We start from the raw sequence: 61,507 nt of genomic DNA on the forward strand, positions 1-61,507 counted from the left end.
TGATAAGGAATTTACTAGCAATTTTTTTAAAAAATAAGACATTTTTGACTGAATATCACTCTAATAAATTTATTAACTACCTTCAAATTAACATTATATTTCTATATTTATCTTTATTTAATAAGGTGCTTCACTTAAAAATAAATGCAGACTAATTTATTTATTAGGAACATTTAAAAAACATATTTATTATATATTAAAATATTAAAAATATTTTACATTTATTAATATTTAATTTTTTTAAAAAATATATTATATTTTCAAATGAAGGGGGTAATAATTGCAAGGATCTGGGTATTTTCCTCCTTTAGAGAATGTAGATATGAGCCTGTTTATTTGGCTTTCAAAAGAAGATTTCTCTCCGTCCAAGCAACACAATTACTCATTCCACAGACGCATGTCTTTATCCTTCCATTTTTTAGATTAAAGTATATACTCTTTTAGTTTAAAAATGTAAAATATTTTTAATTAAAATTTATTTATTAATAAAATAATTATTTATTTTTAAATTAAATTTATATTTTTATATTTATCTTTATTAAATACCTTATAATAAATATAAAGTCATTATTAATAAAGATACTTAAAAAAAGGTAATGATTACATCTCAAAAAAGTAAAAATATCTTATATTTTTGAATATATAACTCAAAAAATACTTTACATTTTTTAATGAAGGAAGCAAGGTTTTTCTTTAGTTTTTTTCAATTTTATAAAAAATATTTTTAGCTCTTTAATTCTACTATTGTTAGTTTTAGTAACGATAATTTCTTGCATCAAACTTTTAAATCTTTACAACATATTTTTTTAATGGTGGCATGCTAAGTTTAATTTTTTAAAATAATAATGATTACTATAAAATTAATTAATTAAAATCAAAGTTAGTAGAGTTATGGAACTAAAAAGTAGTTCTCTTAATTAAAATGCACGATGAATAATTACGTGTAAGTTTTTTTTTTTGGCCGAGTAAGGTTCACTTTGTTATAGTTACGCTTACCTATTTCTGTTTACTGTTTTTTAATCTCTCTTTCAAAGTGTCCAATATATTCATTGTCGTAAATATAAAGGATCCAAACGCGAGATTATAGAAGCATGCAGAAAACAAAAGAAAACATTTTGAATGCTTAGGTTGTAAATTGGGGAGTTTCCCCACACTGCAACGATAACACTCTTTAATTATTTCAATAATTTTGCATGAAATAACTAACAATTTTTTTTTGGCCTTTCGCTTTTTTGTGAAATCACTGATTTGGTGTTGTTTTTTTTTTCTCGTTTTGTTTTTTGGCATTGTAATTTTTTTTGTTTCTTTTTTTGATAACATATTTTTTTTTTGGTTTCTGTTAATATATAGTTCCAGTTTTCATTAAAAAAAAGTAGAAGAAGAAGAGATCACTGATTTCGATGGTCGAGGGGAATCAATGGCGGCGTCTAATTTGGGGTGAGGGGAAGGAATAACATATACGCTCAAAACTACTCGTACTTGTTTCCTTTTTCCTTCAGTCATGCATTCAATTCTGCAGCGAGGCAAGGGTAGCATAATCAATCACAGATATCCATTAATTATGATTCCCTTTCGACGTTTCTCAAGGCTTTCACGCCATCACTTATCACTTCACAATATAAATTTACCAAAATGATATACAAATTAATTTAAATCTAAGTCATCAACCCAGCAAAATTTTGCCGCGATTTTTGATTTACAACGCTCCAGTGAAATGGTATTGGATTTATCACTGCAATTTTCTGTCTGTAGTATTTGGATTAAAATATAAAACATCTCTTAGATAGATTACAAAATTAGTTGAGTTGAGTAATTGAAAAGCCAGACCCAATAAAATAAAATGGCCGACCCTGAAATTCAATAATAGATCATGATGAAATAAATATATCAAAATCTTGTTAGTTGCAAATATTGGATCGTGGCACGAAAAAATACAATCTTAAGTAATGCCGAAATCTAAAGACTTTATGTCCAAATATTTCAATAAAACAGACTAATTATCAAAATAAAGAATACAAAGACCGTGTCATAAGTTTTGTGAGATTCTTAATTTTTCAGCAAAACGTATTAGGTCTTAAAGGAGAAGCTACCACCACTTTAATCCTATAAATAGAAGACGAAAATACAGAAAAATATAATAAACACTCAATCAAAAACTCACACTTTTACATCTTGTAGCCTTAATTTTATAAATTAATTTTACTTTCAATTTAAACCTGTAATTTTTCATATCTTAATAAAATTAAATATTTATTTTATTAAAATTTTATATTTTTTTATATTTGAGTGAATTATTTTTTTATTATTAATTAAGACTTAACGTTTAATGTTTATTATTTACCACGACCTCGTAGTTTTGGTGCTTTTCCCTTCCCCCTTTTTTACCCCCTCCCGCCTGCCGGCCTCACGTGGTAATAGTATTAGTATTAAGCTATTCTAACAGATAAGCGGTGGGACCCATAAATTATATAGGCGTGACTTGGATGCGGGGCCACGTGCCTGCAGGATGTAATGGAGGAAAATTGAGAAGGAACGAATCAAAAAATACGTGACATCGGAGACGTTGCTAGTGCTGAAGAAATGGTATGTTTGGAAATTATTGCCCAAGAAAACTTAGGCCCTTGTATTCCGTCGTCCACGTTTTTTCCCTCCAACACGGTGCTCCATTTTGATGGGTTGACGTGTACAGTTCCAATTGTCGCAGATGAGGAGGACCCGCTCTTTTGTCTTCATCACCATCGTTTCCGCTGCCTTGCATTTCTGACTCACCAATTCACCATTTGGAAGACGCAGGGAGGGAGGGAGGGAGAGAGAGAGAGAGAGGCCATCCCCAACATCGGGCACACAGACAGAACCTCTGTTTTCACTTCCTCGCTTCCCCTATTTCTTCTTTTCTCATTTCATCCTCTCTTTTCTTTTCGATTTCTGGCAAGGTATGCTACAATGCAGATTGATGGGATTTTTCTTCCTCAATCTCTATGAATGGTCCCTGAGCGGCATTGCCATTTTAATGAGTGTGAGTGTTGATTACATGCGGTGACCTCTGCCGTCTTGTAGCCTTGGATATGAATCTGTGATTTTGGGATCACAGATATGACTAACAAAATTCTGGAAGTGTCTCAGGTTAGGAAAAAAAAATGAAAATGAAAATTTTCTTCCACAGGAATAAAGGGATCGTTTCCATTCATTAGCCTTTTTTTGCCAATGCATTCGTGAATGTACATTTCATCCCTGATTAATTAAGAACGAGGAAGTATAATGCCATGGGATATGGAAATCTCATAATAGGTGTTGAGTATATCTGGTTTTCTGTGCATTGTAGGGAGATGGCGGTACTTCTCTACCCTCTTCTCAGCATGGGCCACCAGAGCATCAGTGCTCACGCGGCAGCAATGGCAATGCGGTAATTCTTCTTGTTTGCAATTATGTAATTATTGAATGAATATGGATCCAGTGGACTTTTTCCAGTTTATGTGAGCATGAATTTGGTGTCAAGTTTCGTGTCTCGTCAGGCTGGCCACATGGCTATGGAATGACGCTGGCGCATGATGACTTGGAAATTTTATATAGTGATTCGCAACAAAATCTTCGTAAGCATACCCTAACAGGGCCAATTTGGATAACGAAAAAACAAGCAAATTGGAAAGTATTCTGATCATTCTTGCATGCGGCTGGTTTAAGTCAAATGCATTCCCCCCGTATTCACGTTATTTCACCTTTTTCTTCCTTTCCTGGAGTTAATTGCATTTCTCAATCACCTCGGTTTAAATACCTGTCATCTCTTGCAGATTTTCAAGACTGGGCCACTTTACATATCTTCTAAAGGTGGGTTTTAATCCACTTGTTTACGTACATGCTTATAGGGGACTGATCTATTTATGAATTATTTACTTATATAACACAATAATGATAGATTCTTAAGAGCCCAGAGAAAATGGGTGTGGTAATGTTTATTTCCCTTGGCTTGTTCATTAATACATCACATACCTGCTGCTGCACTCTTTTACACTTTAGAATAAATAACTCTTGATGTTTTATATACCTAGCTAGGGAGAAATAACCTCAATTGAATATCAAAAGGATAGGAAAGCTAAAAAAAAAAGAAAAATTCGAGCAGCCATTAGTTGCTAATTGCAAAGGACAAGTCTAAGAAAACTCAGTAGATATTTGAACTATAGCAAGGGAAGGGAACTCTGATCTGAAGATAGTGGCAGTACTATTCGTTGCAAACAAACGACCTGGGGTTAACTTGTAAGGATGGGATAAGCGTGGGTAGTTACTAGGGTTCAAAACCTGCTGACGCGGTCATGTGAAGTTATTTAAGATATCCATATTTTATAAATTCTCGATGTGTAGGAATTGGATGGACATCCTGGAAGAAAAGGTGGTTTGTTTTAACACGCACTTCACTGGTTTTCTTCAGAAGTGATCCAGTAAGTATTTTTGTTTTGGCATCTACTTTGTTTATTCATGCGTCTGTGGATCCAATGATAGTTTTTCTGGAGTAGAAATATATAATGCTTGTAGATTTTGAAGTTTTGAGCACTTTAGGTGACAGAAGGCTAACAGCTTAATTGGGAATGGAAATAAATTCATTTCCCCCCTTTAAGAAATGGTAATATATCTGTGGAAGATGCAATACATTTGTAGTTTTATTCTATAAAGTGTTGAACCCTTTGAAGGCTAATATCCTAATGGAGATTGGAAGTGAATTTGTGTTTGTCTTTAGAGTATTTTCTCCTGTCCCTACCTTTTTTTTTCAAGCTGCTGTAGTAAATATTTCCAATAGCTTTCTTGTATAAGAGTCCTTTGTGGATGCTTTTCTTCTAGTGCTACCATGCCTCTTTCTTTTTAAGAGAAGACTCAGATACTTAACCTTATATGCTTAATATGCCTTTATCCAATCAAATTACAACAAATGAATTTCATGTATTATTAAAATTATAATAAGTTTATTATGTAATAAATAATGTATACAAAATTTACATGTCTTGATTGGATTGAAAACAAGTATCTTAAGTATATAAAATTAAGTAAGATTTGTCCTTCTTTTTATTGCTTTATCATTTTATTTTCTGATTTTCAGAGTGCTGTTCCTCAGAAGGGGGGTGAAGTGAATTTAACGCTTGGTGGCATTGACCTCAACAATTCAGGCAGGTTAGCTGTTGTTTAAACACAAAAATCATTACATTCTTGTCCTCTTCATTATTGAATGTAGTGGAACTTGTGAAGTGTACTGATCACTAGAAAATTACTTTGTCAATTTTGCAGTGTTGTTGTCAAAGCAGATAAGAAACTTTTAACCGTGCTGTTTCCTGATGGACGAGCTTTCACACTTAAGGTGCATCACTTCTCTCTCTCAATATCTTTCCTCTTGGAAATTTCCTCTTTGCTTAATGAGTTATTGATTTATTGTGTTGCATTATATTTATGTAACACCCTCAAAAATTCTTCCAATTTATTTGCTTAACCATGGAATCATTCCATTAAGTTCAATCAATGCTAACAAATATTTATTACCTTTAAATTTTCTTTCAAATTTCTATTAACTCATTGAATGTTAAATTTTAAATTGGGATATTACAATTTACATGACATTCTATACACAGGATGCCTTGAAAGTGATTGCCTCACTTTTTTTCATGATTTATCTATATTTGTACGGTATATTCAATTTCATTGTTAATGCATTGAGGTAAAGATAAAATAGGAAATGACAATATGCATATTATTCATTTCTGCTGCCCTATGATTTTTATTATTGCTACTGCAGGCTGACACTGCAGAGGATTTACATGAATGGAAGACTGCACTTGAGAATGCTTTGGCACAAGCCCCGGGTGCTTCTGATGTAACAGGGGAAAATGGTATCTTTAGGAACGATCAGACTGATTCAATTGATATTTCTTTGGACCAGTGTATGCTCTTGTTATAGTTGTGCTTTCTATATGTTGACTTCACAGTTCATGTCCTGTGCAAACACTTTGTATGTTGCACATGATCTGTGTACTTATCTCACGAAATTCAGTTGTCATCATGCTAATATTTGTTGAAGCAGAAAATGCTAAGTTCTATTTGTTTTCTGGTATGATCATGGTAATCATGTTTAAATTTTAAAACATATCCATGTAATGGCACTTGAATATTGATTTTTATGTATTCCAGGTTGCATAAAAATAGATGTACATTTGACTATCCCTTTTTGTATATTTGTGTTGCTTCTGCTGCATTAACTTTATGTCCTTAGTCCATTAAAATTTATCAATTTTCATTTTGGTCTGATTTACCTTCAAAATGTCTACCTAGTACCTCCAGTGTGAATTTTTCCATGAAGTTATTTCTGCTTAATGCTGTAAAATATATGTTATTTGCTTTCTTTCCTTACGCATTTTCTGAATTCCTATAGCAAAGGATGTAGAACCAGCAAAATCTACAGTTGTTGGCCGGCCAATTTTACTTGCTCTTGAGGATGATGATGGAGCTCCATCTTTTTTGGAGAAAGCCCTTAGGTTCATAGAAGAGCATGGTGAGTTTTATGTTCTCATTTCCTTGAAGAATTCCTTTTGTTATTGCTTATGATGATGCATCGTAAATGCCATTTTCTGGATCATGTTGAGTGCACAGCTGTTTCTCATCTAACAGATGTAATTTTTGTCGGTGAATGTTAGCATTGAGGATTGAATCTTGGAATTTTCTTTTTGCAAAATACCTCCACTAGATAAAACAAGAGTGGCCTGTTGATGGATCATGTCATGGATGTGTTCATGCTTACTTTGGTAATTTGTTGCAAGGAATAGCTCAACCTATTTGGCATATTTAATTGGAAAAATCTCATCTAAGGACCTTTGAAGAAAGTTATTCACAGATAAGGACCAACAACAAGTCACCATTAGAGAAAAATAAGTTAATGTTCCTATTTTAATAACAATACATTTCATATTGGTTTTTGTTTGCTAGTAACTTTCTTCACAGGTCTTTTGATGCGATTTCCCTATTTAATTCCTAATATTACTTGTCGACCAAGAAAAAAGTGCAAAGTTAGATTCATCTTGTCAGTAAAAAGTAGTAAAAGAATATAATAGCCAATACGGTGCTTTGAATAAGTCATAAACATTACATGTCAGCTATGTCTGTTAGCTTCTCTTTTTATGCTTTTGAGCCTTGAGTGGGTTAGCAACACTTCATGCTTGTGACTTTTATCAGTAGATTTGTGATAGGAAAACTTAAGCTTTGCAACTGAATACCATTATGTTCTTGCAATGAAATTTTAATATCAAGGTTGTTTTATTATTGGGAGTTGAGGTGAGGGTAGGGGATTTTGCAATAGATTTATATCAATTATTTATTCTGAGTCTTACTATCAATATTATTAGCGCTTATGCACCTCAAGTTTGAGCAGAAGATAGTCTCAAGGAATTGTTTTGGGTAGACTTGGAGGGGCTGATTCAATGCATATCACAAAGTGAAAAAATCTTTGTTGGAGGAGACTTAATAGTCATGTCGGGTGGAAGGTAGGTAATTATGTGAGGGGACAAGGTAGTTTTGGTTTCGGGGAGCTAAATAATGATAGAAAATCTATTTTTAATTTTCTCTTTAGTGTATGATTTCAAGATTGTTAATACTTGTTTCAAGAAGAGGGATGAACATCTCATTACCTACAAGAGTAGAGCCTCAAGGTCACATATTGATTTCTTTTTGGCAAGGAACTTGGATAGAAGACTTTGTAAAAATTGTAAGGTGATTATTGGGGGTGGCATAACAACATAATATAGGGTCCTTGTCCTTGATATGCATATTATGATGAAAATAAAAAGTGCCAACAACTGGCAAATCTGAGGATTAGGTGATGGCAGTTAAAAGGTGAGAAGTGAGAAATTTTCAAGTGAAATCTTTTGACCAAAGGAATTTGAGAGTCTTAAGGAAGTGCTGTATCTTATGAGAGGATATGGCTAAGAAGGAAAGGAAGGCTGCTAAAGAAGTTTTAAAAGAGTTAAAAGGTTTTGGTTTAAGAAATAAGGAGTCCTGGTGGTGGAATGATATTGTACAAGAAAAAGTCAAACATAAGAATGAGTGTTTTAAAGCCATTCATTTATGCATTAATGATAAAAGTTAGGAAAGGCATCGTATGACTAAGAAGGAAACTAAGAAAGTTGTTAGTGAAGCTTGTTCTAAGCATTTGGAGAGTTTTACAAGTGTCTTGAGACAAAGAATGGAAAACGAAAAATTTATAAGATTGCTAAGAGTAGGGAAAAAATATCAAGAGATTTGGAATAAGTAAGGCACATAAAGGATAAAGAAGGAAGATTTTTGATTATAGATGATGATATTAAAAATGAATAGGATACCTACTTTTACAAACTCTTTAATGATAAAGAAGGCTCAACTAGTAATTTGGAGGATTTAGTAATTCGTGAAAAAGAACAGAATTTGTTATTCTATTAAAGGATATGCGGTAGTGACATAAAAGAAGCTCTTAAGAAAATGGTAAATGGTAAAGCCAATGGACTTAATTTTATTCCCATTAAAGTGTGAAAATGTTTTGGTGAAGAGGGGGTGCGGTGACTAACTAAGTTATTTGATGAGATTTTATAATCTAAGAAAATGCATGACGAATGTAGAAAAAGCGTCTTAGTTCTTATTTACAAAAATAAATGAGATATTTAGAATTATACAAATTACAAAGAGATTAAACTTATGAGTCTTACAATGAAATTGTGGGGAAGAGTGACTGAACAAAGGTTGAAATTGGATACTATTATTTTTGATAATCAATTTGGCTTCATGACAGGTAGGACGACTACAAAAGCAATTTATCTATTTAGGAAATTAATGAAAAAGTATTAATATAAAGATAAAGATTTACATATGGTTTTTATTGATTTGTAAAAAGTTTTTGATTGTGTACTAAAAGAAGTACTTTGAAAAGCCTTGGAAAAAAGAGAGTCTAGGTTGCCTATATTAGAGCTACACAAAATATGTATGAGGGGACAACAATTAGTATAAGAACATCTAGCGGTGAAACAAATGACTTTTCTGTAAGGATTGGACCATATCAGGATCTTCTTTGAGTTCTTATTTATTTGACTTGGTCCTAGATGTTTTAACTAAGCGTATTCAAGAGAAAATCCTTAAACGCATGCTTTTTGCGGATGATATAGTTCTTATTATGGAGACAAGAGAAGATATTAACTACAAACTTAAGTTATGGAGAAGGATATGGGAGTCAAAAGGTTTTCACTTAAGTAGGAATAAGACGAAATATTTGCATTGTAATTTGATAAGAGGTTAGTTAATAGTAATTTAAAAGTAAAATTGGGATATCAGATTATATATCAAGTAGAAAAGTTTAGATATTTGGAAACTATTATTGAACATGGTGGGGATGTTGCAAATAGAAAACAAGTAAGGTGGTTTAATTGGAGAAAGGATAAAAGATTTATTTATAATCGAAAGGTACCTTCTAAACTCAAAAGGAAAGTTTTATAAAATTACTATAAGACCAGTTATATTATATAGTAGTGAATGTTGGGCTTTAAAGGAATAAGAGAAATATAAAGTTAGAGTAGCAAAGATGAGAATGTTAAGATGAATGTGCCTGCATATACATAAAGATAAAATCCGAAATGAGCATATATGAGAAAAAGTGGATGTAGCATCTATTGAGGAGAAAATGGTAGAGAATCATTTGAAATGATTTAGACATGTATAGAGAAAACTGTGAGCGGCACCGATGGGGCGAGTGGCATGGATAATTTTGAGCTCTATAAAAAGGGGCAGATGAAGGGCCAAAGAAAATGCTTATAGTTAACAACATTCATAAAAGTTTGATAAACGATAGAGCACAATAGCGTAGTGTAATCCATAAAGTCGACCCCATCTAGTAGGATAAGATTTGTTGTTGTTATTGTTGTTGTTGTTGTTGTAGTATTTGTTCTGAGTCTTGAGGACCCTTTTAGCATTGTTTACACGTGACATAAGTTATTTTTCATATGTGTCTTATGAATATTATAAAACAGGAGTCAAAGTTGAAGGGATCTTGCGACAGGCAGCTGCTGTTGATGATGTTGAATATCGAGTTCAGGAATATGAACAGGGTCAGGAATTTTCCTTTGAGCAGCCTTTGTTTTAATGTTTTTCTCTAGTTACGCCTGATGTAGCTTTCTTGTGTTTTCTTTACGTTGTGTTCTGAACTTCTTTCATAAATGGCAAACAGCAAACTGTATTGAGGCCTTACTTTATTTCAGGCTTTGCCATGCAAATGTTTTGAGAGATTTGAGGGTTGTTATATCCTGAACGTAATTCCTTCTAAAATATGTAAGTTAATGGGTTGTCATATTGGATGCCCTGGAATTTCCCCAAATCTCCACGAGTCTTGAGCTGCAAGGCCCTCTCTTTCTACATATATTAATATCCATCGATAATATTAAGTTTTCCATTGTTCCTGTCAGATACTTTCCTGATCACTGATCAAGTCTAACGTTACTGGATATGGCATATGGATGCAGGAAAAACTGAATTCTCTGCTGATGAGGATCCACATGTTGTTGCCGATTGTTTGAAGGTATCTTCTTATAGACTGAGCATCTGGTTCTTTTATGGAGCGGTCATATATAATTTATTCTATACTTTTTCAGTTTGTACTCAGGGAATTACTTTCATCTCCAGTCCCTGCATCTTGCTGCAAGGCTCTGTTAGAAGCATGCCGTAAGTGTCTGGTTTTTTTTCATCCTTCTCTATCTATAATATAAGTAGCAAGCAACTTGCTAAAGACTTATTTTATGTTTGGAATAAATCTTAAACTTTCTAGAATTTAATTGATTTCCATTGTTCGGATTGCATTTTAAGGTTATCAAGTTCAATTAGACTGTTATTTTGCAATGATACCCTTTTCTAATCTTGCATATAGGATAAAGAAGTCCTTTGTCACCAAATGAATTCTTGACCGTGAAATCCACATATTTTATTTTTAATTTCATTTTAGGCAAGATAATTTGAAAATCGGGTATTCAATGCAATTGAATTGTCATTTTCTACAACAACAACAACAACAACAACAAGCCTTTATCCCACTAGGTGGGGTCGGCTACATGGATTGCAAGACGCCATTGTACTCTATCATTTATTAAGCTTTTAGAAATATTATTAATTAAGAGATCACGTTCAACAACTTCCAAGAGTGTTCTCTTAGGCCTTCCTCTACCTCTCTTAATCGGACTCAAAGTTATATGTTCCACTCTTCTCACTGGTGCCTCCCTTGGTCTTCTTTGTACATGCCCAAACCATCTCAACCGATTTTCTACCATTTTTTCCTCAATAGGTGCCACCCTCACTTTTTCACGTATGTGCTCATTTCGAATTTTATCTTTACGTGTATATCCGCACATCCATCGTAACATTCTCATCTCTGCTACTCCAACTTTATGCTCTTGCTGTCCCGTTAGAGCCCAGCATTCACTACTATATAACATTGCCGGTCTGATAGCAGTACGATAAAACTTTCCTTTAAGTTTATTAGGCACCTTACGGTCACAAATAACTCCTTTAGCTTTTCTCCAATTAAACCATCCAGCTTGAATTCTATGTGAAATATCTCCACTGATTTCGCCATCATTTTGAATAATGGCTCCCAAATATCTAAACTTTTCCACTTGAGGTATAATTTGATCTCCCAATTTCACTTCCAAATTATTTTCGAATAATCCTTTCCCAAATTTACAATATAAATATTCCGTCTTACTTCTACTCAGACGAAAACCTTTCGACTCCAATGTCCTCCTCCATAACTCAAGTTTGCAATTAACCTCTTCTCTTGTCTCTGCTATAAGAACTATATCATCCGCGAAGAGCATACATTTCGGGATTTCCTCTTGAATATGTTCCGTCAAAACATTTAAAATCAAGTTGAACAAATAAGGACTCAGAGATGATCCCTGATGTAGTCCAATCTTTATAGGAAAATCCTTTGTTTGACCACTAGGCGTTCTTATACTAGTTTTTACCCCCTCATACATATCTTGTATGGCTTTAATATAAGCAATCCGTACTTCCTTTTTTTCCAACGCTTTCCAAAGCACTTCTCTTGGTATACGGTCATAAGCTTTTTCCAAATCAATAAAAACCATGTGTAGATCTTTATCTTTACAACGATACTTTTCCATTAATCCCCTTAGTAGATAAATTGCCTCTGTAGTTGATCTACCTGGCATAAAACCAAATTGATTCTCAGAAATACTTGTCTCCAGTCTCAACCTGTGCTCAATTACTTTCTCCCACAATTTCATTGTGTGGCTCATGAGTTTAATCCCTCTATAGTTAGTACAATTCTGAATATCTCCTTTATTTTTATAAATAGGAATTAATGTACTTCTCCTCCACTCATCAGGCATTTTCTTGGACCGTAAAATCACATTAAATAACTTAGTTAACCATCTCACCCCTTCTTCACCTAAACATTTCCACGCTTCGATAGATATACAATCAGGTCCGTTAGCTCTACCATTTGCCATTTTCTTAAGAGCTTCCTTTACCTCCTTATCACGTATTTTTCGATAGAATGACAAATTTTGTTCTCCTTCACCAGTTACTAAATCCTCCAAGTTACTAGATGAATCCTCTCCATCATTGAAAAGTTTAGAAAAATAAGTCTCCCATCTATTTTTAATTTCATCATCTGTAACTAAAATTCTTCCCTCTTCATCCTTAATACACCTTACCTGTTCTAGATCTCTTGATTTTCTTTCCCTACTCTTGGCAATCTTATAAATATTTTGCTCTCCTTCCTTCGTCTCAAGGTTCTTATAAAATTCTTCAAAAGCTTTGGAACGAGCTTCACCCACAGCTCTCTTAGTTTCCTTCTTAGCCATACGGTACCTCTTCCAATTTTCTTCATTGTTACACAAATGTATGGCTTTAAAACAGTTCTTCTTATACTTGATTTTGTCCTGTACACTATTATTCCACCACCAAGACTCCTTATCTCTCGGACCAGAACCTTTCGATTCTCCCAAAACTACTTTTGCAACCTCCCGTATCTTTTTAGCCATATCCTCCCATATGATGTTAGCACTTCCCTGAGAATCCCAAATTCCTTTATCCAAAAGATTTCGCTTGAAAATATCTTGCTTCTCACTTTTAATTGCCACCACCTAATCTTTGGTGTTACTACTTGTCGACGTTTTTGGATTTTACTCATAATACACACATCAAGGACTAGGACCCTATGTTGTGTCGTTACAGCATCTCCAGGGATCACCTTACAATTTTTACAAAGTTTTCTATCTGTGTTCCTAACCAAAAGAAAATTAATCTGCGACCTTGAGGCTCCACTTTTGTAAGTGATGAGATGCTCATCTCTCTTCTTGAAACAAGTGTTGGCAATCTTAAAATCATACGCCAATGAGAAATCAAGAAGAGTTTGCCCTTCATTGTTTTGCTCTCCAAAACCAAAACCACCATGCACCCTCGCATACTGACCAGCTTCCCTCCCGACATGCCCATTAAAGTCTCCTCCAATAAAAATCTTTTCACTCTGTGGTATGTGTCGAATCAACCCCTCCAGATCCTCCCAAAATAATTCCTTAAGACTGGCTTCTGTCCCGACTTGCAGCGCATAAGCGCTAACAATATTAACAGTCTCACGTCCAATTATCATTTTTAAAGAAATAATTCTGTCTCCAATTCTGCTAACTTCTACAACGTTCTTCTTCCACTCATTATCTATAATGATGCTTACTCCATTGCGTGCACTTACTTTTCCTGTATACCAAAGTTTGAAACCTTGAATATCCTTAGCTCCTTCTCCACGCCATTTTGTTTCTTGCAAGCAAAGGATATTGATTTTCCTTTGAATCATAACCCCTACAACCTCTACAGATTTACAATTTAATGTCCCAACATTCCAAGTACCAAATCTAATTTTGCTCTTATGGACTAACTTCTTTAGCCGCGTGCGTCCAGAATGACGCGGTAGCCCTTGCTCATTTAACACTACATCCGGGCGCCGATGCAGCGGCTCTAACTCACTTATCACTGTACTCGAGCCATGCAGCGCGTTACTTACGGGCAACGACCTAGCATTAACATTATAACGTCTATTGTCCATGTTCATGATAGATTCAACAAATTTTTACATTGGCTGTTGATGGCCTAACACAACCCTCCTCCTTTACCCGGGCTTGGGACCGGCTATAAACATAGGCGGAGTTTGAATTGTCATTTTCTGATTGTTCCAAATTTGGGCTGGCAACAGGGAGGAACAGGGAGGATTTTTCAATACCTATCCCTGAACGCACTTGTGTTTTGTCGACTTCCAAACCCCCTCTGCTGGGTTTGAGTACTGAGAATTTGAGCAATTAAAGAAATTTCTTATTAAATCATTTATGGCATTCTAGTGAGTTGATTGAAATAAGTTATGACATTATAGCAACGTCTTAAAAATTGAGTTAGCACAAAAAATGGTTTATGATTCAACGGAATGACCAAAGTTGATTTTCTTACATCTTTGGAAATTGGCATATGTACCAGGAACTGAACGTGCTGGTAGGATTTCTGCTATCTGTGCTGCAATATGTGAGACTTTCCCTGAACCAAATCGCCGTTTATTGCAAAGGTAATGGGTTATTAATTCATTGTCCCCCGTTTCTTTCCTTTCAGGCAAACACGTGAATCACTCCAGTTGTGATCCCCCCCCCTTTTTTTCCTGCTGGATGAACATATTTAAAAGAGGATTAACAAGACTTGAACAAGTAAACTTGAGCATCAATATTTATGTCGGATTGAAATCTCAATTATCATGAAAGTTCAAGCTACTAGTGAATGGGATGCTAGACAAATTAGCGGCTGGAATGTGGATTTATATTTCACAATGAAAGATGTCGTCGTGGCATTATATCTATGTATTGTTTGGTGACGATCATTCCATATGGAGCAGAATTTTCAGCCTAATTGGTTTATCTTTGTGATTAACCTTGTGAAATGTGAATAATGGAAGCTAGTGAGTATATTCTATGAATTATGATTAAATTTCAGTTGTTGCACTGTTAAGAATTACACTATATGTTTCCATGATTTAATCCACTTTTTTTACATGCAAAAATTGATTCTTTTTCAGAATACTCCAAATGATGCAAACCGTGGCTTCCCACAAAGCTGTGAATAGAATGAGCTCCTCCGCTGTGGCAGCTTGCATGGCACCCTTACTTCTTCGCCCCCTTCTCGCTGGGGAATGTGACATTGAAAATGATTTTGATGTGGGTGGTGATGGTTCTGTTCAACTTCTACAAGCAGCTGCCGCAGCTAACCATGCTCAAACGATTGTTATAACGTTATTGGAAGAATATGACAGCATATTTGGGGTAAGTTTATTTATTTTATATAAATATATTGCATGGCTTTTGTTTATAATATATGCTTCCATCTCCATGACAGCATATGCACAAACATACATCTCTTGTATCAGTCTTCAGCTACAAGATTGTGTCTACTTTCTTTTATGTTTGTCCATGTCATGCTTTCTTCCTCATCTACATAAGAACCAGGGATATATATATATATATATATATTTTAAATTATTGGATTATCAAGTTTGTCCTCATTAGAGGACATAATCAGATGCTGATGAAGTACAGCTTGGTTTTTTCGGATAGGCTATTCTTATGGTGAAACTCCCAAGGTGGGTCTTTTGATGAATATGCTATTTCTTATATCAGCTTTTATATGAAATATGGTATTATGATTTCTCTTTCCCCAGGGGCCTTTTCAACCTAGAAGTTTCCTATCAAATTAGAAATTAACTACAGAAGGGTCAACATTTGTGTAAATCTTTTATTACGTTGGGCTTTATGAAGAAGATTTGCTCTGTGCCTCTGAATACATCCTTCTTTCACTATTTTATTTATGACTAATCTTCCCTACTATCTTTTTGTTGCTGTTATTATGGTTCTAGGAGGAGGGAACTGGGTCCCCGGGCATATACTCTGATTCAGAAGAGAGTGGATCTGGGAGCGAGGAGGGTACTGAAGATGAGGAATCATATGATGATGAAGATTATGATGATGACTGTGATGATGAGTGTGATGAAGAATCGATACAAGAGTCCGATGCAGATGCAGAGGGAAGTGAGACTGAAGACTCAGGGTGCAAGGATGATAAGGTTTTTGTCCCTTTGATTTTTTTCATGATAATTGGAAGAAAAAGTAGTAAACTTTTGTAGCTCTGGAAATTATATAACCCATTTACGAGGACTCAGTCAATTGGCTTTCTGCTGGAAAGAATTTTCCAAGAACATGTTTTATAGGACCAAAAGGAGAAATGTTATGCATTAAGTTTTCACATACGGTGCAGATGTAGCCAAGGATATAAAACCGAAGTGCTAACAAAATTCTGGAATAATTTTGATGTCCCCCTAAAATAACCTTTTCCTCTAACAGGTGTTCTTTTACCACTTCAAGAGATCTTAGCCTACGTATTGTTGTCTAACAAGCTGTTCCCTAGCCATGTCCCAATTGACTTGGTGCCTCTTTGGATTAGTTTTCCTTGCTTTTTTCCTTTTCTTTTAAATTCCAAACATGTTTCTTATTATAAAGATTTCTTTATTAGGAACATAAAGCATTTCATTATTAAAAAAAAAAACAATCTTAAATAGCTTTTCCTTGCTTTTTTCTTCAGCTGAAACTCTAAAAGGTGCTTTTTGAATTCGATCGTTTACCAAACACTTCAACTTTATTTTTCATATATAAGATTTTGATCTTACTAAACGGTATTCTCATTTTGTGAATCTTTATGTACATATCTTGCATTTCCCCCTGAGACTGTCCTTTTTTTTTTTGTTTGCTTTTTTTAAGAAATCCCCTCTGAGACTGTCAGTGACGCTGCAACCTGCATCTTTATACCTTTTTACTTGATGTTATACAAAATAACCATTTTGTTCCTGGTGGTTGGTAATAATTCACTGTCTATGTGATTTTTCTGTCTGGTTTTGGGGAAGGGCACATGGGAGGAGAGCGGAAGTGTGAAACTACCCTTCTTATCCTGATTTCTTGAAACATGCAGAAACGTGATCATTCAAGGTCAGATGTAAAATCCTCTGGTGACAAGGAAGATCCTAAAGTCAACCAGATATCATCACAGCCAAGTGAAGTCTCACTATCTCCGGATGTTGCTGTCAAGAGCCGTGAAAACCTGACGAGTTCAACCAAGACTGCTCGTGCTGAAAAGTCCAGCACACCTGCTAACTTAGTTGAAGTTGTTTCCACTGACCAGAGTACAGCACATAATTCGACTTGTCCTGGTGACAACAAATCAATGGACATATATGATGATCCAGCGCATGCTCCGAGCCACACAATATTGGGGCGTACTTCCGTAAGTAAATTTGTAATGTCTCTCCCTGATCTTGGCGTTTATTCATTCCTCACATGCCGAAAACTGGCCAAAACTCACAGCTGACACTGAATTTTTATGTCCATTTACTTTATTCCTTTTTGGAGCCTAGTTATGTTGATTTTATGTTACTATGCCCCAGTTAATTTTTTATTCTTTTGTACTATGTCTAGGCAATGAAGAATCTTACCATGGAAACTGTTGATTCTTCTAAAGAGGCGTGAGTAATTGGCATCCGTTAACTTCTACTTTATCTTCTTCTGGTTGCTTTGTAGCTCCAATTTTATCTATCCGTTGCTGTTTAGAAAAGCAGGGGAGCAAAAAAGTTTGAGAAAAGTGATAGAGAACACGAATATTATAAACCGTAACATTTTATAGGACAGTCTGAGATCCTCCTTATTCGTAAACTTTCTTTGGGTAGTCCACACCGTAATTTTGTTGATGCCGGACCATGCTGTGTTACTTATGCCGAGCATCAACCCAGAGTAAACACATCTGACTAGTTTCTTCATCTTTACTGATATATGTTTTTGACCATTCATAGAGCTGAAATCGAGAATCTTGAAGCTATCAAGATAGAATTGCAAAACCAAATCACGGAGGAGGTAGGCACTTGATTTTCTTACTTGATAGTTATGTTGATATGGACGTAAGTATTCTTTGTTGGCAATTTTCCGTTGTTCATTTCTACTTTCTTTTGTAGTCTAACGCAAACCTGCAATCTTATCTGGAAAAACAAAAGAAATCCATGCATGAGCGTCGCCTGGCTCTTGAGCAAGATGTAAGTTCATCTCGCAAGTATATAATTCCCCCTTCCTCCGATAAATCATTATATGTATATATATTTAGATTCTGTTCTCTAACTTTTCTTTCTACAGGTGGCTAGGCTACGGGAACAGCTGCAAAAGGAGAAGAATTATTGGGCAACTCGAGAAGCAGGAAACAAGTATTCTCCTAGATCCTCATCCGATTCAACCAGTGATGAAAAGGTTAGTCTATCTCACTTTCAAGTGGTTTTTGAGCACGCATCAAAATACTAATAAAAAAGCTGCAATAGACCAAGGCAGACCTTGAGGAAATAGCTCTCATAGAAGCAGATCTCACCAAGTTACGGCAGCGGATTGATGATTTTGGCAGGCGGTTTAATTTACAGCATGAGCACACCTCAAATCATGAAACAAAATTGTATGTTAATCACTTGTGAGCTTATTTATGCACATCCGTTTGCTCTTACTTTTACAATATCATATTCCTAATTGGTTTAGTTTTCTTGAAAAAATTGTTAGCTATGTTACTTTTCCAAATAAAAAGTAATTCGTTTGGGGATTTGTTTGTTTGCACTTGATTGTCTCTTTCTCTGTATCAATTGCTGGGAAACTTTGACAGGAAGAATAAGCTGGATACTGAAGATGCGGTTAATTGTCAGTCTCAGATTGAAAGGTCAAAAAACAAGGTAAATCTGGAATGTCATTGAGAATAGCATCATTATAGTGATGAAATACGATTGATAACTTCACATAATTCGATGACATTGTTCCGCTCCCAGGCAATAGAATTTTGAAATATATACATTTAAATTTTGGAAGTGATGCCCATTCACTACTACTCTCCGATGTTTATAACTGTATATGATTTGGGATAACTATTTTATGTGTGTGAGCAGAGAGATGAAAGATTTTGAGATAACTTCTGGAACAAAATAATTAAATAAAAATGCTCTAGCATGCAGATTCTAGTATCAAAGACACGTATTATAAAGCCTTAGCTGGCAGAAAATTAAATAGGATAATTGCTCAAGCTACTACTATTTTCTAATTAAACCATGTATGTTAAGCTCTATTAGAAACCAAAAGGTTATTTGAGTGATTTTCATTTATTTATTTGTGATCATATGATGCTTAGTAGGATATCGAATTTACATATTATTTTTTAACCTTTGGGTGTTTGGTAAAAAAGGAAATTCGGTATGGTGGAACTGAAAGTGAGAATGAGAAAAAGTCGGAACCAACATCTTTATTGAACAAATATACTCCTCAAGCGACTTCCAAAAAAGTTGGGGCAAAGGTTGAGGTATGTTTCATGAATTTGGTTATGAACCAGCCTTTTCTGTTTATCCTGTACTCAGTATAATATGGCAAAATGAGGGCGAGGCGAGCTAACCACTTCTTTTCATTTAATAACAGCATCAGGCATCCAACTTCACTACTTCTAGACTGACGAAACTGTCTACCAGACTTAACTTTCTGAAGGAGCGTCGAAATCAAATTCAGCAACCACAGCCATCTCTCAGTAATAAGTCTCGAGTATCTGAAACTCATTCTGTATCAAACCCAGAAAAGGGCAGAGCTACGGACAGCACCCAGCCATCCCCGATTCCAGATAAAGGTTCAGGCAAAGAAACTTATTCGCTCCAAAATTCGGATAAAATGAGAAAATCAGATGGTCAGTCAACCCATCACCAAGATAAATGGAATCAAAATCAATCCTCGGAAAGAGGAAGGTCCGAAGGCTATCAGTCTTATAATGTGGATAAAGGTCGATGATTAGAACGCCAATTTTATGTTACGAAGAACAAATTCCAGATTATACAAGGCCATTGCAATCATCCAGCTTTCACGTGGCATTGCTTATGTCTTCCACAATGTTTTGAGCGGGTTTATAAAGCAGAGTCACAAGAGAAACTTCGTTTGATAAGGTTGACGCACGGGCCGATGTTTAAATCGAATGCCAAAAAAAAAAGTCCATTTTCCTTTAATTTAGGATGCTCAAGGCACAGTTCAACCTTCCCCCGTTAGATTAAGTGGAACTATCTATGATCTGAGCTGCTTATTTTTGCAGTCATAGTGACAGCACTGTGGTTTTGTAATCACATTACCGCATTGATAAATGCAGTATTGTTAGTTTCTCGGTACATAAATGCAGATTAACCTTTGACCCTAGCTTCCTCCGTGTGAGATCATCGAAGGCAAAATTCGGGGCTTGACTTCATGCTGCCTTGATTTGTGCTGTGGGGATGGTAACCATGACGCCATAATATTAAAAAAAATGATAAATTGCTCGAAGACATAAATTCAATTTAAGGCCCATTTAATTAAAAAATAAGTAATCATTAAATAATTTAAATATTTTATATAAAAATATTTATTTTGTATAAGTTATAATAATAAACAAGTTATTATTAGCTAGTTATTTTTAAATTTTATGATATATTTATTAATTTTTATTTTATAAAAAATATTTATTATTAAATTATTTTAAAATCGTATGGTATTTCTGTTTATCTCATATTTTTATAACATTCTCTCTCATTTACTGTATCAAATTATTTTTATAAACTATTCAAAGTAACTTTTTAAAATAATTAAAAATATATATTTTTAGATTTTGGTTAATTTTAAAAGTTTAAACAAACAATATACAAATCCACAAAATATTTTTTTCCAAAAAATAAGTAATTTTTTATAAAGTAATCTGAAACTAACAAGAGTTATACTCCTTCCAACTCTATAAAATAAAAAAAAATGATTATTTTTTGTTATGGTTATAAATTATATCATTAAATTTTTATTATAAGTTTTTTAATCTCTATTAAATATTGATGAGAAGTACATTATAAATATATATATATATATATATAATTGAATAGAAAAAAAGTTAGAAACGCATTAAACTTCTGAACATATTTAATATATTTAAAAATATATTAAGTGGGGAGTGACTTGTAGATAAGAGAGAAAGGGTATCAATTTTGTTGGAAAAAAGAAAAGAAATTATATCAATTACAACTTGAACATTCTTAAAAGAATTCCAAGTTCGCCATCATCCAGTCAGTAATCCTTTTTAATCCTAATCAAAATTCCTTGAATAACTTCCTCACTCGTTCGAGGGTCACGTATAGACCACAGTAAATGGTCCCTCCCTTGAAATTGTAGGAACCAATCCCTATATAGAGGATTTTTTTACCAATACATTATAAACAGTAAAAAAAATTGCCTAGAATTTATTCAAATATTATGTCAAAAATCATTCAAATCGGAAACGTAAAGGACTCGTTCAAATCAACAATAATTTTATAATTAGAGATTATTTTTTTTTTGTAGAAATTGAAATCATTCATTCAACTTTTTTTTTTAATTGAAAAGACTTAATATTCCTTGCAATATCCTGCGAGAATCTCCTGCTTTCCCTTTCGTGTTCTACTTGTAATGTTCCAATGTAATTCATTTGTCAAATCCCTACCCATGTGCCTTTCTCAATCATGTCATCACGTGAAGCTTGTAGAGAATTGGCTATAGAATTGTTTCAAAGCATGATAACACATGTGGCAAGGCAGCAATAGATTCTTAACTCCATTGACAAGTGTAGATTTGCATATAAATACTTGTGAGATAAAAATTGATGGTTAATGTTGAATTACAATCAATGAATAATTGAGTTAAAATCTAATATTTTATTATTTATTTTAGGTTAATATAATGGAGAAATTATATATGCTAATGATTAATCCTCGTGTACTCATAGCATTAGTTATTGAGATAAGGTTGCTCAAAATTAATACAACATCTTACTTGTAATAAAAGAACGATGATTTAACAAGAGCTCTTAATTTACTTTATCAAGAATTAAGTTACCTCATTCATAAATTTCTTGGGATAGATTGAGCAAGTGTTGTGGTCACTAGTTTACCCAACTACCAATTGAAAATAAAAATATAAGGAAACAAGAGCCTTAAAATTTTAACAAACCTCATTACATGCCAATCTCATTATTACCATGACCCTCTTTCACTTCTCTCAATTTTATTCAATTCGAATCTCGTTACATGTCATTCTCATTATCATCCCTTTTCAACTTATCCATTCCTTCTCAATTTAGATCATTCATGTGTTTGTTTGATAATCTCGCACTATTTTCGATTGAATACAATACTTTTATTTTTGAATATAGTCAACCATCAAATGAAGCATACGCCACCTCTCGATAGTCAATTTTTTTAATTGAATTACCTTGATTTGATTTAAATCTACTGACTATATATATATATATATATAGATAAATGAAACACTTAAATCTCAACAAGAGAGAAACATACAACAACGACAATGACCACAACATATAAGAAGAACAAAATGTGATATTGAAAGTCACTACTCGTGAGGTAAATTAATTTTCATTTTTTATTCATATAACTTAATCATTCATTATTAATTTTCATAAACCTAAAAATTATTTATTTATTATTAATAATTTTTAATTTAAGAAATTTTACATATTAGTAATATTATGTAATTATTAATACTTTCCTTTTCAATTATTTACTTATCATTTTTTATTCAAATGATTACTAAATCATTAGACAAACCATTCATTTTATTTGTAAGAGTAAAGAATGCATTGGAGATGAAGTTTAGAAATCATCCATGCCAAGAATAATTGTAAGTCTTTGGAGTATATATTGAAGAAATTATTTATAGTGTCATTAAATTTGTAAATTGTTCAATGCAAAAACTATTTTGGGTGTAGCATTTTAAAAAATAATTCGTAAAGTATAGTATTTTGGTTCCTTTTTTTCCTACAGTATCTTTATTAAAAAAAAAAACCCTAGATAAAGCCATAGGCACTTTAGCATTCAACGTCTTGAATGCACAATCCAAGGCTTCATTATACGGCGGGATTGCCTCCACAATCATGTTCAACACCCTCGTCCTTATCACATCCACCGGATTGGATGCCACCGCCACCACAAAATCCTGCTGCAAAACTTGCGTGACGTTGGTCCCGAGGCCGTCCTTCATCAACTCCTTTCCAGAATCATCTCCTTCAATTCATCATAAGAAGCCAATTAAGAGGCTGTCATGGTCATTGCACGGCTCACTGTAAGAGCCGAATACCGCCACAAGCTAGTAATCCCTTCCTAACTCGCTATGCGCGCAATTGCTTCGAACATGCATTTTTAGCCGCGCTGCTGAGTCGTCGGAAGCCGACCATTGGCTTGCATCCGGACCATAGCCACATCAACAGGATTTCTAATGGCTGCACCAATCCCAACCGGCGATTAGCCCCGTCGCTAACTTTCAGGTCAGGAGATCTTACCCATATCTGGATCGGCCCACTTATGCTTGAGCACATTGTATGGATCCATACGGATAGTGGAATAGAGTGTTTGGCGGAGCACTGTGGCGGATACACCAGAAAACAGGGCAGTCATGCCTTCGAGTTGTTCAATCCATACACCAACCTATATGAGTCCAGCACGAGGTTGAAGACAGAGCGTGGCCGGAGAATGTGAGTGAAACGCAAGAGTTGGCCGCAGATTCTGTATTAGCTGAGGTTTCACAAAAACAGATTGTTTCTCGCCCTGAAGCTTCATGCGAACTTTGATCAGATCGAGTGGATGAGTTGCACAGCCGACAACAGTGGAAGCAAGCTGCCTTCAACAAATCCTTTGAGACCCATGGCAAGGGATATAAATGTGTTGACGCTCTAACGGGAAAGACTTGAAATTTGATAGAATTCTGTTCAAAATCAGATCCTGCTTCGTGAGATCTGATTCGCGAACAGAGAATGACAAAACGTGTCATGTTTTGGGATTCATAAGGAAAGGAACGGGCATTGGGTTTAAGATGCGGGGTGGAGAAAGAGCTTTGGAGTGTGTAAGGTGAACTGTTAAAGTTTCCTGCTTTTTAAAGACGAATAGGCAGTGCCAAGCCAATATAGTACATGTTATAAAATTAGGGCAACGCCAATTTTTTTTTTTTTTGAAAAAAACAATTAAATAATCAATACACGTAATTGTAAAGTAATGGTTTAATAGGGCATCGACATCGAGTGGTATGGTCAGTAATTTGGGCAAGCCGAATTCATTCAAACCCAACTCAATTTAAGTTGAACTTATTCAAGTAGGTTTAAAATATGTGAATTCATGAAAAAAACTTATATAGTCAATTTAAGCCATCACACTTTCAGGCTTCAAATTTGTCCAGACCAACTCAAATACCTGAAACCTTTTTTCATTCATTTTTAAATTTTTTGAGCTGATTTTAATTTTTAAATGAAAAGTTAAGATTTCAAAAAAAAAAAAGTAACACAACAGCATGCTACAAAATAAACAAGATAAATAATATAAATTAAACAATGTTGACAGCAAAGTGATTATGGGCACGTTTAAGATTAAAAAAAATAAGCGATCTTTAGATATTTTGAGATTTTATAAAAAGATATTTATTTTAGAGAGATTTTATAAAAAGCATACATTTATTTTATATTTGATTACAATAATTAAAAAGTGATTATTAATTAGTTATTTTTAAATTTTATGATATCTTCCTTCATTTTTGTTTTTTAAAAATAATTTATTATTATATTATTTTAAAATTTTATTAAATTTTCGCGTGTCCCGCCTTTTTAAAGTAATCTCTTTAATCTATCACATTAAATTATTTTTAAAAACTACTCAAAATAGCATCTTAAAATAATCAAAAATTTATTTTTTAGTTCTAATTATTTTCATAATTTTAAACAAATATCAGAAAAACTTACAAAATACTTTTTTGAAAAAATAAATATTTTTTTATCAAATAAGCTAGAACAAACGGCCGTATATTAATATGTTGTTACAGGATGAAAAGCAAGTTTGAACCTTAGCACAGTCCGGTCTTTTCTTTAGTTCTTTTCTTGTCTATAGCTACCACCTACAAGCAAGTCCTTTGTATTAAAAAAACATGATTTTGGATCCTTATATTTTGCTCAAATTTTGCTATAAATTCTGTACTTTTTTTCAATGCTCTAGTTCTATACATTTGTTTTTTGATATTCTAAGTCCTTCCATGAACGATGTTTTTATGACCTAGAATATAAAAAAATTAAAGTGTAAAGACTTATAATATTAAAAAAAGTACAAAAACTTATAACAAAACTCAAGCAAAGTACAGGGATTTAAAATTATATTTTCTCTAAAAAATGAATGCAACAACAAATGCATACATATAGTGATGCACAAAAAAAATCATAAAAAAATTGAAAGTGTCTCCCCAGATTCGCAATAATGGAGATGAAGAAGAATGAAGGTTGAGGAAATGGAGATGGATTTGAAAATTTGGATGACGCATAGGCATTGTCAAGCGAACTAGAGTAGGTTTGGCTGGGAGAGGTCGAGGCTAATGAGCGAAGAAGAAAGAAGAAGAAGAAGAAGAAGAATGATTGAGCCTAGATCTGAAGGAAAGTCACGTCATTGAGCAAGAAGAAGAAGAATGAAGGTAGAGGCAAAAAGTGGCTATGAATATGTGATGTGAGCGAAGAAGCGAAGAGCAACATTGAAGTAGTGATGCGGGTGTTGGAATGAGTTTAAATATGAAGAAAGGTTCTTAGGCCCTTGCCTTTTCATTAACCTTTTTTAATAAAAAAGTAAATAGGCATTCAACCTTATTCAATCAGCCTAAATATCCAAAGTATAAGAAATTTTTTCAACCTTTAAGCTTAGTTTTAAAATTTTTCAAACTTATTCGAACTAACATGTCGAGTTTGGCTCAAATAATTGACTCTTGTTCAAGATTACAAGTAGTATTGGTCCCATTATGCTTGGCTTGGGTTTGCCTCCTAATAGATTTTTTATTTTTTTTTACAGAGAGGATAAAAAACAAATCTTTTTTGGTAGAAGATAAAAAAACAAATTTAATTCATAAAAATAATGTTTTAAAAATTGGATTGGATTAACCGATTAAACTGGTCACCATTCACTAGTCTAGTTCACTTGGTGCATGTGAAATAGGGGAGAATTGAACCAGTCTACAACCAGTAAATCGGTTAAAGAATCAAGAAAATAAAAAAAAGTGATGGTTTGGCCAGTTCACAATTTATTATTTTTTCCTTCTCTAGACATCAAAATGAGATCTCTTTGAATTTCTTTTTTAAATTTTATAATTTTATTACTAAAATGTTATCCTAGCTCTTATTCTCTTCAGTCAGTCGAATGAAAATCTAAGCTCACCCCCTCTTTAAACGAACAATGAACACACCTTTGAGCTTGCCACGCCTATCAATTGCATTTTTCATTTCATCTCTAAGTCCTTCATCTCCAGCTTGAACATGTCTCATCTCTAAAGTTTGAACACCTCTTTCAGTCTATGTTCTCTATTGTCATCTTCCCCAAGGTAGAGTACTCAAGTTTAATGTACGCATCTCTAATTCTCTTCATTTCTTTCTTAAGGCTTCCCTTTTCGATCATTATATGGAAGATTACATTTGAATCATTAAACTTTCAAATTGCCTTAGCTTACCCTAAATTTTTTTTGAAAGTGTTACTTAAGTCTTGAATTGCATGTTTATTCTTTCATTTAAGCATAAAATCAATCATCCTTATCTTGTCTTTACACATACATAAATGTTTGCTTGTAGCCTTGTACAGAGTCCATGCTTTCATTTTTATGGTTGATTATTTATATTTTTGTGAATTTAACTATTGTTTGTTTAAATTTAAATTTTCAATTTAAGATGATAGATATTGGTGGCCTTGAGAAGGATGACACTCCTACAACTATACTCAATCCCACACCTATTTCAAATACCCCTACTACTCATAATTCTAATGCTATAGGAGGAATTGATATTGGTAGTTTAACAGAGAAACAATTAACAACTAGCTCTACCTATAGGAAGATAGATCTTGCTTGAGAACATGTAGCCTTGAAAAAAGAGGAGGATACTATTGTTTATACATGTTTGTATTGTTTAAGTGAATATAGAGGAAGTGGCATAAATAGATTGAAGTAGCATCTAGCCGATGTAAGTGGTCAAGTTGTCTCCTATAAAAACATTCCTCATGATGTACGCCATCGAATGATAAAACCTTTAAAGGAGAGGTTTCAAGAAACAAGGAAGTTAAAAGATATTGAGGAAAAGTATGGTCATATTGATGACTTACAAGAAGTAATGGATGCAAATTCAAATCCTTTACATACCGCTCTTTCAACTCCAACTAAAAAGAAGGTTTATACAAGTGGTGCAAAGAGATAAGTTTTTAGTGTAGCTGACAATTATTTTTCCTTTATAACAACTCATGGTGCATAACTAAGTATTAAAAGTGTTTTGTCAACTAAACAAGCACAACACAAAGCAAAAATAGCTATTTTTGAGCAGTTTGTTATCAATTTTATTCCTTGCAATACATTAAATTGATCATTCTTTCAAAAAGCTATAAATGTAATTGCTATTATTAGACATAGATTCAAAGGCCCTACTGCTTATGTTACAAGAGTAAATTTATTGAGGGATTCGAAAAGGGAATGTTAATTAATTGTTGATAGTTATCGAAGTAGATGGGATAGTAATGGTTGCACATTAATGGATGATGGTTGGATTGATGTTAGATAGCATACACTGATAAACTTTTTAGTTCATTCTATTAAAGGTATGTGTTTATGAAGTTTATTAATACTTCAGATCTAGTCAAAGATGCAAGATATTGTTTCAATTGTCCAATGAAGTGATAAAGTGGATTAGCCCTAAAAATATTATTCATGCAGTGATTGATAATGCAACTAACTATGTAGCATGTGGTTGGCTAATTCATGATAAAAACAATCATAATTATTGGTCACTCCGTGCTACACATTGCTTGAATCTCATCTTAAAGGACATTATAAGTTTGTCTAATGTGTTAAACCTTGCATGTAAGGCATCAAAGGTTACCATTTTTTTGTGTATGATCATACTGTCTTCTTGTCATGGCTTAGAAAAAGACACGGTTGAAGGAAGATTGTGCTTTTAGGAGCAACTAGATTTGCTACCACATTCATTACTTTATGAAGTACACATAAGCACAAGAACGACTTGCAAGCTTTGGTGGTTGATAGGCATTTTGTTGATCACAAGTTATCGAAGATTGTAGCAATACAAGATTTTGCTAGCATTGTCTTGGATAATGGATTTTGGAATAAGTGTTACAACATTATGGCACTTGTTTATTCCCTCATTAGGTTGCTAAAAATTGTTGATGGATATGAAAAATCTTCTTTTGGTTATGTCTATAAAGGCATGATGAGGGTGAAATATGGAATCAAAAGTATTTGTAATAACAATCATCATAAGTATAAGCCTTCCATAAACATCTTTAAAGCTCGATGGGATAAGAACTTGAAGACTAGTCTTCATACAGTAGCATATTTTTTGAATCTTGCAGCATTCATGTATGACCCGTCTTTTCATCTCAAAATAAAAATCATAAATGGTATAGTTGATTTGCTTGGGGTGTATGGCTCTAATGATTATGTTCAATTGTGGGAGCAATTGAGTTCGTACAAAAATTGTGATGAATCTTCTACTCATAATCACTTAGGTTAAGCAACAAAAAAATTAACACCTTGTAAGTTTTATACTTTTATTGCTTTAATTATTAATTATTATTTGAAATGATAAATAAAAAGCTACATTTTTAATTGTTTTTGTTGCAAATGAATTGTGGTCATGTGTTGAAAGTGATACTCCACAATTGCAACAAGTTACCATCCATATTCTTTGCCAAACTTCATTGTCTTTAAGATGTGAGTGCAATTGGAGCTTGTTTGAACATATTCACATAAAAAAAAGAAACATATTAGATCATCAATGCCTAAATGATATAGGTTTCACTAATTACAAGTTGTGGTTATAGCAGAGGTAGTTATATTTAAATGATATAGTTTTAATTTATGTTTAGTTGAAAATTAAATAATACATAGTTTCTTTCATGTTTACTTAATAAGTCATAGTTGAAGAAGAAAAATTATTATTCCATTAATTATGCATCTATTAACAAACTTGACTTTTGGATAGTGGAAGAACAATATGCTTTTGAGCTTAATGAAGTAGATTGTGATGCTTTGCTGTGACAAGAGAATCCACAACCTCTCACTATCAGGGATAATAAAGGTTTATATGTTTTATTTTTATTTGACATGTTATTATCCTATAATTATTTTTGAGAGAAATGATAGTTAAGAACTTAAGATTAATTTCTTTTATTTGTAATAGGTGATGAACATATGAATGTTACAACTTCTTCACCTTTGATTGATGATGTTGGACTTGGAGCTCAATCTACATTTGTTGGACTTGGAGCTCAATATACACCTACTAGAGTTGAAGTTTAATCTACTCCTCAAGTTGCTATCATCTAGGATTTCCCTTCTAATATAGTTACTAATAACATAACAACTAAAGATCTTTTAAGTTGAATGAGTTTTATGGTAATGACTAATGTTTGGATTTGTCAATTTGGATATGTGTGGCCATGGTTTAATGGTTTTCACTTTGGTCTAAGGAAGAATGCAATAATCATGTATTAAACTCATGTATAAAGATATTGGATGATTTTCCCTTCAATGTTGGATTGTGATATTATGGATTTGATGTTAATATTTGTGATTTTTTATTTTTAAATGACTTTTTTATGCTAATATATGAATTTAATTAGTAATTTTTAAATGTATATTATTTAAAATATATTAATTTATTATTGATTGGTTCGAACATTAAATTGTGAATCACTATTCAGACTTTCGATTTTTAAAACTTTACATAAAAAGCATGGGACAAGAGGCTCCATTCATTTTTTGTACTCCTGGATTCCGAGATATTGAACAATATCGAAGCGCTAGAAAGAAAATAAGACAACATAAAAACTTATTAGATCAGCCCAATGCATTGTAACTGAGACAAATTAAACAAAGAAAATTTTAAATTAAGATATCCAAATTACATGATGTGATGGCGGTAATAAAATCTACAATTTTACGAATAGCTCCAAGAAAACCTCTACTCTCTCCTTCAAAGGTACGGAAATATACGAGAGTTGAATATCATCTGCAGAAAGTGAGATCCCCGACCACGACATACAACAAAAAATACTTGATTAAAAATTGGAAATTCAAAAATAAAAAAAGTCATCCAACAGCTTAATAGACTCAGCTGATGAAACAAAGCCAAGTTTACAAATCAACACAGAAGGATCAAACTTCGCGATGATACTCTCGCATTGATAAAGATAAGATCTCTCCTTCAACATTTCCCAGAGCCACCACGCTTATTCACCATCAACTTTTTTAGCCACCAGGTCAGACCGGCCGGGGCAAACAGCAAAGTTATAAATACCAAGAATTTAAATATAGCAAATAGCTAGCCAGCTAGTTACAGAGTTCACGGGCTATTCCAACCTTATTATTGACAGTATCAAACAAAATCCTAAGGTTCTGCTGCTGCAAATTGGCTATCACATTCAACACCGAGTTCACATTATTGGGTGACGCCGCCATAGCCAAGCAGGCTAGCGACCCCGAACTGCTATGTACGAAGCTGTTCTCCAATGGCAATTTCAGCTCCAACCCTGAGAAATGTAATGTAATGGTGGGAGCCAATGTCTCGTAGCTCTTCACGAAGCAAGTGTCAAATGCCCCCAAGCTCGAAAAAGGACCTTTCACCTGTCTTCTGAACTCGTCCCTGATTGCACCGTACACTGGTTCCACGAATCGGGTAATCACCGTACCTGAATCTATAATCGTTCCAGCTCCGGTGTTAGGGTTGAAACTCAGGAGCTCGCTAGGTAAACCGACGTGGACCCGACCCACGCTGACACCGGTCAGGTTCACGTAGTACAGAGACGGCCGGCGGGGATTACGCAATAGTGGGGTGGTACGGATGCGTTTGGGTTGACCTCTGGGTCCTAACTTCAACGACCCTGAGAAGAAATATGACTTGAAACTGGGAAGGCAGTAGGAGAATACTCCTCTGTAGAGTGATCCGGCCGATTGCGAAAATAACGACAAGGGTCCCCGACCCAGACCCAGCAGCCCTTGGGAGGGGAGTGGACCGCCGGCGACGTTATTGACGCAGCCGAAAGCATAATTGGGGATGATATCAGATGCTAGTCCGAGAGAGTCTTGGACCAGCGTGGCGGAGAACGACGAACCAGCGTAGGAATGGTTAAACGAACACGGGTCAGATCCCGCGTCGGGGCACGAGAATCCACGGACCTGGCTGCACTGGGGAACGGAGCAATCCAATGACCTGTATGTTGCAGAAGCTTTGGGTGAAAAAGTGACGGCGGCGGAGCAGCCCGTACAACCGGAGCATGGGACCCAGGCCTCATCACTACTAGTATCCAGGACCATGAACATGAGCTGGCCGGGAGTGCCGAGCTTGACCCGGACGACGTAGTTACCGATATTGAAAGCGAGGCCGGAGGCGATAGGGACAGACGTGGAGCGCTTCTTAGGCAGAAGGGAAGATAAGTAGTGGAGGCGTTGGGAGTCCGTGGATGCCATGATCATGAGAGTGTCGAGCCATGAGCGAGCGCTGGGAAGCTGGAAGGGAGAGCATTTGGAGTAAATGGGAATGAGGGCGACGTCCAAGTGGAGGGGTTCAGAAGCACAGTGGTCTAAAGCAATGGCGTTGGTGAAGGCGAGGAGCTGAATTGTTGCAGAGAAGAGGATGAATGTGATTGACAACTTGGCGTCCATATTTATGGAACTTGACGCCTGGACTGTGTATGCATGCATGGCGCTGGCGAGCTCCCTTTGATATATATATATATATACACGCCAGCGCCGGACTTTCTGGGGATTGAAAATCAGTGCTCATCAGAGATGAGGTTGGTACTATTTAGATTTTAATCGTTACAATTTTTATAATTTTTTATTTTAAATTTGCACTTTAGATTTAATTTGATGGGTGTAATTTAATATTAAAATTTTTATAATTATTTTATATTAACTATTTAAATATACTCTGCACAGTTTAAATTAATATCAGATTAAATTTGAATTGTGTAGAATACATTAAACCATTAAAATTAAATTTAGGCCAAATTTAAAATAAAAAACTTATTAAAATTATTTTATAATTTTTATTTTAAAAAATATATCATAATACTTTAAATTTAAATTATTTAAATTTAATTTGAATGGTCCAAATTTTATGATAGTGATGAGCATGGGCTTGATTTTTTGGGGATCCATCTTTGATAATGGTCATCACCCAAAAAAAATATAGGCTATTCAGATTTAATATGGATTGCCTAGGTTTTTAAAATTTTAATCTTATTAAAATAAAAATTTATAATTTTTTTAATAAATATATTTATCATTAATTGGATAGTATTGATCTAATTTGCATCATCCGATTTAATCTTATAATTTTTATAAATTAACTATCTGCTTCCTCCGTTTAAAACTATAAAATATTTTTAACCGAATCTCACCTCAATAAAGTAATTACTTACTTTCAAACTAACCCTATCTTTTTATATTTACCCATATTAAATACCCTATAATAAATATAAAGTCATAATCAATATGGGTACTTTTAAAAAAAGACAATGATTACACCTCAAAAGATTAAAAATGCTTTATATTTATTAATATCCAACTTCTCAAAAAATGCCTTATATTTTTTTAATGGAGGGAGTATATATATTCTGAATATTTTAAATTTAATATTAAATTTTTATTTGTATGGTTCGAATTTCAAACCTTTATTTTTTTTAATTTTATATTTATTAAAATAGAAAAATTATTTAAAATTTAATATTAAATTTGCATTATTCAAATTACATCTAGGTAATTAATTTATAAAATTTACAATGTTAAATTATATCACTCAAATTAAATAAATACTGTTTAAATTAATGATGAACACACACACACATATATAAATTTTTATTTTTATAATTATAAAATTAAAATTAAGATTAAAATAATTTGAATGGTTGAGATTTTTTTTTTTTTTTTTTTGGTGATGAGCTCCACCGAAGACGGATCACTTTATGGGGCTTACTGTTTTTTTTTTTTTTTCCCAAAAAACTTGTACAGGTGTGTCACGTGTGAGAGAGAGACAGTCCCATCCCAGGCAGCTGTTTATCTCTCTCAAGAGAGACTAATGATTTTCTCATTCGTAGTTGTCTACAGTCTACACTCTACGTTTCCAGTTGTTTAAATTACACAACCATCCCTCAAATAGATTTTCCGTTACTTAAATTACTAACGTGGTGCAAATTTAATTAGGGTCATCTGCCTCCTAATAACATTAATAAATATAATCCAATTTAAACAAAAATGCCAAAAAAAAAAAGTTGTAAACATCAGTATTATACAAATGATAAAGTATAATTTAAGGATATTTTCTCTTGTTCACTGTTTATTCTGATTGCTTTCAGGAGATGAGATTTCAGGTGTTTAACGCATCCAGGTGTTGGAATCATGGGAAGTTCGGAGTCGCAGGAGAAATGAACTGTAAAATAGGATAGTTAGTGTTGGATGGAGGGGATTGACAGGCTATAATACCTCGACTAAAATTCTAACATAAGTAGTTTGTGGAATAACTAAATCTGTTAAATATCTATCATTACAATCTTAAATTTTGAATTTTATCACAATTAAGGTGTCATTTGGTTACTAAAAATGTTGAGAATGAAATAGATTAAAAAAATTAAAATAAAAAATAACTAAATTTCTTCTTTTACTCATGACAAATATAATACTAACTCATTATTATATATTACAAATGTGAGAGTTATCATACTTTTAAAAAATTTTATAAATTATAATTTTTAATCTCATAAATTAAATTATATTTATTTTTTATTAACGTGATTTACTTACCCTTTTTAATTATTTTATTTTTATTTTTATTTTTTTATTTAATTTCATAGTATGCATTTTTAGCAATCAAATGGCACCAAAATCTTTGGCTCACTCCTGCCAAGATATTTTGTTCGATGGATAGTCCGAACAGGACACGCGGTCGTTCACGGGCTCTCCAAGACATTTAATTCGTGTTGCTAAAAAGCCAATCTTGGTCCCACATTTCTAATTCCGATTGCCGTTTATCAACCTGCAAAGGAGCAGAGAAATCTACACAGCTTTCAGCGTCTCAGGTCCAGAGGATGAAGCAAGCACTGGTCTGTCCTATCGTCTCAACAGCCCTCTTTCACGCTTCCATGTTCAAGGGCATATTCACTGGTGGAGTTTTACTTATAGCTAAGAATCCAAAGCTCATTATCTGTTTCCTCACACTAGGCAAAAAGGAGAGATCACGGAAATTCATTCATTTGATTGATCATTTCGTATACGCTCCAGAGAGTCCCCACCAACACCATGGCCCCATTGCACTTTTATTATTATCATACACGAACTGTTAAATTAGGTAGTGTTTTCATTGACAAAAGTGAAAGTGCTGAAAAGGGAAAACGGAAGACTAACCCAGGATGGAGAGAAAAGGAAGGAAACACCAAAGAAAAAAAAAACGAGGATAAACTGGCAAGGAAAATCGATTCTCCGGAAATTGGATTAAATAATAATAAAAAAATGGGAAGGAAAAAAAAAGTCATTATCCTCATGCTTTCTTGCTTTCTTCTAAAGCTTTACCTTCCAAAGCGGAGAATTTTCTCTCTTTCGAAAAACGTTTTTCAAAATTTCTCTATAGAAAAGAAAGAAATGAAACTTGTATAATTTATTTTTCATCTAGGTATTATTATCATTGTGAAATTCCCTATGGTTTAACTTGTCCATCTAAACAAGAAAAAAGCATTTTCGTCCACTTTCCTATTTTTTCACCTTTAAGCTTTCTTCCTCAAAATAAAGCATCCAAGATAATCGCGCTCCTTCAATGTTCTTAATTATCTTCATATTTTTCTTTTATATATCTCCCTTCCCGTACAAGAAAATTATGTTCACCTACAGCCATGAATTTTACAAGTTCCCGCATCACACAAAAGAACATATTGAAACACATAACATTAATAAATAAACCAAGTATGAATAATCAAGAGTGGGAAAGTAGAACAGGTCGACCGAGGCAAGCAATACTTGAATCCATATAAGCCTTTCTGCGACAAAATTATATGCGAAAGACGAAAGCATTACTCCCTCTATTTTAGCTATAAAAATATCACCCTCTTATTAATGTACAACAATGCAAAGGAACGCGTGAGGTTTGATTCAGAGACGATGGAAATCAGACTTTTTCTTGAATCACTGCAAAGTGATAATAGCATGGACGAAGCACCCTTCACTGCAACAACTTCACACCACATCAAAGTGGCCATAGTCCACAAAATGTGAAAACACATGGCTGTAGAACCTGCATCAGCAGTAGACAACTAGCAGACAGAAGCATTGGAACTGAGCTACACACAGGTTCCGTTAAACACAAAATCCCGAGCATGAAAAGGCTTGAGGTCCGACCAAATGAATGCATAATTAGAGATGCACCACTAACAACTGAAATACAGCAACCCACACCCAGAACATGGAATCAAATTGTTTCAAAATATTGTCACCTTGCAAACTGTATGTGGCAATAATGCCTTGTGCTGTAACAACAGAGAGTTCCAGAAAAAATTCAGAGACAAAAGCAGAAATCTGTAAGGTTAAGGGAAGTAACTGAAGTTTTAAAAGCATCTGAGAACAAGAAAATGAATAACATGCAAGCACCAATTATAGAAAATAGCTAGAAAAACTCCTCAGACCTCTCTATATCTCCTAGCCTCATACTTCAATTTGATAAATTCATATATGTTTTCCCATAATCTATCAATTAAAAGATAATTTACAGAGCTCCTCAAGAATATTCCAATTAATTTAAAGTTGCACTCCAACTTCAATAACTTGTTTGGGCTGCCAGCAGTGAAACTTAATGCCAAGCATCCGTGTCTTCTTTCATTTACATGGGTTTTTATGGTGAATGCTACTCCCTTCGGTCCCTTTCTATAAGTGATGAATAACCGGATCATGTAGATAAAATATACGGTTAAAATTGGCTAAATGCAATAAATATGTTAAAAATGCAAATTATTTTTTCAAAAATACCCATATTTACAGAATTGGATGGTGGCTTATAACAACTGATGTCCTTAATACACAAACAATTCATGAGGACAAAATATGAAAATGCTAATAAATATTTCAGGCAAGAAGTTGGAGTCTCTTGTAAAAAGGACCAAGAGAACCCTTCTAAGTGTCTCTTATAAAAATGACCAGAGGAAGGGATAGCCAGACTCAACTATTAGGTGCAAGGTAAGGGTTGAAGGTCATTAACTCAGAAAAGCAAAAGAGCAATGCCAAATTTACCGAGGCCTATGAAAATGGTAATGGCACAAACCAATAACAGCCAGGTCTAGAAATCAAATTGTCACAATAATTAGATTTGGCGACAAACATAAAAGAGATGGATCGCTCAGATTCTTGTGCCCAAAACTATAGCTTATTTTTTCCCACAACCCAAACATTTCAAGGGAATGACCGAATCATACATCTAAAATGCTGCCAGAGCTTCTCATAATGCATAGTTAGAAGTAATACCTAGTTTGTCTTGTTGGCAGTATCCTTCTCCTTTGTAATAATAACAGGACATTGAGCATGGTGGGTGCAGTAGTTGCTAACGCTTCCCAGGAACATCCTGTAACAGAAATAATACTTACTTATGGCATGTCAAGAAACCATGTTTATGCAGTTAACAAGTGAACGATTCATGAGTTTTCTGACTTTTAATGGTTTATCCTTTTAATTCCAAAAAAATCATGGTAATTAATCACAAATCAAATTTTGTAATACTGGAAGAAACCAAGAAAAAATTGAAGAACGGCAATGGGTTCATCAACACAGCATCCACATATCAAGAAAGTTATTAAAAATAGTTTTTACTACTAAAGATGAAGTGTACAAATGAGCAGGCAACGTATCCTCGAAAAGAAATAACAGAAAGATCACCGCTCAATAAAAAATATAAGGGATTTTTAACCAAATATCACCACTTAATAAAGTAGTTACCTACTTTCAAACCAACTCTATTTTTTCATATTTACCCCTATTAAATACTGTATAATAAATATAAAGTCATTATCAACAAGGGCACTTTTAAAAAAAGGCAATAATTATACCTCGAAAGACTAAAAATGCTTTACATTTTTTAATGGAAGGAGTACATGATTATATTCCAACTTTCAAGTAACAAAAGGACTTGAGAAGAAGTCAAACAAACAATCGCACACTAAACAAAATGAAAAGATCCTTCATTTTAATAGTAATTGCACATCTACACCATAATTGCATCACAAACTGATCATTTAAGTGGTTGGATATTTTTCGAAAAACAAAAGGCTGGAATTTTTTAAGACTAGTTTTTTGATACTACAACAACAACAACAACAACAAGCCTTTATCCTACTAGGTGAGGTTGGCTACATAGATTGCAAGACGTCATTGTGCTCTATCATTTATCAAACTTTTAAGAATATTATTAATTAAGAGATCGTGTTCAACAACTTCCAAAAGTGTTTTCTTAGGCCTTCCTCTACCCCTCTTAATCGGACTCAAAGTTATATGTTCCACTCTTCTCACTGGTGCCTCCCTTGGTCTTCTTTGCACATGCCCAAACCATCTCAACTGATGTTCTACCATTTTTTCCTCAATAGGTGCTACCCTCACTTTTTCGCGTACGTGCTCATTTCGAATTTTATCTTTACGTGTATGTCCGCACATCTATCGTAACATTCTCATCTTTGCTACTCCAACTTTATACTTTTACTGTCCCATTAGAGCCCAACATTCACTACTATTTAACATTGCTGGTCTGATAGTAGTGCGATAAAACTTTCCTTTAAGTTTATTAGGCACCTTACGGTCGCAAATAACTCCTTTAGCTTTTCTCCAATTAAACCACTCAGCTTGAATCCTATGTGAAATATCTCTACTGATTTCGCCATCATTTTGAATAATGGCTCCCAAATATTTAAACTTTTCCACTTAAGGTATAATTTGATCTCCCAATTTCACTTCCAAATTATTGTCGAATAGTCTCTTACCAAATTTACAATATAAATATTTCGTCTTACTCCTACTCAAACGGAAACCTCTCGACTCTAATATCCTCCTCCATAACTCAAGTTTGCAATTAACTTCTTCTCTTGTCTCTGCTATAAGAACTATATCATCCGCGAAGAACATACATTTGGGAATTTCCCCTTGAATATATTCTGTCAAAACATTTAGGATCAAGCTGAACAGATAAGGACTCAGAGATGATCCCTGATACAATCCAATCTTTATAGGAAAATCCTTTGTTTGACCACTAGGCGTTCTTATACTAGTTTTTACCCCCTCATACATATCTTGTATAACTTTAATATAAGCAATCTGTACTCCCTTTTTTTCCAACGCTTTCCAAAGCACTTCTCTTGGTATACGATCATAAGCTTTTTCCAAATCAATAAAAACCATGTGTAAATCTTTATCTTTACAACGATACTTTTCTATTAATCCCCTCAGTAGATAAATCACCTCTGTAGTTGATCTACCTGGCATAAAACCAAACTGATTCTCAAAAATACTTGTCTCCAATCTCAACCTGTGTTCAATTACTTTCTCCTACAATTTCATTGTGTGGCTCATGAGTTTAATCCCTCTATAGTTAGTACAATTCTGAATATCTCCTTTATTTTTATAAATAGGAATTAATATACTTTTCCTCCACTCATCAGGCATTTTCTTGGACCATAAGATCACATTAAATAATTTAATTAACCATCTCACCCCTTCTTCACCTAAACATTTCCACTCTTCGATAGATATACAATCAGGTCCGTTGGCTCTACCATTTGTCATTTTCTTAAGAGCTTCCTTTACCTCCTTATCACGTATTATTCGATAGAATGACAAATTTTGTTCTCCTTCACCAGTTACTAAATCCTTCAAATTACTAGATGAAACCTCTCCATCATTGAAAAGTTTGGAAAAGTAAGTCTCCCATCTATTTTTAATTTCATCATTTGTAACTAAAATTCTTTCCTCTTCATCCTTAATACACCTTACCTATTCTAAATCCCTTGATTTTCTTTCCCTACTCTTGGCAATCTTATAAATGTTTCGTTCTTCTTCCTTCGTCTCAAGGCTCTTATAAAATTCTTCAAAAGCTTTAGAACGAGCTTTACCCACAGCTAAGCTCCACAGCTCTCTTAATTTCTTTCTTAGCCATACGGTACCTCTCCTAATTTTCTTCATTGTTACACAAATGTATGGCTTTAAAACAGTTCTTCTTATACTTGATTTTGTCCTGTTCACTATTTTGATAACAAGACAAAATAAATTTTACTGGGACCACGAGAGGGGGAAAAAACTTCAGAGGATTACAAGTTATCCACCCAAAAGGCATTTAAGAACAGAGAGATTAAGAGGCTCAAAACGAGTGACTAGAACTGGAGTCCAACTAAATGTGAAAGCTCAAGATGCTAATTGCCGCGGAGGACTTAGAGAACTAGCAAAGCATCAGTATTGCCCGTCACTATTAAGCAAGAAAAGGGAAAAAACTTCAGGCATAGCTCTAGTTTAAGAGTCCTGCCTGGGAGCATCTTCCAAAAATTGTTGAAATTTCATGTTTTCAAACAAAACAGGAATGTCGAAAAGACAGTGAAAAAGACAGGACCGTTGAAAAGATCAGTGATGGAATGGACAGTGCACCAAATTGTACACATGCCAATACAAGATGGACTCTCAAACTTCGTATTACCTTCCAGAAACAATCAATAAAAACAGTGCATTCTATCTAGGATAATGTTACAGAAGGGGAAAAAATCATCGATGGTAGATTTTTTAGTATCACTGACAAAAAAAAAAAAAAAGATTTCAGTATCACTTTTCAGCTACTGTAAATTTTTTAGAACTAGTTAAAACTACCTCTTAATGGGGCCAAACGCACGAGAACCCATCACAAGCAAATTAGCATGCAAATTCTGGACAGCTTCACAAATTTTCTCCTTTGGGTCTCCTATAACCACATGGGTTTTGACATTCACCTGCACAAGTTTCGTAGACTAAATACTTTTCCACGAACGCCCCCCCCCCCAAAAAAAAAAACAGAAAAGAAAGAAAGAAAAAGAAAACGTATTTTGCGGATGTGGGAACATGAATCTTGGAAGGGATCAAAATAAAAAACAAACACTTAATTTGGAGCAAATCCCTAAAGCGTGATCCAGTATGGCATCGGTGATGCGCTTTTGGTGCGCTTCGATCGCTGCAGTGAACGCAGGCACTTCCAGGTCACCTAATCGATTCAGAAACCGGTTAAATCTTGGGCAATTAGGTCAAGCAAAACAAAGTTCGATCAAAATAGACAAGTAGCAAAAGGAGAATGAAACAAAAGGGGGAGAAAAGTGCACCGAACTGGGTCCGCCAAAAGGAATGGCACCGGGGTTAAGACCGGCGGCAATGGAGGGCGGAGATTGGACGTGGAGAATAACAAAAGTAGAATCGGATCCAGGCGATCGGAGCTTGAGATTGTTGAGGGCCCATCTCAATGCGCTCATACTCTCCTCGCTGCCATCGACGGCCACGACAACGCATCCCAGGTTTCCAGCCTCTGACATAGCTATTCGAATATCTATAGCTTGAGTTCGATTAAAGAACCGATGGTTCTTCTGTCCCTGTTCGTGACCGGCTGCGCCGACTGCTGTGATGCTAGCAAGTGCTAGATCCTCCGCTTTGTTAACTGTGGGGATGATACACATCTGTAACCAGTCAGCGATCGACGGAAAAATAAGACATATTTTAACAGATTTATTTTACTGTCCGGCGTTTTATATAGTACTATTTAAAAAATATTTTAAAAAAATAATATAACATTATTTTTTAAATTTATTATATATAAATATATTTATAATTTTATATATTTTTATTTTTTATATTTTTTTATATTAATATCAACGAGATCAATAAAATAATTTATAAATAAAATTAAATGAATATCAAACTAAAGTGGCCAAAAAAATAAAAGGGAAATTTGCGGAGAAACTCCTTTTAACTACAGGCATCAACTCTCCTGCTTGCTACCCTGGCCTCTGGTGTGCCCGGTCATCCAGCATTTCTTGGCACTATTAAAGTTCAAGGCTTTAACATAAAAAGATGTTTATTTAATGCTGATTTTAGTCATTTGTTCACTTAATAGTTAATAATTTCTTAAGTCTCAATTATTTTGTATTCCTTTCCTGTCTTAATTATAGAGTAAAATTAATTAATTTTACGATTTTCAAGGAGAGATGGTTGATACATTAAACTGATAAAAAAATGTGTGGTTTTCTAATTTTGTCTTTTACTGTAATTAATGACTTTATTATTATAAAATACTCCCTTTAGTCCTATCTATAATGTAGAGAGAAAATATTTTTTTAATTTTATTTATAAGCCATTTCATTAAATTTTTATCATAAATTTCTTTTTTTACCTTCTATTAAATGTTGGAGAGAGAAAATATGTTATTGAAATATATTTATTTAAAAATGAGTAAGGCTAGAAAGGAAAATTAATTAGGGAGAATTTCTAACAAAGACTAGGATGTGACATAATTATTAGTGAATTTTAAAAAATTTTAAAATTTTAATTTAATCTAAGGTATAAAGGTAAAAAATTGTAAAAAGATCAAAGTACTCTGCATTTTTCATGAAGAATTAATAATTGTTAGTTGTCTTGTTTCACTTGTTAATTTATTAGTATGAATTATAAATTAAATGAGTTGACATGTCAATAATTATATAAGATTTAACATCAATTGTTCAATCATAAGCAGCAACATCAGTTATTAAATTGCTAACTTTATTTGTTAATTTACTGATATTAGTTATAAATTACTAACAAGTCTTGTAATTTATTAATATCAGTTGTAAATTACTGACAGGTCTTATAATTTATAATTGATGTTAGTAAATTAACAAACAAAATTAGTAAATTAATAACTAATGTTATTGCTTGTCTGACAAATAGATGTAATTTACAAGTGATATTGATAAATTAATAAGTAAATTAAAAAAATTAACAACTATTAATTTCACATAATGAGTAAAGGGTATTTTGATCTTTTCATAATTAAAATTATTTTTAATTTTATCCTCTATACTAAACTAAAATTGCAAAAAATTTTAAATTTCATTAATAATTATGTCACATTCTTGATATTTATTTGAAATTCTCCCAATTAACAATCCCGTCTCTATGCTGTATACTTGACCTTATAATTAGTAGTGGAATAAGTACATTTCAACTGCAATTATCCTTGAAAGCTGTTGGAGATGCTTTTTTCAACTCATGATAGAGGATAGCAGAGTTAGCCAATGAATCTACATTATTTGCCTCCTGGGAACGATAAGGGGAGGAGGGGATGCCTAGCAGGCTAGCATGGCATTAACACTTCAATAGTGTAGAGATTGAGATACCACGCATAATTCGAGACCATGGATGGAGCCACAATGGAACCCACTAGAATCATCATCATTTTTCAATAGTTTGTTCTCTCCCATGCCCAACTCTAAACCTATCCCGTTTTTTTTTTTGCTCATTTTGGTGCTCATGATAAATAATGTTGATCAGAATTTTTTTTATTTTTTATTTTATTTTATAAAATAATAATTACAAATTTTAATAAAAATTATAAACATTATAATTTTAATAAATATATTCTATCATCAATATGAACAATGAAGATTTGATGTGGATGATTTAAATTAATAATAAATATTTTTATAATTTTTATAAATTGATTATATAGATATAATGTGGATAGTTTAGATTTAAAATTTTTAGAATTATAATTTTTTTTAATTTTTTTAAAGTGTCAATCTAAAGATTATATTTATTTTGTTTTTTAATGTTATATTTACTAAAGTAAAAAGTTATAAAAATTTTAAAAAAATAATATTAAATTAAAACTGTCCAAAATATATCTAAATAGTGAATTTATAAAAATTATTAAAAAAATTATTATTAAATTGGACCATGCAAAGCATTGTCCAAATTGATAATAAGATAAATTTATTAGAATTTTCTAATTTTTTATGATCTTTTTGGAAAGAAAAAATATTTATAATAAATATTCATTATAATTTTTTATAATAAATATAAAATAAAATAATAAAATAATTTTAAAACTTGGAGCAAATATAGATAGTCCAAATGCTCATCAAGTGATGAAACACAACTCTAAACCCAATAAACCAGATCCAACAATCCACAACTCCTTGTATTTACAATATCTTTTTTTCCCCTAATGGATACAAGATGGCTAGTCATAAGCTAGAAGGATAAAACAACATAAATGAAAAGAAAACTAGATAGCTTCATTAGGATAGTTCCCTACAGTCATAGCATAGAGCATTAACAGTACACTCTTCAGGAGGCTCTTGTAAGAACCGCATAGCCCTAGGGGAGTACTACACCAATTTAACTAAAGCATCAGCGCACATATTTGCTTCACGCGAGACGCAGGATATTGTGATGCTCAGATGTTTACAGATGGCATTCTGTACTTCTGAGATCTCCTCAAGGAAAGGATGGTCCATAGGTACTCCTCGGTAGATAAAATTTATAGGCTCTAATCAATCAGAAACAATCCATGCTTTGCTAGGTGCAACATTCTTGCAAACACCACCTCCAATAGCTTTAACTTCTGCCACTGTAACAGGTAAATTCCTCATGTTATACGTGAATCCTTGTAGCCAATCACCTTTGGAGTTTCTAGCTAGTCCCTCACACGCTGCATTATTTTGCATACTCCTTGAAGTATCCACATGTATCCAGGTTTCAATTTGCAGCGGGATAACCCAATTCTGAACAAAAGTAGCATCGTAGTGACTATTGATATTATCTAGATCACGTTCCTCCGTCAATGTCCTTCTGCAAGCTCGGATGATATTGTCTATGTTGTATCTAGTGCCTTCGAAAATTTCCTTCCACCTCATTGTCCATAACAGCTAGCATAGATCCCAAACACTTTGATCCATGGCCAGTTCTTGAAAAGATTCCCTCCAATTTGATGTGAGGAGTTCCATTTGATCCACACCTGTAAGTTACAAGAGAAGAAAATGTTATGAAAAGCAAAGTTAATATGTCTCTCCCAAAGTCGTTTGGCTCTCACACAGTTTCTCAAAATGTGTATAACACTCTTTTTACTCTCACACTCAAATGGACAATTTACATTTTGTGTTAGCCCTCACCTCGGTCTTAGGAGGTTACTAGGCAGTCTCTCAAGCAGGACCTTCCAGAGGAAAACTTTTAATTTTTCCAGTAAAGGCCATTTCCATAAACATTTCCACACTTGACTAATAGCTTCTAATGCTCTACCTTCGAGGAATTGGTAAGTAGACCGGACAGATAATCTACCATCACTAGCTGTTCTCCAGCAAAAACGATCATTCGGGCCATTGAGGTCAAGCTTAACAATTATGATTTTCTCTCCAATGTCATTAGAAAAATAATTTTCAGCTATTATCAATTTCATTGTCCATATGGATGAATGAAGTTATATAATAACGATCGACCTCCGTAGAATTTCATCTGAAAATTTTTTTTTTGTCTACATCAATGAAAAATGATTAACTTATGTTTAAATGTCAGCTAAATGATCAATATTTAAGGGATTTGATGAGTTGATCACTTTTGCATCAATTTTGATAATGTTATGAATATTTTTATCATTTTTCTCATTTGAGGCTATTGGATGTTTTTGGCTAATGACTTCATAAGTATTTTTGCCCTTTTTTAGTCTATATCAAAAAAGATTGAATGTAATAAGCACACTTAACGTTTAACACTAAATATTAACCACATTAGGGTAAAGTTAATGATTTAGTTACTTTTACACCAACTTTAATAATGTTATAAATATTTTTATTTTAGACTATTAGATGCCCTTAATCGACTACTTGATAGGTATTTTTACCTTTTTTATCTTTTTTGAATTGGGAGGTGTAATTAATAATTATAAACATATACATTCTATTATGTGCGCGAGATAGGATGGAAGTGTTATGTAATTTGTATATTCTATCAACGCATACATTGTCATTCATGCAATTACACAAGCAAAGTTCTATTTTATTAAATATTGGCAAAAACTAGGACAGACAATTATGGGATGCACACACATATTCTTCGGAAGATGGTGGCAGGTTTTATCAAGTTGCGGAGATAGACACCCACTTCATCTCTGTACCCTGATGCCACATTGCCACTTATTGTTCAGTGATCTCTTTGTCAATTTCACTGCTCGTTTACCACCCCCATCGTCCTTTTATTCGCATTTAATTACGGCTTCAATTCTCCTATTACGTATACTGTGTTTTAATGCACCCACCAGTAGAAAAGTGGGATCAACGCGTTAACATGAATTTACCTTCTTGTTTATATTATGAATGAATCGTTTGCCACCTTAATTATTTGCATTTATCTTCATGCATGCTTCAAGATCATTATGAGGTATATATATTGTTTAGTGTCACAAGATCATCACTCTCTTTCTAAAAAGCTCGTTTAGAGAGGTGTGCGGCGTACCTTTTTATATATGACTAGAACATTTTTGAAATCCTTCTAATATGAGTGTAACAACTCTTCCAACTAATATGTGACATCCACGTCACAAGTGACCTATTGATTAGGCAAATTTAGGTTTTACTCTAATACTACTTTGTCATGGAATCACTATTTTATTTTAAAAAAACTAATTTAGTGAGATATGCAGCACATTCATTTACATGGTCATTAAGACCCTCTTGAAATCTTTTTGATGTGGGACATGATATTAGGCACTTGATTATAACTTATAAGCATGGTCAGCACAGCCCCAAACAAGGGTTAAAGACATAACTAACATGGTTACATGAAGGCATGCATGCTTACACACTTGGGGGGTAATGGGGACTTTTTAGTGCCTATACAAAAAACCTAAAATTGGAAGGTTGAAACATTACATTTTGGGATATAACAATTTAATGCTAAAGGCCTCGCACTGGTCGTGCGTCTTGACACAAGGTAGACTTAATATGTTTTTAAAATTAAACATGATGTATAAATCTAACGTGAAAAAAAAATCCGAAAACTACCTACATTACTTATATTATTGCACGTCAAATTCACAAACGGGAAAACAAGTTCAATTCAAAGAGGGTAGAAATGTGTGCGTACCATTTATTGGTTGGGAAAACGACGCAAAATGATAATAGAAGAAAATTAATAATTTAAAATTAGATTAGTATAAATATGTATAAAAAATACATGATCACTATCTAATCATGTATCAAGCTTATTTATGTTATTTTTTCCCGGTGTCTTTTATCTCTTTAACCTTTATAAAACCTTTCCAAGCTTTGCAAGTTTCAGGGTTCGCCTATGTGAAATAAAGATGACAACAAAGACAGGCACAAATAGCAAGTGTTTAGGGCTATTATAGATTTATTCCTTATCTTATTTAATCGAATCCATGCAAGAAAAGAAAATGGGCGAAAGAAAGAAAACAAAGTACAGATAGGAGAGATATAAAGTAGGATGGAGGGACAAGCAAAGGTGGAATTCTCGACAGTTTTCCAAGAACTGATAGGATAAAGCTAAGCAACGCACCAAGAAGGCAAGCCACCTTCACCCTCTTTTTCCCTATTAAGAAAGCTATCGCCCCAACATGCATGACCTCATCCATTATTCGTAGCAGTGACAGAAGCATATATGCTCTTCCCATCACTGCTTAATCGCATTTCACAAAAACAAGGCCAAAAAAAAAAAAAAAAGTCTATACATGCTGAGTGCAGGTCGGTGAAACCAGACGATGGCCTCCCGTGTGATTTCTTGTTAATTGATCATACATGCATATATTAATTCCACAAAAGTAGAGATCGAAGGCATCCAAACCGAGGCTATACTGGAAAATTTCTATGTAATTAACCGCAATGCCTATTAAGTTAAACATCTTTGTGTGCTAGCTACTACTTCATCAAAAATTCATCGAGTTGCATACACTACTTGCTAAGAGCGTGTTCAAGAGTCAAACCATAGAGAGATAATGAGCTACAGTAGCAAAATTGAAAATCAACCAACCCAAAGAAAATAATACGTACAAAGTTTTTCTCAAGAAGGAAGAGACGTAAATATATTGAACCCAGTTAAAAATATTGAGGAGGCGTCGAGGGCGCAGGTTGTGGTGGCTTCATCACTGAAGTCCAAAGCCCATGAACGGCGGTTCGGCTATCATTATTCAGAGGTATGCCACCAGGCAGAGGAGACGGCACGTTCCCCCTTTCTCCTTCTCCGGCGCCCGTGTTTCGCACGCGCTCTTCATCTTCAGATGACAACTTATGATAGGATGGGCTGTTGAATGAAGTTGCTATCACGTAGACCGGGCCCACTGAGACCAAACCGCCGAATACCAGCCCTCCGATGACGTGGCCGTTAGGGGCGGCGAGGCTGACGGTGAGGGGTTTGGCGGCGTAACCCGAAGTGGGGCATTGGCGAGGGCCGAATGCGGCGGACATGGAGAGGATGGCGTGGTGGCCGGGACAAGCGATGTCAGGAGTGGAGGCGGCGGAGGAGAGGCAGAGGGAGGCGTTAACGACGGTGCCGGAAGCAGTGAGGACGCAGAGGCCGGTGTTCTGGCGGAAGCTGAACCGGGAAATAGCCTGGACGACGTCGTTGCCGTGAGGGACTTCGAGAACGTAAGGCGTCATCATCACGTCGTCGCCGGGTACGAGAGGACGAGAGGCCTTGGGCTTGTTTTTGGAGCCTTTAGGGCGGCCTTTCGGTTTCTTGGCCACCTCTACGGTGCCTCCGGGGCTGGTAACGAATGATGAATAGTCACCTTCCATCTCCACGCTGATATCTTCCTTTGAATCTCTCTGATAGTTTTCTTGGCGCTGACGGGACGCTGGGAAGATATTATTTTGCACGGTGCGGGGGGGGGGGGGGGGGGAGAGAGAGGGGGGATGGCAGCGCCGTGAGACTTGAATACTTAGCTAAACGTATTACGCCGCCTTTGAACTTCGGAAGTATGACTATTGTGAATTTATAGTAATTAATTGAGGATTGATTTGGGGTACGAAGATATGATTATGATTGAGATGAGGTAATGACTTTCCTTTTTAAAACCAGACTCTAGTTATTAATTAGCATCAAATATCAAATTTCATCTTCAGTTCATATAAATAATCTAGGCAGATTAGATCAAAACCGGCTGTGTTTTGGTACGGGAAAAAATTAATTTTTGATTGAACCGGAAGATAAAGCTAATGATTGAAATAAGATTTAATTTAGATATAAAATTTGTTATTTAAAAATTGAAGAGTATCCAGATTCTTGATTTTTCAGCAATTTTTTGATTCTTATATTTCTTTAATTTATCAATTTACACTATATGCAGCATTATATTTTTTGGATATATATTATCGAAAAAATATGATAGAATGTTCTATATTTTTATGAGTTCAAAGTAATTAAATTTAGATATTCTGGATTTCTGATAATAATTTTGCTAATAAAAGTTAGTTACTGTCAGCTGGTGTAATTAATGAGTTGAAGGATTATTAGGCCAGATTTGTCAAAGATCATCATCACAAAAGTTTCTGTACTTATTGCATAAATATATCTATCTAATTTTTAAACTTTCTGTTTAAGGGAATCTAAACTGCATTTAAATTAATTTTAAAAAAAAGTGTGATAGATATTAAAAAAAGCAAGACTTATTAATCCATCTTTTGAATAACGCTAATTTTTGTTGGAAGGGAAAAAAGAAAAGAAAAGAAAAGCAAACACTAAGCTCTAGAAAGTCAAGATAGATAGACTAATGTTCAAAATTCTGATTTCTTGTTATATATATATATATATATATATATTTGTATTTATGTATGTATGAATGATATTGTTGGGTTTAATACGAGTATTGTTAAACCATTCATCATTAATTTATTGTTTTTAACTTGGCCTCACTCCTTAATCTACAAGGTGGGAAACAAGTCTCAATAAGTCATCCAATTAAAAAAAAAAAAAAAGACCTTGTTCCATTTTTAATCACGCGCAACTAATTGTAAATATATATATATATATATATATATCAAGATTGTCAGAGAGCCGTTCTCCAATTTCGTGACAGGTGAAGATAAATGTGCGTGGGCTTTTCAATGAAGGCAAAAAAAAAAGAAAAATAAAAAGAAAACGAAGGCTATTGGAGTGCTGTTGAATGGCTTCGGTGGTCCAGAAAAAGAGGATTCAACTTTGATGGCACGACTAACCAATTTTCTGGCAAGAAAATTTGTTTTGGACGTGACTGTTTGGATATTTCTTGCCGTGTGCAGAGGAGAAGTGATGGCTAAATTGGTGTTGTCTGGGCATCCCCAAGCTAAGTCTGTCTAGTTTTATTTTGTTTCTCATATTGAAAATTTCTTGCTCATGGCATTGGTTTTGACGTTTTGTTTGTGGTTAGGTGGTTTGCTGTTGTGTTTTGAGGACTGTATTTTTGTAAAGAAAACAGCTACTTCCAGGCTTTCCATGATATAAGGTAAATATGAGGGGATTCGAGTCCAGGGCTGCTGCTGCTGCTGCTGCTCATCAGATCGAATAGTTTGATTTGTTCACATAAAAGTCAAAATAAAGGACGCTTAATTCCGCTTATTTAATTGATTCTTTTTCTTTTTGGCTCCCGATTTCAAATCAATCGAAAGTGTGCGAGCCACGTATCAACGCGGAGATGAATACTATTTCAACTCCCATCTCGTAAGCCTACATAGGTAAATATGCTCATATGCACCACTTCTTAGTAGTGGACACCAGTATTGGGGTCGAATTGGATTCAATTGAACTCAAATCCTGATCAACCTCCATTTGACTACTAATGTGTCACTCAAGGCCAATCAACAGATCTTTTCAGTGCACACGACTTCTTTCTGGTGCGTGAAAAATGGGATTAAGTGAATCGATAATCAAATCATCATCTCAAATCCACCCCCCCAACCCCCCCTTTTACTTTTATCGGTATTTATTCTTTTTTTATCAACCGTGTTGTTTTTGGGTGGATAGCTTTCCCTAGTCTTTTACGACTCAGAATAGATTAGACACCATATATGATGCTTTTATGTTTTCATTACAGCCGTGGGGCATGCATGTAATGATAAATTATTGCGAAATTCGTGAATATAAACCCCTATTTTTTTTCAATTAATAGAAGTACCTTCGGCCAAAAAAAAAAAAAAAAGAATGTAAACCCCTGTGGTAATGATGTGAGATGTGATCGGACACATGCAAATAGCTATGAAGTTTACAGTTACACTGTACAACTAATTCATATCCCTGGTAAAATTAAAAATAGATTTTAAGCTGAATAAACAAAATCATTAGCTGACATTTAAATTGATGGATTTAAATTTAAATTTAAATTTAAATTTTATATTTAAAATTTATATGTTTAAAATTTTTTATTTGGATGGTATAAAAATTTCAAAGGTAAAGGAAAAATGAATGGAGAAAGAAGAAATAAAAAATTAAAATTGACAAACCTATCTCTATTTTTTAATCAATAAGAAGCGAGGGTGAGAGATGAGATGATGGACTAAAGTAACAGAAATATTGATAATAAAAACGTTAAGAAAAACAGAGAGAGACAAAGAAAATTAAAGTAGTTGAAATTTTAAATCATTAGAATTTAAAGAGAAATTAAAATTACAGAGAACTAACAGTAACCCATGAATTTGGAGAAAAACATGAATTTGAATTTAGATTCACAAACTTTTATATATTTAAATGAAATATTTGATTTAAATTTAAAGTTAAATTCTCATATATCCTAAGGAGCCTTGGTAAATTTCTTGTTAAATAGCATTTCTTCTGAACGAAATCCTTACACTAAATGAACAAACTTGATGCTTTATGTGACATACCTGTTCGTAGTGTAGCCCAAACAATACCAAATGTAATCATTTCATTTCATTTCATCCAACATTATTCACATTGTTATTCTCGTTCTCACTGGATATATAACAACTGTGTTTTAGACATCAAGAGTTCTTCATATAAATGAATTATAATCTTGTAATCCATACAAAAGCTAAGCTTTGCTCCACTTTCTAGTGGAGAAAAATCACGAGCTAAACTTATTCCTTTCTTGCAATGACTTGCTCCTTTTAATGAACTCTACTCACAATAGCAAATTATTGGTTCACCATTATGAGTGCTCTCGTGTAAAATTAATAGTATACTCTCTCTTGTTCTATTATATAAATTACTTTTACTTTTAACAAGTTTACTGAAATTAAAAAAAATGTTAAATTTTATTAAATCTGCTTTGAAATTTAATAAGTTTACACTTTTATTCTTAACAAGGAAAAAAATAACTATTTTTATAATTTTTTTAGCATTTAATAAGGGTGAAAAAATAAAGATGAACATAAAAAATAGTGAAATGTCCTATAAATAAAATTAAAATTAATCTTCTCTCTCTATCTTGTAAATAAGATCAAAGGAGTATATGATGTTATAGTAGAGACGACCAAAATTATAAAGATGTATTAATAGTGTAGAGAATACAAATCAGCAGTCTAGGATAACATCAACAATAATCTACATTGAAAGTAGCAAGATGGTCTTAACCAAAGGCTGGCAAAATTCTAGGTCAACCTTGTTATATTGACACTAGCACCATCTTTTACTATTTTGATTAGGATCAGCATCGTATGCTTATCTCTAGAAGTCCTGCTAATTTTCCCGTTGTCTCATATCCAGCCAGGTTCCCTTTTCTTCAATATATAACTAGGACATACATCTTGTGCTATGACTGGAAAAAAAGTCTTGAATATAGGAGATCTCAGTGTGCATTGTTATCATAAACTGCATGAGCGAGTGATCAGTGACTGATTGGTAAGGAACAAAAGAGGACGAAGTTACGAAGTTCATAAAGAATCACTTTAGCTGGTACGTTCAATAATTAAGCATAAAACTTCTGTCAATGTTTGACCTAGAACTAGAATGTAATTTACAAATAAAGAATAAAAATAAAGGAAATGAAATAACAAACAAAAGGAAATATTAGAAACCGACCGGGTCGTTTAATTGCATCATCATACGCGAGCTACATAGGAATTTGCCTGTGTAACATATCTCACCCATCGATATGGTTCCTGGGTTCCATACTTCTTTGCTATTTGCAAGTATTTTACCTGCATTAAATAAAGGTATTAAGCACTCAATATCTTCAAATGAACTCAGAAATCAGCAGAACATTTGACGTCACAGCATCATAAAAATGAAATTTATGTAAGAGTTGGCTCCAGCAGGACTTTTATTGTTAAGGCAAAAGAGCATTAGCAGCATTCATAACTCCAGCAGAAAGAAGCCATTTTGAATGTTGTCCGTGTCTAATGTCTGTTGGAATGCATGCAGGTGTAAATTAGCATATGTACCACGTGTTTCATTCTATAATTGGTAGGTTATGACTAAGTTACACTCTCTCCCATAAATAAAGAGCTTTATGTAGGTTAAACTCATTGACTATATTTCCTCAAGGGTTTTCTTTTCTTCTCTCCCTATACTTTTTAGCGTCTACAACCTGATTGAGGAGCAGGTGTTGCTCAATATCTTGTAGAGCCATCAGGCCATGCTTTACATGGAATTCTCTTTTAGTGTTAGAAGGAAATTTATTCCATCTAGGGAAACTGGCCTGATTAAATGGGTTTCAAACATGGCAATTAGAAACTGAAGGGAAAAACAGAATAAGAAGTGCAAAAAGCCAAAGACAAATCAAAGGACAATTTTTCAGTAAATTAGATTTTAAGTTGATCATAGCATGAGCTAGATCAACTTGATCTGTAATTTATAGTGACCAAAGTATAATAGAGGAGAAGCTATGTACGGAAGAGTAAACTCACAATCAGCTAGTTAACGTAATATGTTTACCTGAAGACGTGATGCATTATACATTGGTATGGTAAATGTCATACTAACAGGTCCAGATTCTTTAGTTATATTCCCTATCGAGAAATAAATTTGCATTAATGAGGATCCATTGAATATTCAACCTAAGAAACAACGAACTATCTCTTCTGTGCCAAATATAACGATATATACCACGTGACTCCTGAGAGAATGTTAGCTTTGCACGTAAAGTATGCTCAGATCCACCAGTAATCTGTTTCAACTCACTTATCAGTAACCCCTTTCTCAAGCAGAGAAAAATGACCAGAAATACTTTATTAAAATCAGAGCAATAATGAGACAACCGATAACAAAAAAGAGAGGGAGAGTTGACAAGAAGCGTTGCCTTCTTTAAACCCCATTCTAGTCTCTTATTTGCTTCTTTAAAATCAGTTGTTTGACCAACAGCTCCAGATTCCAGCTCAAAACTAACTCTGAGACAATTTTAGATAACAACTAAGATCAGTGACAATAATAGCAGTAATTATGAACATATCCAAGGTCGTTGCCTCGTAATTTAACCATAGTCCAAAAAAAACAAACAGTATGATCTATCTTGCCATTATGGTTGCAGAATGCTCTCAATCTACTAAATGCTCATTCTTTCAAGTTTATCAAACATATGATGCAAAGTAATGTCAGAAATTCCTTCAATATTTATTTTTCATAACGATCCTGTGATTCAAGAGCTCTCTTGTTAAACAACTCACATTCAGCCTTCAGATCGCAAATGCCATGTATAACGGGAGCATGCAAATGATCACAAAAATTGATGATTAAAAAAAAAATATATCAATTACTACACATTTAAGTAACACTGAATATCCCTGCGGACACAGTGGATTGAGGAAAAAAGGTTAATGCATCTTTTAGTTAACAAAATATATGATTACTTCTCCATGAAGTTAGCTCAGGCGATCAAGGGTTCAAACCCACTTAACATTAAAATGCATGTATGAATGTATGTATTTCCATCTGAATTCATTTTCTATGGTGATCCCTTAATTAAGTTTATTTTGAACCTTTCAATAACTTATTAATCCAAATATTTATGCAATGTTTCTTGCTAATGACAACAACTGTTGAAGAAGTTTTGGTACATTTGTTCAAAAATATACAGAGGATAGTATCACACCTGGTGGTGTGCGTTGGCAGTGGCATCTGCACTTTTATAGTATTTGCCGTCACACCTGAGGCAAACTCAGCATATATCTTTAAAATAACCTCAGCCTGCAAATAACACTTCGGAAGTGTCAGTACGTTCTTTGCAAGAATGAGGATCTACAGATTTGAAATGGAATGGCTTAAATATGTAGCTTGTAGATTACTTTAGCAATAGAAAACTACAATCTCTTCACAGTTTAGTATACAGTTTCCCAATACATAGTATAATTTTCTTTTCCTTTACAACTTTGTATGTAACACAACTAAAGAACGTTACAGTGGAACGAAAAAGGGATAAAGAAGAAGATATAAAATCATGACAAAGCAATATCCCTTAACTACCATTGCATTGCTGTAGTGCATAATAAATCACAAGAAATACGAATGTGCAAAGGAGAGTCAACCAAAAGAAAAAGGTAAAATAAGATTGCAATGAGGAAACATAGGCATCACCTTATGGGTCCCTGCTTCCTCAATCAATGCATTGATACGAAAAGGAGACCTAAACTCCTGGGTCATACGGTAGTTCATGACAGGAAATTCACCATCTGGCGGTATCTAGTTTTCGGGTATAAGAAAATTATTAAGTTTAAAGGAAGCAAACCAGCAAAACATGTTTATATTTTGAAAACTATTCTTCAAGACAGCACTTCTGTACTAACCAGAGTCAGAGTTTTGTCCATATCAAAACTATCAAGACGAACAGATTCATGGAAATTACAGTCATCTAATACCACTGCCCCAGAACCAGTCGAACTATTATAACCTGCTCAGAAACAGTTTAAATTTACAAATCAAAGCAAGACATGAGTTGTTGCCGTTGAATTCATTGAAAACATCACAGGAGCTGCAACATGGCATGATATAAACAGATGAAGAAAATAGGATTCAACACAGTGCCTCCAAAACTTAGTGAAAGATAGAAGTTCTATGCAAAAGCTTCGATCAGAAATGTACAAAATCAATTATCATCAAATTCATAACTGAAGGAATATCAGTTGTTACTCAAAAACAATAAAACCAACGTACTGGTTCCTCATAACCTAAAATTAATAGTCCACAGAAGTAAAGAAAAAGGAAGAAACCAGATCGACTGCTCAATTCCATTACAGAGGCCCATCCAGGCAAAAGGGAAATGACAAAAAATAAGGAAATAGGTACCATAGGTTGGTCCCTGGCCTCCTCCAATTGTGAGGTCATCATTAAGAGCCAACCGAATTTCAGGATTTCCAGAAAGATAGCTCTTCATTTGTATGGTGCCATCAATCTCAGAGGTCAGTATATATCCCTGTTAAAATATATAAAAAATATTAATACAGTTTGTTAAAACAGGCAAGTGAAACTCGACAGTACAAAAGAGAAAAGTTAACTTGCATGCTGTGGTTCGTCACAAAATTTCATTATGTTATACTTCAACAACTTATCAACCAAGAACTAATCCAAGAGCTCTGTAGCTACTGGACATGGCTTTATGCACGTTTCAGCAGTAACAAAATAGAAAAACCAATAAATTAATAAGCAACGGAACTTATAGGACAACGAAAGAGCATGCATTAAAATTGGTTGAAATGCAAAAGCATTATAGAAGGACAAGAGTAAAATGCAGTTTATATGTTTCTACCAGGTTTTTTCAATAATTGTGGAAATGGGGTCCTAAAAATATACTCTCTCCGATCTATAAGGCATTTTCTAGAAACATGAGTTGATCCAAATTTTAGGGTATTGAATAGTTATTATAATTTTTCCAACTATACCCTTACTCATTTATTATTCCTTTTGAAAAAAATGATCAATTGGAATTTCAATTGTCATTATTAAGGTACTATTATAAAAGGTATTTAATGAGGTATAATTGAAAAGATGTACAACTTTTTAAAAAATTAAGATTTCAACTAATTTTTTTTCAACGTGAAGTAGTTACCAATGTCATATATTTGTGAATTGGAAGGAGTACTTGACAAGAGCATTTGAAATTAGAGAATATTAAATTATAGGATCTATGCCCGCCCCCTCTACAATAAGAAGGTAAACAGTCTATAAATATGAATTTTATATAGTTTGATAGCTCAAGTAAGTTTCAAGTACTAACTTAGGACAGGGATCTGATCTCTAAGATCCAGGCTCATAATTATTTTTTTCAACACGTTAACATCATGAAAATCATCAGCACAACTTCTGTACATTTCTGCATTTTTGCCAGACCTCGAAACTTCAACGAAGAAATATACAGATTAAATTTGAAACAGTCACGCATGACACATGAAAAAATATAAAAACATGAATTATAGTAAAATTCAGAGTTACAAATACAATTATACATTTACTTACACTGGAGCTAAAAGTGATGCTGATTTTCTCAATTATATCTACAAAAATTTCCTCCCTCCTTTTACCCCCAGGGTCTGTTGCCACAACAGATTTTGTGACAGCTGTACCTGGCATTCTTTTTGCCCCTTGCTGCATAGAACAAATTCAGGAATTTCACACATGCAAATAACAGTAAAAAATTAAGATACCTTCCAAGTGTCTGATACTATGAAATTTCATACTGCAAAAATTGTAGCAGGTCCAAGAGGTGATAGACGTGCAGCATCTACTACAATTGGTTCATTGAAAACATAGGATTTCAACACTTCAGTAGATGTTGTTTGCACATAACCAAAGTCCTGGCACAAAGAAAATCACCAAGATACTAAGCAACCGAGGTTTTTAGTAAATAATACAGATTGACAAGAAACCTTAGATCGAAATAGTAGAACAACATATCCAAATATAGAAAGAAAGATAAAATAAGAAATCAAATTGAAGATAAGCCTGTGGATTAGTTATAAAAATACAGAGGAAACTCAGGAGACATGCAAGATGAAGTTAAAAGTTAGACTACAAGAAAACCTCAATGGAAACGCTGAAAATGCCAAGTAGGATTAGAGAGGACGCTCACAATGACTTCATCAAGCAACTCGTACACAAGCACAAAGTTCTTCCGTAACGAGTCTTCACTTAGAACCCCAAGGTAATCCTTGATTACACGAGCAATCCTTTGTAAAAGCTCCAAGACAAAAGAAGGTGATATATTAATCCTTGTGGTTGCAACAAACAATAGTCCAGCGACCTTCACATGAAAGTAGTTTACTCCATCCACATTCTATCAATGGAAACACCCCAAAAAAAAAAACAAAAAGGAAAAGGAAAGGGACAAACAGAAAGAAATAAACATTAGTATAGAGAAGAGTTATAAACTTATAATCGACATAATTTGAATAAATTTTGACAAATTCCAAAATAAATCAGAGGACAAAATCAATACTAGTAGTGGTAAATGGATCTATAAGAAGCCAGGAAGTAATTTTAACGAATGGCCTCCTGACTCCTTTTTCTTTAAAAAAATATTTACAAGACATTCTAAAAGCTTCAAATTGATTCTTCTGTCATATTCTGTGATGAGCGGGAAATCTAAAGAGAGAATGCCCCGTTTAAATCAACCACCTTATCTGGTATGGAGAAAATTTGGTTCAGAGAAACCTAGATGATGCGAGCATTAGGTATGCCACAATTACTACTTGCTCTTCCATTTTTCCAAAAACTAGTATATATACATTACGCTACCTAATTTGGAAAGATAATACTTACAAAGACAGGAGGTGCTTCCTCTTGCCCATCATCTTTCCAAAATTTAACTTTGCGGAAAAATATCTCTGCACTTCCCTTTTGCACTTCACCACGGTCTGCAATCATATAAATTAGGTAGCAAATAGCAATAGGGTATGACAGAAATGGTTGCATACCATGTGGAAAGGGTCTAAGAAAATAATCAGAGAGAACTTTTATGCCAATTGTTTCACTTGCAAAAATGTTCTTAAAATCAACATATTCTCCCTTCACAAAAGCACTTACAGATTAGAAACAGCTATATCTTTTTATAATAAGCTGCAGCAAAACTTGACATCATGAAATTAAGATTTACGAACGAGAAAGTCATCCTAAGCTGCTTGATTCTCATAACAACGTGATAAAGTACGGTAAGGAGACTGCAAAAGAGATAAGGTAAAATGAGGAGCACCAACAAGAAGATTTAATTAATTAAGGTTAGTTTTAAGTATACCCCCTCGCAAGTTGCAAGCATCAGTACAATGGTGCCTAACATTTTATAAAATTATATAGAACATTTAATACTATAATGACATAAAACACCTAAACAATTATAAGAGAAGAATTTAGTATCCTTTGCTACGGTACATAGACTGCAGGAGCGTTGGCCTATGAAGATGTCAATAGTAAGAACTTGGCTACATAATGCGCAACTTATGGTTTCTTCGCTCGAAGTAATTAGCAAGAGATCACTATTGAAGTAAGATCTCGAAGCATAAACTCTCAGATTGAGTTAATAATGTAGTTCATCACAAATAGTGATGCAATTAGGAGAGAACATTGGATCAATCTGCATCATCAGATCCACTAACTGCAATAGAAAATTGAAGCGCAGAGGATTAGTGCGGATATGTGATAGAAAGCTTACAGTCCCGGAAGACGATGTTATCGCCACGCTTTGACAAGACGAAGAACTGCGAGATCATGATTCCGTCGTCCCGGGAGCCGGATGCACCTCTAGCTGCTTTGTCAATGGCTCTTTCTCTTTCCGCAGGAACGACCCCTCGTGTTTTACAGTTGGGTGCGCCACCACTAGAACAAAATATATCAATAATATAGTACTCTGCGATTTATTTTATTTTTCGGTGGATAGTAACGTATCCATAGGGTTTAGGGAAATTTTTCTAATTATATTTATAAATTATATCATTAAATTATTTTCATAAATTTTTTCTTTAATATTTATTAAATATGAAAAAGTATATTATTGAAATATATATATAATAAAAGTAAAGTTAAAATTTATTAAATTAATAAATTTTAAATTTTTTTTAAATTTTTATGAGACAAGTTGAAAATGAATTATGAATGAGCTCATGAGAGTATTTATTAAAAATAATAATCAGGCGAGCTTCATTCCCACCAAATTTTAACGGCTTTTTTCCCCCCTTGAATCATTTTAACAGTTAACAGCAATGGCACAAATAACACTAAAAATGCATGCATTAAAGCCTGAGACAGTTGACTTCTCACGTTGTGACCTTCGATATGCACGAATTTTTAAAATTAGTAATAGTAATAGTAATACTTTCTTTTTTTAAAAAAAAAAAATATTTTTAATTAAATTTTTTAAATAATTATCTATTTTTAAACTAACCATATCTTTTTATATTTATCTCTATTAATACTCTATAATAAATATAAAATTATTATCAATAGGGGCGTTTTTGAAAAATGTTAATAATTACACATTAAAAAATTAAAAATGTCTTACATTTTAAATAAAAAAATAATAGTTTACAATTTTCTGTGTAATTTTTTTAATATAAATCCTGTGTAAATTTTATTTGCACTGGTGTCTATGGTTTGATATAACGGGCTATCATGATTAACAAGTTCAACTAAAAAATTTCATTTAGTTAGATACCAAAGATTTAATTAGTGATACTCATTTCATTAAAAATATAAAATATTTTTTTAAAAATTAAATGTTAAAAAAATATTAAAATATTTTTAATTTTTTAAAGTGTAATTATTATCTTTTTTTAAATATCTCTATTAAATAAATTATTTTATATTTATTTTAAGGTGAAACATCATATTAAATAGGGATAAATATGAAAAGATATAGTTAATTTGAAAACAAGTAACTACTTTATTATGTGATAGAATTTGATTAGAAATGTCTTACATTTTTTAAGGGAGGAAGTAGTTAGATTTTCACAAATATTTTTAAAAATAAATTATAAATATTGATTTATATAATTACAAACAAAAATATTATTTATAGTCAGAAAATTACACCTAAATCTTAAATATCTTACCTGTAATTAAAACTTCAAAATTTATAATTATCTAAAGTGATATTTTTAAAAAATTTATCAAGAAATTGTTATTAATTTAATATTTTAAAATTTATTTGTCATTCTCTTTATTTTTATGATCACAAAGGATTGTGTTTTTATTACATTTTTGGATTAAAAGTCAAAAATGTCTTTGAAATGCATACGAAAGATTACCAATTATCTTAAACTTAACAATGGATCATTTATATCTTTCAATTTTAAATTTTTTTATTATGTCACCTACTGTTTTCTCCATTAATTTTTTATTAGTAGGGCCCACTTTTATTTGTTTAATATTTTTTTCCTCCATCTCCTCCTTTCTACCTTCCCCCCCCCTACACACTCTCTCTCTCTATTTTTTTATTTCTTAGCCCCTTCCTTCCTCCCTTCATCTTTGCCCAACTTCACCATTAAATAGGCATTCACATTGTGCTATCATCTCTGCTCACACAACCACCTTGTTCATCTAGTTATTGTGCTTCACTTTACTTGTCATGCAACTTTCATTTCCATCGTGACCATTCATGTCTGCTATCACAACATTTGATGTCACTGTTCGTAGCTCATCGTCTTTCATAGAATAGTCTTGTTCATCATCAGTCATAGCTACTTCTCTCGCAACCCCACCCTTTGTTCTTCTCTCCTTTGCTCCTCCCTAGCTATGCCCTCATCATCCACCAACTCAACTTTCTCGATAGCGTTGCTTTACCTTGCTCCACCAACCCTCATCGTTCGCTAAAGCTGCGAGAGAGCTCTTTTTGAGTTCATGGGCATGCTTGACCAAATCGAGGAAGAGATATTGAAGAAGGGGGTGATGCACCATAAGCTAAAGACTTATACGACAATGATGGTTACAAAGCCGATGGACGTGTTGAAGACGAGAGTGATGGACATGAAGGTGGAGGGACATGAGAAGATCCTTAATTTGTTGTTATTAAGGATATGAACCTCTCAAACCTACTTGTTCTTATACTTGTGACTCACTCTTTATTACACAATATGCCTTGTCTCTTTGAACACTCTATATTTAGTTTGCTTCTTGAACACTCTTATAATTTCAAAGCTTTTTGCGAGTGTTTTAAAACCCTGTCCAATGCAAGAGAACATGGCTATGAGGCACACGAACATGGGAGGGAGAGAGAGTGGAAAAAGAGAGAGAGATTTTTATATATTAAAAAAATATTGGTGGGACCCACTATGTAAATATTTTACAATAAAAAATATTTAAAAAAATTAAAAGTGAGCTCCACTAATAAAAAAATAAACGAAAAAAATAGCAAGGTGATGGACTAAAAAAAATTTAAGATT

At 33.6% G+C, this 61,507-nt stretch overlaps 5 protein-coding genes and 1 pseudogene across 13 annotated transcripts; 1 reads left to right on the top strand and 5 right to left on the bottom strand.

Annotated features, from left to right (window-relative positions):
• Positions 1-2,823: 2,823 nt before the first annotated feature.
• On the top strand, positions 2,824-20,318 carry LOC129294383 (rho GTPase-activating protein REN1-like). 4 transcript variants are annotated; one of them, XM_054932709.1, is made up of 23 exons: positions 2,824-3,123; positions 3,323-3,403; positions 3,789-3,825; positions 4,357-4,433; positions 5,087-5,157; positions 5,272-5,341; positions 5,774-5,918; positions 6,407-6,526; positions 10,017-10,094; positions 10,506-10,561; positions 10,635-10,704; positions 14,524-14,608; positions 15,110-15,353; positions 15,944-16,150; positions 17,050-17,373; positions 17,553-17,599; positions 17,924-17,984; positions 18,083-18,160; positions 18,258-18,368; positions 18,437-18,564; positions 18,766-18,832; positions 19,336-19,449; positions 19,563-20,318. In XM_054932709.1, the coding sequence occupies exons 1-23, from the start codon at positions 3,094-3,096 to the stop codon at positions 19,920-19,922; spliced, it is 2,661 nt and encodes an 886-aa protein (XP_054788684.1). In that variant the 5' UTR covers positions 2,824-3,093; the 3' UTR covers positions 19,923-20,318. The 4 variants fall into 4 exon arrangements, with proteins under 4 accessions (XP_054788684.1, XP_054788682.1, XP_054788683.1 ...); XM_054932707.1 differs by having other exon boundaries at positions 2,824-3,016; XM_054932708.1 differs by having other exon boundaries at positions 2,824-3,016; positions 17,050-17,361.
• Positions 20,319-21,229: 911 nt separating this feature from the next.
• On the bottom strand, positions 21,230-24,137 carry LOC129294758 (mitochondrial uncoupling protein 5-like; annotated as a pseudogene).
• A 5,936-nt stretch (positions 24,138-30,073) lies between these two features.
• LOC129294716 (aspartyl protease AED3-like) lies at positions 30,074-31,916 on the bottom strand. The gene has a single exon (XM_054933180.1). The coding sequence runs from the start codon at positions 31,905-31,907 to the stop codon at positions 30,537-30,539; it is 1,371 nt and encodes a 456-aa protein (XP_054789155.1). The 5' UTR covers positions 31,908-31,916; the 3' UTR covers positions 30,074-30,536.
• Positions 31,917-35,126: 3,210 nt separating this feature from the next.
• LOC129294607 (universal stress protein PHOS34) lies at positions 35,127-40,932 on the bottom strand. Of its 4 annotated transcripts, none has more exons than XM_054933024.1 (5): positions 40,564-40,931; positions 40,346-40,443; positions 40,077-40,195; positions 36,708-36,804; positions 35,127-35,719 (listed from the first exon to the last, which is right to left on the bottom strand). In XM_054933024.1, exons 1-4 carry the CDS (start codon positions 40,904-40,906, stop codon positions 36,708-36,710), a joined length of 657 nt encoding a protein of 218 aa, XP_054788999.1. In that variant the 5' UTR covers positions 40,907-40,931; the 3' UTR covers positions 35,127-35,719. The 4 variants fall into 4 exon arrangements, with proteins under 4 accessions (XP_054788999.1, XP_054788997.1, XP_054788996.1 ...); XM_054933022.1 differs by having other exon boundaries at positions 35,127-35,487; positions 40,340-40,443; XM_054933021.1 differs by having other exon boundaries at positions 40,340-40,443.
• Positions 40,933-47,314: 6,382 nt separating this feature from the next.
• Positions 47,315-48,013, bottom strand: LOC129294578 (AT-hook motif nuclear-localized protein 28-like). Its single transcript, XM_054932998.1, has one exon. The coding sequence runs from the start codon at positions 48,011-48,013 to the stop codon at positions 47,315-47,317; it is 699 nt and encodes a 232-aa protein (XP_054788973.1).
• Positions 48,014-51,676: 3,663 nt separating this feature from the next.
• On the bottom strand, positions 51,677-58,936 carry LOC129294526 (AP-4 complex subunit mu-like). 3 transcript variants are annotated; one of them, XM_054932951.1, is made up of 14 exons: positions 58,783-58,936; positions 57,897-57,991; positions 57,208-57,411; positions 56,816-56,932; positions 56,595-56,723; positions 55,428-55,554; positions 54,929-55,032; positions 54,720-54,824; positions 54,238-54,332; positions 53,449-53,536; positions 53,256-53,316; positions 53,085-53,158; positions 52,230-52,348; positions 51,677-52,019 (listed from the first exon to the last, which is right to left on the bottom strand). In XM_054932951.1, exons 1-13 carry the CDS (start codon positions 58,838-58,840, stop codon positions 52,250-52,252), a joined length of 1,356 nt encoding a protein of 451 aa, XP_054788926.1. In that variant the 5' UTR covers positions 58,841-58,936; the 3' UTR covers positions 51,677-52,019; positions 52,230-52,249. The 3 variants fall into 3 exon arrangements, 2 of the variants coding, with proteins under 2 accessions (XP_054788926.1, XP_054788925.1); XM_054932950.1 differs by having other exon boundaries at positions 51,677-52,348; XR_008589402.1 differs by lacking the exon at positions 51,677-52,019 and having other exon boundaries at positions 52,281-52,348; positions 53,408-53,536.
• Positions 58,937-61,507: the final 2,571 nt, after the last annotated feature.

This window comes from Prosopis cineraria, unplaced genomic scaffold (assembly GCF_029017545.1).
Source record: "Prosopis cineraria cultivar Desert tree isolate PC_DT_omini unplaced genomic scaffold, ASM2901754v1 PC15, whole genome shotgun sequence".
Classification (NCBI taxonomy): Eukaryota; Viridiplantae; Streptophyta; class Magnoliopsida; order Fabales; family Fabaceae; genus Prosopis; species Prosopis cineraria.

Bases quoted from the DNA above. Each gene is read 5' to 3' on its own strand.
- LOC129294383 (XM_054932707.1), top strand. From the start codon at position 2,936: ATGCTACAATGCAGATTGATGGGATTTTTCTTCCTCAATCTCTATGAA. The intron at 17,985-18,082 runs GTAGGCACTTGA...TTTCTTTTGTAG, and splicing joins AAAACCAAATCACGGAGGAG to TCTAACGCAAACCTGCAATC. The intron at 18,565-18,765 runs GTATGTTAATCA...AAACTTTGACAG, and splicing joins TCAAATCATGAAACAAAATT to GAAGAATAAGCTGGATACTG.
- LOC129294716 (XM_054933180.1), bottom strand. From the start codon at position 31,907: ATGCATGCATACACAGTCCAGGCGTCAAGTTCCATAAATATGGACGCC.
- LOC129294607 (XM_054933022.1), bottom strand. From the start codon at position 40,906: ATGTGTATCATCCCCACAGTTAACAAAGCGGAGGATCTAGCACTTGCT. The intron at 40,444-40,563 runs GTTCGGTGCACT...TGAATCGATTAG, and splicing joins CATTCCTTTTGGCGGACCCA to GTGACCTGGAAGTGCCTGCG. The intron at 36,805-40,076 runs GTAGTTTTAACT...TTTCTGTTACAG, and splicing joins GCGTTTGGCCCCATTAAGAG to GATGTTCCTGGGAAGCGTTA.
- LOC129294578 (XM_054932998.1), bottom strand. From the start codon at position 48,013: ATGGAAGGTGACTATTCATCATTCGTTACCAGCCCCGGAGGCACCGTA.
- LOC129294526 (XM_054932951.1), bottom strand. From the start codon at position 58,840: ATGATCTCGCAGTTCTTCGTCTTGTCAAAGCGTGGCGATAACATCGTC. The intron at 55,555-56,594 runs GTAAGTAAATGT...ATATTTTAACAG, and splicing joins GCATCACTTTTAGCTCCAGT to GGATATATACTGACCTCTGA. The intron at 54,825-54,928 runs GTTAGTACAGAA...CCCGAAAACTAG, and splicing joins TGGACAAAACTCTGACTCTG to ATACCGCCAGATGGTGAATT.